This window comes from Chenopodium quinoa, unplaced genomic scaffold (genome assembly GCF_001683475.1).
Source record: "Chenopodium quinoa cultivar QQ74 unplaced genomic scaffold, ASM168347v1, whole genome shotgun sequence".
In the NCBI taxonomy this organism is placed as follows: Eukaryota; Viridiplantae; Streptophyta; class Magnoliopsida; order Caryophyllales; family Amaranthaceae; genus Chenopodium; species Chenopodium quinoa.
Genome location: NW_018744821.1, coordinates 508,286 through 580,374, shown reverse-complemented (window position 1 = coordinate 580,374; position 72,089 = coordinate 508,286). Strand labels below are relative to the sequence as shown.

Genomic DNA, 72,089 nt, shown 5'->3' with positions numbered 1-72,089 from the left:
TTCTCTACTCACCGGCCTTCAAGGATGTTTTAGTTTCGTCTTCTCGTTGCCGATTTAATTGAGGTACAATTTTTCCTTTTGGGCATCAATTTTTCTTTGAATTGAGTCCTATAGATTGTTTGTAGAGTTTATTTAACAATAATTTCATGAAGTTATGATCTGAAATGTATTTGATTCATGAGAAACAGATATTTTAGGGTTTCATTATATATATTATTATGTTCGATTTTGTGCTACAGTTCAAATAAAATTCTAGAAAACTAGCCTTCTTTTCTTCTATGTTTGAAGGAAGCACCATTTTGAGTTGGCTATTGACCTGCTATTAGGAACACTCTGTTTTTTTTTTTTTATTATTATTTTTTTATCGTGTTAAATTTTTTTGAGGTTTTGTTTTCCTAGTTATTTCTATGATATTGAGGAGTGGATAGCTGGGGTCCATCTTTTGACGCTCTGAACTATTAATTATACTATGGTGTAATTTGACTTTTATCATTCCTATACCCTTTAGTACCTTCTTGTACATTTGAATACTCTATGTGATGATTCATTTATCAGGTTATGTTGTTGACATTATTGCAGTTCCTCTGTAGGAATTTCTATGTAGAAATTTGATTGATTTATCAGGTCATGCTCTTGACAGCTCCTCTCACGCCTCTTAGAATTATATATAAGCATACTAAACACTCTGTACAATTTGTCTATATTTTTTAATTGATTTACTTGCTTTATTGAATAAGTTCTTTCTTCCCTTTGGCAAGATGACTTGACTACAATGCTGGTACAACAATGTTGTTGGTCCCAGTTTAATATTCAGAGAATCATTGAGATTACTAGTGAGAATGAGGCAAATAAGCTGATCGTGCCAAATTAGCTAAAAGAGAGGCGATTCCATGCTTTGAAAGATACATGGGGAGTCCCTAAATTCTTGTCATAAACAACCAAGTCAAGATATCTACTATGTCGATTGTTGAAGGAAAAATTCACAGAAGTTATACCTGGAGTATTGAGAAATTCTCGACTTTGAATGATGAATTGTTTTCTCCTGTATTTCGCTTTGATGGATGGTCATGGTATGTATTTAAGTCTTACTTTAAATAAAAAGTGGAAAATTTCACTCAATTGTGACTAAAAATGCTTATTACTTTCTCTGATTTGTAATATTTCAGGAAATTAAACTTATTTCCTAGAGGAGAGGCTGAAGATGGTAAATGCCTCTCACTATTTCTGCATGTAGACAATAGTTCCGGGCTAACTGATGATAACAAACTGTATGTTGAATTTATTCTTTACTTGAAGAATCAACGCCAAGGAAAAGACGACCATCACAGTAAGATAACTTGTAAGTTTTAACACGTGACATCTTATTTCTTGTTTTAAAAAATTAGCTAGTGTCCTCTGGAATTTATAATTTTTTTTCATTTATTTAATTTTTTTTGCACAGCGTACCTGGTTTTATGCAAGCTCAAACAATTGGGGCTACCCATACTTTCATGCTTGATAAAGTTCATTATAATAAGGTATATAGGCCTACTTTTTGTGCATTAATAAATTTTGAAAAAAGAAGGCTTGATCCAGATATCTGGTGAAATCTTTTAGCATTTTGTCGTGTGAACAATATAGGACCAAATGTGCAATTTATCTTGCACAATGACACTAAAAATATCTCTAGAAATGGGCATTAAATTGTTTTGTCTTTTACTATGCCATATGTAGCAAGATACTGACTTATAAGATGAGTAGTTTGATTATGTTCATCTGGTTTGATTCTAGTTGTTTGCATATTTCTTCCATTTTCCGTTAGATTGAGTTGAGTTGGATTGGGCCTACACATAACCTATGTCTTCTTTCCCCATTAAATAGAAGAAAAGTAGAGATGAGTAGTTGGGAGAAATATACTAGAGTTGCACCATTGTTTGTTGAAGCCTTCTTCAATTCTTTGTAGTATATTTTCACATATCTTGTGCATTGAAAACATAAAAGACATACCAGTCCCTAATGCATAAATAAGCAATAATTTCTTCTTGGAAATCCAAGCTAAGTAACAACTTCACTATCTTTTCTTGTGGAAAGTGATTAGCTATATATATATGTATCATGCATGTCTATTTTGATCTCAATAGTCTGTAACCAACGCCTTCTTGATTTTGGCTTGTATATTTTCCTTTCTGCATCTCTTTGGTATGTTCTTACAAGTTTCCAAATACAGATATGGGCAGAACGACTTCTAAGCATGTATGTCAATTGGGCTGAAAAGCAAGGTTACAAAGGTAGAGTATTGGAGAAGTGTTCCTCGAACATTGGGGGCATTAAGTCTGCCACTATTGAGTTTGAATTTAAGTATGCTTATGGATTTTTGATTGGCGAAAGAGGTGTTCACCACATGATGAGTTCACTTAAAAAACAAGTTGCCATGAGGTACACTTTGCTTAACTAGTGCTGATTTCTAAAAGTGCATTTATTATCACCAGATGATCTAATTTCTACATAAACCTGATATACTACTTCCATTTGGATTCAGTAATAACATTGCAAATTCAATATTTGGTATAGTAACAATTATTTCAGGACAGAGGTTGAGAGTTATATTGAAAGCCTATAGCTAGTAACTATTATAGGATAAACCATAAGGTCATTTACATCGTATCATTATCAGGCCAATGATAGTCAAAAGGTCTTAAAGCTTGAATCTGTGGCCTCTTTATTCTAATAGTCAAATGGTTAAGTTTAATGTCACACTATGATTTCAGTTGCAATCACCAGCATAATGTCTTTGATTCTCTCTCTGAATTGTCTATACTGAACCAAGTGGTGAAATAATTTGAAACAGTATCTTTGTGAAAATGATGGCAGATTTACCTGATTTAGTAAGCTGATTGATTGATATTTTTAGTTAGTATGATTCTATCTTGTTGTTCTCATCTCAGCTATAATTTTATACTTGGAACATGATCTTGTGATTTCCAATTCATGTATATTTGCTGGATTGACTTGACCACTATGCTTCACTCATCTACTTGATTTGTCTTATGTATTCAGATTGAAGATGCAAAACTTATAAAGGAGTTGGCAGAAACAGATGCTGTAAATTATGGACTGATAAAGCAAGCGTATAATGCATCAGTTGATATAAGCACGTTTTTAGATCAATATGAGATGTCCAGGCTTTTGAAAGGGCCATATGTGAAAGGTGTTTAATGGTTTCTCTCAAGTTTTACTCTTATATTATGTCTACTATTTGTTGTAGGGAAATTGTGATCGACATTATGCATATCCTAGCTCGAGTCTTGAGATTTGTGAAGGGTGAATCTGTGATCTACACAACTTTTGATTGCTCTACAATGAAGGAGATTGGGCAGCCAATCCTTTTTTTGCTCAAATTTAACAGGCCCCGGCTTCCAGTTTTATTGAGAGGCTGTTATGGCTCTCAAAAAATGTTTCAAGGTCTGAACTAGTTACGATTGCCACGCTAGCTTGGGCCTCTCTTGGCACTGCAGGAATATGTCCACCTTTGAGAAGAATTCATTTAATGATGTTGAGGTTGCCAGGGGGGTTGTGAATATGGTGCGTGAAAGTAATGAGTATACTGGAAGGGTTGCTAGCTGACCCACCCAAATCTGCCCACCAGTCAGTTCGTGGAGTTATGTTGCCCAACTCAGAGAAGGGTCAAGGTAAATTGTGATGCCCTTTAGGTGTTTAAACCGGCTTGGGGGCTGTGATCAGAAATGATCAAGGGACTATTGTTGCTGCTGCAGTGAGGCAGGAGGGTGCAGGGTGGGATGTAGGGTGTGCGAAAGTTGTTGCCTGTCAATATGGTCTGCTTGTGGCGAAGAGGTTGGGATACTCTGATGTTCAGCTTGAAAGTGATGCCTTGAATGTGGTGAATGCTGTCCGAAACAATGCCAAAGGATTTTCCCTTGTGTTTCTCCTATATGATAATATTTGTAGGCTTTTTTCAGTTTTAGTTCGTTTTTAATTTCTCATGTAAAGCAATCGGGTAGTACTTTAGCTCATAATGTCGCTAGATGGGAGACCGTTGTGACGAATTTGTATCTTCGGGTCCTTTTCCTCAAAGTTTATTGACTTTGGCGGAAATTGTTCTTCTTTAATATATTTTTCCCGTTGCTTGACTTCAAAAAAAAAATATGTGACATTTTTTTTTAATTAATTGTATTGATGTTTTCTTTAATAAATTTAGTAATTAACTACGTACTACTTTTATTATATATTGTTGATTATTGTTTTTTTAATCTAGTTATATAGAATATTTGTTTACTTTAATTTTAATGTTATTAATTTAATTTATGATAAATTAAATAACTATAATGTATGTATGATGGTAATAATTTAATAAAAGGAAAAAATAAAAAACTTTAAAAATAAATTCTAGACGCTTTTTAATGTCTATATATTTTGCACATTTTCATATTTCAAGAGTTTCCCGCCATACCATAGCCTGACACGAATAAACACAAGACAACAAAAAGCGTCGCTAAATTTGAGTATGTGGACATGTAAAAGCGTCTCAAAAAACTACGCAAATTTGGGATAATGCGCGAAATAAGTACTTTCCGACACTTTGTACATTAGTTTGGACACATAAAAGCGTCGATATTCTCGACGCTTTTATGTGTCCCTCAAAATTCTCAACTCACGTATTCTCAACGCTTTTTAGCAGCGTCGAGAAATATTTTTTCGACGCTTTTTAGCGTCTAAAAAAGGCCTAAAAAGCGTCTAGAAAACACGCTTTTTGTAGTAGTGTTGATAAGCTTAGATCTAAGGAACTTGTGGAAGGTCTTCCTTGCATCAAGTTCCTATATGACAAAGTGTGTGATGCTTATGTTAGAGGAAAACAGACTCGAAGTTCCTTCAAATCCAAGAAAATGGTAAGCACCAAAAGACCTTTGGAACCTGTCCATATGGATCTATGTGGTCCTATGAGAATCCAAAGTAGAAGTGGTAAGAGATATGTAATGGTAATTGTTGATGATTTTTCAAGATTTACTTGGGTTTTCTTTCTTGTCAGCAAAGATAAAACATTTGATGAATTTGTAGCCTTTGTAAAGAGAGAACAAAGAAGAACAAGTAATCCAGTTATTCATCTTAGATTAGATCATGGCACAGAATTTGAAAATTCTAAATTTGATGAATTCTGTACTGAGCGTGGTATGGATCACAACTTCTCTGCTCCTAGAACTCCACAACAAAATGGAGTGGTGGAACGCAAGAATAGAAGAATTGAAGACATGGCTAGAACATTGCTAATCTCAAGTGGTTTGCCAAGAAATTTCTGGGCAGAAGCAGTAAATACAGCATGCTATATTCTCAACAAAGTATCTGTTACAGCCATCTCCAACAAAACTCCCTATGAGCTAATCAAAGGGAGAAAACCTAACATTTCTCACCTTAGATCTTTTGGTTGTAAATGCTTTGTTCATAATAATGGTAAAAGAAACTTAGGAAAGTTTGATGAAAGAAGTGATGAAGCTGTTTTCTTAGGATATGCCTCAAATAGTAAAGCTTATAGGGTTTATAATAAGAGAACAATGTGTGTTGAGAAATCTGTACATATTATATTCGATGAAACTGAACAATTAATTGATGTACAGGAAAGTGATGATGACTTTAGAATAGGACTTGTTCGCAAGATGGATAAAGATGAAGAGTTAACATCATTACAAAAGCAGCTGGAAGAAAATGAGGCAAATACAGAAGCAAATGAAGATCCTACATTAGAAAATGCAACAGAAACTTCTCAAGTTCCAGAACAGAACGAAGCTGATCAAGAAGTTCCAAAAGAAGTTCAAACTGAAAATCAAGATGAAGTTCAAACAGTAGAACCAGTCACCAACAATGAAGAAAGATTGTATCCAATTAAAGACTTTACTCCAAAGACTTGGAAACATCAGAAATCTCATCCAGTTGATGCAATCTTGAGTGATATCATAAAAGGAACTCAAACCAGATCTCAGCTTAGGAACTTCTGTGCATTTTATGCGTTCCTATCTTCAATGGAACCTAAGAACCATGTTGAAGCTTTGACTGATGTTGAATGGATTAATGCTATGCAAGCCGAACTTAACGAGTTTGAAAGAAACAAAGTATGGCATCTAGAACCTAGACTTAAGCAAAAGAATACAATTGGATTAAAATGGGTGTTTAGGAACAAGATAGATGAGCATGGTATTATTGTCAGGAACAAAGGTAGGCTTATAGTACAAGGTTTCAATCAACAAGAAGGTATTGACTATGAAGAAACATTTGCTCCTGTAGCCAGGTTAGAAGCTATACGCTTACTCATTGCATTTGCTGCTTATATGGGATTTAAACTGTAGCAAATGGTTGTTAAATGTGCATTTTTGAATGGATATCTTGATGAAGAAGTCTATATGGAACAGCCTCCTGGATTTGAAAATCCAGAATTCCCAAACCATGTCTACAAGCTTGACAAAGCTCTTTATGGGATGAAGCAAGCTCCTAGAGCATGGTATGAAAGACTGTCAAAGTTCCTATTGAAAAATGGTTTTAAACGTGGAAAAATTGATAAAACATTGTTTTAAAAATCAAATGGAACTGACATAATAGTTGTACAAATTTATGTTGATGATATTTTATTCGGTGCAACTAATAAATCTCTATGTAAGTATTTTGCTGACCTAATGAATGGAGAATTCGAAATGAGTATTATGGGAGGGTTAAACTTCTTTCTCGGATTGCAAATCAAGCAAACTAAAGAAGGAATCATGATCCATCAACAAAAATATATCAAGGGACTGATTAAGAAATACAAGATGGAAAATGTAAAAACCAATAAGACTCCTATGGGTATTGGAACTAGGTTGGATGAAGATCCAACTAGAACTTTCATAGACCAAACTATGTATAGAGGTATGATTGGCTCTTTACTTTATTTAACGGCAAGTAGACCTGACATATCTTTTAGTGTAGGTCTATGTGCAAGGTTTCAAGAAAATCCAAAGGAATCTCACCTCGTAGCAGTAAAGAGAATTCTTCGTTACTTAAAAGGAACTAATGACTTGAGTCTCTTCTATCCTAGAAGTGATTCATTTGAATTAAATAGCTTTACTAATGCTGACTATGCAGGTGACTTGGTTAACTGAAAAAGTATTTTAGGTATGGTTCAGTTCTTAGGACCTTGTCTGGTTTCTTGGGGTTCCAAGAAGCAAAATAGTGTTGCATTATCCACAACTGAAGTTGAGTATGTGGCAGCAGCAGCATGTTGCTCACAAGTTCTATGGATAAAACAACATGTTAGAGATTTTGGTATTATTTTTGAATGTGTCCCTATTTACTGTGACAATACCAGTGCTATTTGTATTTCTAAAGATCCAGTTCAACACTCAAAGGTAAAGCATATCCACATTAGGCATCACTTTATAAAAGACAATGTGGAACAAGGGAATCTTAAGTTAGAATTTTGTCAAACAGAAAGTCAAATTGCTGATATTCTAACCAAACCCTTGAACAGAGAAAGATTTGAGAAATTGAGATTGGAACTTGAGATGATCAAGCTAACTTGATTACTTCTGAAGTTCCAAGATATGGCTGATTCAAATATAGTGTAAATAAAGTTTAAAGAGCTTTTGGCGCAACTTTGGTGTGACAAACATAGCTGAAGTGTCACCGTTGTTAATTACTAAAGGTAAGTTCACTAAAACACTTATTTATGTAAGCAATTAATAATATACTGTGCATATGTGTTTAAACCGTGTTCCAATATGTGTATATTTAGAAAGAAATTATGATTTGTAAAATTAAATAAATTTGGAAAGAAAGTGAATTTTGAAAATACATCCTGCCAAATGATTTTACAAATTAATTTAATGTGTTTCAATTAATGACTGAACAGTAAAACCATTCAATTTCCTTGCACCGCTTCAATAAATAAAAAAAGCATCTTTCACCCACCTTTTCACTCCACTATCAAATCACATTCACCCTCTTCAGTAAAAATCTCAAGAACATAATCATAATCAAACATCATGGTTATCATTGCAGAAATCGTTTCTTCTGAAAATTCCCAAAACACCGAACACACCATTCAAGAAGAAACTTCACCTTTAGCAATGGTGAATTATAAACCTTCTCCAAAATAAATCAAAAGTACCTCTGATTCTCCCAAACCCTCTGAAAACCCGAAACCTTTACCCTCAAACCCTAAGGAAGTTGAGAGCAAGAATGTTGAAGAAGAGTGCAGTACTTCAAGTGTACTCGATAAATTGCGTCAATGGAAATAGAAGAGGGAGAAAGAAAAGTCACTTGAAAAGGAAATTAAAGAAGTTGATGTGTTCGAAAAGGGGGAAAATCAAGGCGAAGAGGAAAATCTGGAAGAAGAAGAGAAACAGGGAGAAAGTGAAGTGGATGCCTCTGCAGAGGAAGAGGAAGAAGAGGTTGATGAAGATGATGACCAAGTGGAACTTCTTGCAAGAGCGGGAAGGTATAATACTAGTTAAAGACTTGATAGTACATGGTGAAAGAAGGCTAGGTTTTTAGAATTCTTCGATTTAATCAAATTTCAAGGGTGGGAGTATATGTTATCTACTGCTTCTAATAATGTGCTATATCCTGTGGCTATGGATTAATTTTGTGCAAAATTTCAAGTTAAACAAGGGAAGATTTCTATCTTAGTGAATAAAAAGAAAATTGAGTTTTATGTTAAAAAATTAGGTAAAATTTTGAAAGTACCTACTGCTGGATTTGAACTGTATGTGAAGGGGAAGAATACTTTGAAGGTAGGAAATTATCTCAGTGGAGATATAGTTGAATTTTTGGGAGGAAAAAGGGGGAAAAATGTTATGAGCCATAATGATCTTAGCCCTCTTAATAAGCTGTTGTTCAATTTGGTGAGAAAAACCATATTTCCAAAAACTTAGAAGAGAAGCCAAGCATGCTTGATGGACTTGGCTGTCATCTTCTGTCTCACCAAGAAAATCAAAATCAACTTCCCAACCCTAATGTATCAACACCTTGCATAGTGTATTCCACAAAAGAACAAAGTGGGATATAGGGCATTGTTGTCTACTGTGTTTGAGTTTTTAGGTGTGAAGCTCAAAGGAGTTTATGAGGGATTGGAGGAAAACTAGAGGATGTGATTAATGGGGAAACACTTCAAGGTATAAATCTTGAAGTAGTAAATGGAAAGGTTAGAAAAAGTGAAGTAAAGAAAACAGTGGGAGGAAAAAGAAAAAGGAAGGAAGTTCCAGAAAAGTATGTGAGGAAGAGTAGGAGGATCTCAGCTGGTAAGGCTCCTAAAACTATTTTGGAGAAACCTCTTGAGATAGATGAGGATGAGGACAAAGTCAATGCAGGACAAGTGGCTGAACTGGTGGACAGAGCTGATATTGCAGAAAAGCAATTGAGAACAGCCATAGAGCAAATAAAAAATCTTGAGAAGAAGGTCCAAGGTCTTGAGAGTAGTCTAAAACTACATAAGTTGGAGTTCTAGACGGACCTCAAGAGTCTTCAAGATAAGTTGAAGGAGTATGTGCAGCAGAATGTTGAAGACAATAAGAAGATCCTTGAACTCCTTGAAACTTAAACAAGACCAGCCTCATCCATCCTATTTTGTCTAGCCTATCCCTAGCCTCACTTTTGTTTCTCTATGTTTTATTAATTCAGTCATGAACTTGTTACATTTCAATTTCTGTTTTAGAATTGCTTTTTAGTATTGTAATATTTTGGATAACTAAGCAGGATGTTTCTTTTGACTTTAATGAAACATTTTGGAACTTGGTGCAACCATGTGTGTGTTATATTGTGAAAGCTTATGTAGAAAAGTTGGCCTTATTGGAAGTAAGTTAGCAGTGCTGCCTTCAGTTTTCCACACTCGATGAATTGCTTGTGGGGCTGTTGTCAGAAGCTTAATAATCTTGAAAAAGCAAGACTTTTTGATGATGCCAAAAGGGGGAAAAGAGGAAGCAAACTTGAGGGTTTTAGTCGTTCTGGGTTCCAGTTAAGAATGTATTAAAACTTCTCTGTTTTGGTAGCTTAGTTATTTTATGTTCTGTTTTTCTTTGTTTTGTTTGTTATTTTTTTCTCTTATTTTTGTTTCTTGTTTTTGTGTGTTTACTTTCTGTTAAAAAATCAAAAATACAAAAAATACGTCCTTCTATGTGTTTTAACTTTTGTCAAGAGTTTGCTTAAGTTTGTCATCATCAAAAAGGGGGAAATTGTTGAAGCATATAAGTTTTGATGATGATGAACTTAAAATAAAGCAAACTCAACTAAAGGTTTACAAGTGTTTAAGTACAAGAGAAATGGACCTTGGTGAAGGAAGAACATCTTGTATTATGAAGACTTGAAGAATTTATAAAGAGTTAATCAATAGAAGAAGAGTTCTCTAACAAGAACTAAATTCCTTAACAGGAATGTTCCCTAACAGGAACTTGAAGGTTGTAAGCTGAAGACAGTAAGTTCCACAGGGACTTAGGCTGCGAAGTTCCAGTTGTGAGCTGGAGACTAAGGGACAGCAGGAACTTGTTCCTGGCCTGCATGAAGCCCAAGATATTAAGAATTACAGAAGCGCGACATTGAGATATTAATTTAGTTAAGATTTTATCTTCTAGATTTTTGTTAAATATGTTAATAAGATATGCATGAAATCTATTAGAGACGTGACCAGATAATTTGGCAAAAAGATAATATTGGAAAAATATAAAAAGATAGATTTTGAAAAAAAAGATTTTGTTTTAATTTATTTTCCTAAAATCAGTTGGAAAACGATATTATTCTTTATATATATCTTCTTGTATTTTTCAGAAAGGATTTTTCTTCAATAATATGATTTTCCAAAAATCATATTTTGAGATAAGGAAAGTTAACATCTTTATCTTTTGAAAACGTACTTTCGATACAAGTTATACTTGTATAAATAGTGGAGGTAAAACTACTTTCGATTTTTGTAAGTTTGTGCGTAAAGAAAATCTTGTGAGCTTTATCAAAGTGTAAGTTTTCCAAGCTTTATCTTGTCATATTAGTTTCGGGTTTTATGTATAGCTTGCCTAACATATTCTAGACAATTACTTACTGTAATTGATTGGGTAATTGGGTGAGAGTGTATGAGATTTATAATCACATACAGTAGAAATTATTTTGTGATAAGGAGTGCATTGGTACTGTGAGAGTACGAGTGAATTCAAGTCAGGGGATTTGAATTGGGTAGGATTGAGTCTTACCGTGCTACAAGTTCAAGTTGGAACTTGTGTTTAAAGGTCTGGATTATAATAGGTTTGTAATTTCATCAATACCCTATTATAGTGGATTGTTTTCGTGTTGAAATCCCTTAGAAGGGTCGAGGTTTTACTTCCAGTTGGGCCCTAGAAGGTTTCCTCGTAAAACTGTGTGTTTACTGTCAAGTTCCTTTTATATTCTCTTTTAAATTTGCAAAAATAGCCAGTAGGAACTTAACTACAATTCACCCCCCCTCTTGTAGTGTTCGTTTCAACTAACACCTTTGCCATGAAATCTTAACACAACGCTGAAGCATGCCTTGTCATATCATTATTAATCATCATTGCATAACGAAGTATGAAGTGCTTAGCCTCCGTGCCTAAGTTACCTTAATATTTTCTCAAAGATAGCCTAGGATGAATTAATCCTTGCACAACATTTGACTAAGATCATTCAATATGTACCTTTAAAAACTTCGCTTCTTTCTTTTTTCGAGTCTTTCTTTTTAGGGAGAAAGTCGGTACCCTCCACAAAAATGACGGAAATTTTTCGCTTTTTCGCATTTTGAGTCAAGCACATCACAATACAATGCACACACGGGTCATGAGTCACACGTATCAATTCACCGTGGGACAACCTTAAGTCAGTCAGTCACGTTGAGTCAACCTCAAGCCATTCAGTCACATTAAGTCAACCTCAAGTCAGTCAAATCACCATAGGTCAACCCTAAGAAAAACATCACCTTAGTTCAACCCTAAGAAAAACATCAAGCCTTAGGTCAACCCTAATAAAAGCACCAACAAAGTCTTTTGGCAATATTTTGAGTTTTTATAGGATACCACCATTCAGCAAAGCTCCTATTTGCAGCGAACCGAACGATCGCTACAAACATTCATATATCAAAGCTCATTTGCTCCGAGACGCGTGGACATATCATCAAAGCTCGTTTAGAGACGCGTGGACATATCATTCAAGATCTTTTGTTTAGAGACGCGTGTACATATCATTCAAAGCTCTATTGTTCAGAGACGCGTGGACAATCCTTTCAAGCTCTTTTGTCCAGTGATGCGTGGACATATAAAAAGGCTCTTTTGCTGAGAGACGAGTGGGCACATTATTCAAATCTCTTTGTTCAGAGACACATGGATATATCAAAAAGCTCATTTGTTTAGAGACGTGTGGACATATCATTCAAAACTCTTTGTTTAGAGACGCGTGGACATTTCTTCCAAAAGCTCCATTGTTCAGAGATGAGTGTATATCAACAGCGGGAAAGCACGACCACAACATCAAAACAAACAGCAGGATGGCGTTCCCTTGGCTCGTAGAAGTTGTCACAACAGCAACAAATCGGTTACCTCCAGAGACGTATGCTCAACAATGCAAGATAAGTGTTTCTTAACTCTCTTATCTATTTAACTTTTGCTAGTTTTGCAGGTATCGGCATTATAAGAATGATTTAGGATCGCAGAACGTTCTGAATCATTCTCCGTCCCTATCGATACTTTGATTTTTGTTTTCGAAACTCGCGTTTCTCCAAACTCTATCAAAGTGGGGGATTCTGTAGACACCCATTTGTGTCTCCCCAAAACCAAACCCAGTGATGAGTACCTTTCACGTCGAATCATTATCGAATGAAGTGAAGGGGTGGAAAGTCTAGTGCTGCAGTTAGTTTTTATTTATTTCTTTCTCTCTGTTTTTGAAAACCTATTTTAAGAAAACAGGCAATCCATTTTGGTTTTGTCCATGTAAAGGGACCAATAATAGTTTAGTTGGGTCAGGCTTGAAAAGAACTTTCAAACGATATATTATAAGCCCAATTCCGATGAATAATGAGGAAGTTATGGCCAACTTACTAAACTGGGTCCGGTTTGATATTTATATGCAGCCCAATGATCTAGAGGAGGGCCTAATATTGATTTACCATTCCTAATGCAATTAAGATTGATTATAGTCTTCTATAAGGTTCTTTTCATTCCTAATTTAATTAGCATTGATAAATTGACTTTAGTTGACTTATTAGAGTTTTAATCAGAATAAAAGAAGTGTTTTTAAGGAAAATACGATTTTGCCCTCTCGTACGGCTAAATTTTATCAAAATAAGAAAATGCGTGGAAAACTGGATTTTAGCGTCTGGCGCCACATCTGGCGTATGGCGCCAGAGTCTAGCGTTTGGCGCCACGTCTGGCGTCTGGCGCCATATCCTGTGGTTTGCGCTGCAGTCGTGTTTTGTTCTTTTCGAAACTCTGATTCGTTTTTTATCATATCTGACTGATTTTCTCTATAAATAGCCTCTTTAAATTCTATTTTCAATCATCAACAATCAATTTCCATCATCAATTCTCTCTTTCACCAACTCTCATCAAGAATCTCTTGATTACTCTCTCTCTCTCTCTATTTTCTAAACTAGCTTTTGCATACAAAATTCCGTATTCACAAGATCTAAAAACACCTAGCCAAGTTCGAAGTTGCATTCGCCCTAGACGTGGAAAGTTTTAATTTCTGAGGGTTTGGTCCCAAATCTCTCTATAAATTATTTAAATTAATTGTTTGTTTATTATTTTCCTTGTAGTTACTAACGTGTGTATATTGTTATTAGAAAGAGGTACGAGGCGTCCAAGTAAGTGCTTTAATTTATTTATTGATATTATGATATAGAAATCATGTTTAGGTTGTTATTATGATTCCTAGTGTCATGTTAGGATGTTTTGATCTTCCTAGTATCATGTTTAGGATAATAATTATAATTTCTAATATCAAATATGCTTATTATGATTTATGTGATGCTTCCTATTTTCTTTCCTAATATTCATGTTAGTATCATGTTAGGGCTATATATTTGATCTTTATTGTTTAGTGACATGCTAGGGTTTGTTATTAATTTTATTAGTATCATGCCCAAGATCTTGCTACTAATATTATGCTTTAACATGATTAGTTTAATTATAATTATGATTATGATTATTATTATGATTATGATTATTATTATGTTTCTTGATATTTATATTTATTGTTATTGCTTGATCAAGCCTTTTATGCATGTTTAAAGGGAATTGGTACTTGTAATCACGCTTAATAAGATAATTAATAATCTTGTTTAGGGGGTTAATTTGATTATAATTCAAGTGATCGCCAATAATAGATTTGTTTGTGCATTAATATTCAAGCAACATAGATAAACAGGTTTAGGGTTAACCTAATGATTGCATGTTTGTCAAAAAGCGCACATGAATACGATCAGAATAAAGTAGAGGCCTATTATTAGGGCAGGTTCAATCTCTTTTAGGTTAGATTTGTAACTTCATCCCCGAACTTCCAGTCTTGGTTCCAGACCTATTGGAGTTAACGATCTTCTAAATCATTAAAGGGTGTAACCTTCACCTCTTGAACGGTTTACAAGTTCCTAAAATTTGTTAGCGAGTCTTTTTCTCTAGCTTCCTTCCCTTTGGACGCCACCATTCTTAAGTGTATGATCACAGTGGGGTTAAAGTTTGGGGTAATGCTTGAAATATTCCGTTTTGTCATTAATAGGGGTCTTATCAGTGTTGTACTATGTTGTAATATCTTTTATCTTTGTATAGAAACAATCTTCATCTATCCCTGTAAATAAAAAAAAAAACACCATAATTAAAATATGCATTGAAAAACTGAACCAAAAATAATATTTAAATGGTTTATTTTTTAATTTTTCAAATGTGATCATGAGTATAACCCTACATTTTCATGTGTTTATCATATCAAATAATTCTAAAAACTTACAATAAATACTATGAAATCGAATTCGAGTAGATTAATCAAGTAATTTCCTTGTTTAAAGGCATTGATGTTTTAATTTGTAGCCATTGATTGATTTACCACAATGTGAAAATTTCATTAGCAATAGTACATATACGATTTCCAATTTGGTGTGTGAGATATTTTGAAGTATGACTGGAGAAGTAAAAAGAAATGGATCCACCGTGGTAAAATGGTAAAATGTGAAGTGTTAGGATAAGATTTTGCCTAAGCTAAAACTAGGATAGCTACTTATTATTTTGGGACACTAGAAAGGATCATAGCTGAACATTCATAGGAAGATACATGTTTCCCTTTTCATGTTAAACACTTTTGAACAGGCACTTGAGTCATCCCTTTTGGTGTATAATGTTGCTTATGTCCTTTGGTTAATACCTTGCGGGTAAAGGATAACTCCTTTTAGTACAAAATTATATGTCATTTTTTACTTTTGCAACACAAAATTATACGTTATAATTATATCAAATAAAAATCAAAATCTATCATCCGTTGATTTGTAATTATCTTTAATACAACTTATTATACTAATACATACAAAGTATCTTTTTAAAAAGAGATACAATTAGTGTAATTGCATATATAAAGATAAAATTGGACTACCTATAAATACAACCAAAACAAATATTGGAGTAGTGTAAAAAGCAAAAAATAAAAAAAAATTGGGGATAGGAAATGCAGCTGTTGGGAATCAACATAGAACCAAATATAGTGTGTAGGTAAAATGTAAACCAATTACGACAGTCATCGACCGTGGTATAATTAGGAAACAAATATTATATATAGTATGGAGCTATTGCATTGCACTCTCATTCCCATTTGCAATATTTAATTAATATTTTAATTGAAAAAAAGGTGTATTCCTACGCATAGGGGGTTATATAAACAGACTTCACAAATAACTTATTCACCACCATCATCCACAAATGGATATTCATCTGAAATGAGTTCCTCCACCACTTCAAATCTTAACCCTAATGGTATCCCTCCATACTCGGTCCACCACGTAAAAAAAGGAATGCTTCTGGGCGTCACAGCCTCTTGGAGAAGTTAGCGGGTGGCATGATGGTCAGTGGAAGAAAAAGTCGTGCTAAACTGCAGTCTCATCGTTCTGTTCCTGACCTCATTAAAGATCCTATACATGACCTTACGAAACCAAAAGTAACTGTTGTCGAAGAGAAGGTTGCTTTTACCGAAGAGAACAAGGACGTCGTTGTTGATGCTGAAGAGAACAAGGACGTCGTTGCTGATGCTGAAGAGAACAAGGACGTCCTTGCTGATGCTGAAGAGAATAAGGATGTCGTTGCTGCCGTAGAAAACAAGGAGGATGATGCTGATCAGGAGAAGAAGGGCATTGTTGGTGCTGAACAAAAGAAGTCGGTTGCTTCTAAAGGAGTTATTGTTGAGATAGAAGATGATGAACTTGATGATGTGGTTGTCATGGCACCTCCTACTGTTAAGCCAGGGCATGTTGCTAAGAAAGGGCCAAGGTTTAGGTAGGAAAGGCCTGGAGTATTAACTCCAAAGATCTCGTTAGGATTCGCAGCCTAAATGACGACGATCCAGGGCTCGAGTATGAGCTTAGGATTAATGAAACATTCCTGAAAATTTACTATGACTATGCTAGGAGGGTGGACTGTCATTCGGATGATATTACTATAAGGAATGCTCGTGGGATCGTGGTAGAGGGAAAGATCGATCGTTAGACAATCACCCTAAAACCAAACAATATTTCTACCTAAACCAACCTAAGACAAGTCTAGGGTAAGCAAAGGATTGTATCCACATGACAAGGACAAAGTCTCAAGGATAGGAAGTGAGTTTCTAGCTCGAGTTTGTCTCTCGATCGTTCCAAACTAGTATGAGGCACAAATAATTGGGATTTCTCACCTAATTATCACACTAAAGCATCCTACTCAATGAAACCAAACACCCACAATCATGAAAGTAGCATAATACAATTGCACAAGAAAGGACTCACCCCAAAACTCCATATTTTGATGTGAGAAGAGGGATGAACACATGAGTATGAAGTGGCCATCAAAATACACATGCAATAATCAATTCAAGCACAAACAACCATCAATCCAAGGTAGAACATGAACAATTCCAAGTTAACCAACCATAGTTTGGTTAGGTTTTCCCCAACCCCTAACTAAGAGACTACTTACTAAGCATGGTGAAAATTACACTAACAATAAAATTTAGGGGTTTCATGAATTCAATTAAGTTAGGAGAGAGATAGAAAAATAATGGATTAAACATGAAAGAACAAATAAACAAGATTAAGGGAGAAATTATCAACTCAAAATAATTAAAAATTGAAAATTAAGAGTAAGAGATAGAGGAAAGAGATTACTTAATAAATTTCAAGGTTGAGAAAATGTTGAAATTGATTGGACAAACTTCCAATAATTCTTACAAATGATTGAGTATTTGAGAAACTAAACTAAAGGAAAGGAAAACTATGAACTAATTAAGAGAATAAGTCTAGAAGAGTTAAGGAGGAAGAAGGTCCTCCAATTTGAAGTCAAGCGTCCTATTTATATGCCCCAAAATTACATTGTAAAATCCGTCCAAAATCGAGCTTCAAAAAAGGAGGAGCGCCCGCTCCTCTATAAGGAGTGCCCGCTCCTATTAGTGCAGGGGAGGAAGGATATAGTGCTGAGTTTAGGAGCAGCCACTCCTTGCTAGGTGCACGTACGTTCCTTCCTGGTGCAAGCTCCCTCAAGAAGGTCTTCAAGATTGAGCCACTAAACCACATTCTCATTACACCTACAAACACGAGCACACACATAAAAAGAAGCGGGGAAGCCAAAAGATGCAAATTACCATAAAATGAGTTAGGATAAGGGATTATAGTAGGGGAAAGAATACAAAATCTTGTTTAAAATGCCATGATAAGTGGACAAATAAAACACTTATCAAATTCCCCAAGCTAGCCAATTTCTTGTCCATAAGCAATTCACTTAGCGCAAAACAAACCAATAGATTAGTATGCTCAAAGAAAAGCACAAGTAAAGATAAAAGAATCCTTAAGCAATTAAACTCGAGCATGAGGTATATGCCTAAGATCAACCACGGTCATGACTAGCCAAGGTCTAGCTAACCTTCCCGAATGTACTCAACTTTGGTCCATTTCACTTATCTTACCGCGTCCCCAACACAAAGTTCAAATTCCCCCTAATGGTAGTGTTCATAATTCCTCGAAGGAGCCAGAAGAAACACAGACAAAAGAAGGTTTTAGAACACTCGACATCTCAATGATAAGTACCCTCTCCATATGCTTGTGAACCAACTCCCTCCATCGACAATGGTTTCAACTACACTACTAATATTACAAAACTCAAGAATTATGACACAAGGTTGAGGCATAGAAAAAACTAGAAGTGAATTGTAATTAAAGCCAAGATAAAATGTATATACTAAAACCAAACCCACATGGGTTTCAAACTTTGACCCAAATTACATCCCATGAATAAACTTGAAACAAAACTACACCCCCAAGCTTATTGAATAGCTAGGGTGGTGACTATTCATCACTTCTTTTCTTTTTCTTTTCATCAGTGTTTTTTTTTATTTTTTATTTTTTTTTATTTTTAAACTTGGATATTTAAATCATAACTACTAATTACAATGAATTAAATATTGAACTAAGAAAACAAGATTGGTATGCCTTAACCTTTTTTTTAATAAACAATACATAACAACCTTAATCAATCACTAAGAGTAGTTTAGGTCGCGATCTTGGGAGTTGGGACTCAAGTTCTTGGTCTATGCACCAAATCAAAGAGGATCCTTGCCACTCATTCAAAATGTAGTAGGCTTGAAAAATATTAAAACCTTACTTTTGGAAACAATGTGGGATCAAATACTACCTTTCGGGATTCAAATTTCTTTGATATGGGCGACACCTTCTTACCACAATCCTAGACCTTAAGTCTCGTACATTCGGTAAGGTTATTCTCACACTAGTCTAAACTAGCCAATTCTATGTTCAACCAAGGGCATCTAAACCATGCTCGAAATTTTATTACCAAAAGAAAGCAAATATTCATCACATGCAATCCAATATAATCATTGAGGACTAGTCTAAAAAGCAAAAGGGTTTTTTTTTTTTTTTTTTTTTTTTTTTTTTTTTTTTTTTGAGAAATATAAACAAGATTAGGAGGAAAGGAGTTACCATTGACCTCGATGTACTATCTTTCATGTATACAAGATTATAAATGAATAGTGATTAGTAGCAAAGCAAATAAAGATAGAATATCATGAGTGGATCATGCACATAAGAATTGAACAATCATTCCACAATTCATAAATAAACCGTCATTTGCAAAACTTAAGAAATTATATCACAAGCTCACTTGAATTCGTTTTACCATCAACGACACTAATCAAATCATCAAGCTAAATGACTACAAGCAAAGACAATATATACAACGTCTAATCTAATAAAAGAAAATTACTTCTTTTTTTCTTTTTTCTTTTTTTTAGAATTAAGAGGGGGGAAAAGAGGCACTAGCTAAAGAATTTGGATTATGGTAAGAAGAACTAGATAAAGAAGATTGGAAAGGAGAGGAGAAAAGGAGGAGAGGAGAAGCTAACTAAAGAATTTGGATTTAGAGCTTTGGATATTTTGGGTTTTGGATTTTTGGGAAGGAGAAGAAGCTGATCAACAAATATCATCACCAATGGGGAAGCACATAAACCAAACCAAGCTCATTAAAATGCGGATATTCAACCAATAATTAACCGACCAAGATAGGCGAAGCATAATCATATTAAGCACAAAACTAGCAATATCAAATCCCAAATCAACACAAGGCCTAAATATTCCCCCAAGCTAGACATTTAGTTACCACTTCACTAAAATAAAATAGGCAATGAAGTAACCTCCCCCAAGCTTGGGATTGGAACTGTCCTCCGTGTCCCAAGAAGTGAAAGGGGCATTGAAACGGTAACTAAAATGTCTAGATCATATATGGCGCCCCGATGAATAGTGATAATTGTAGTTGAAATCTAAATCACTAGAACCGGTTGGCTCGTCTACATAAGGAGGTAGATCATAGTTGGGGAAAGAGCGGTAGTGACCATAATCCGGCATACCTTGCTCACCCCAATCACCATCATAGCTGGGTGGGAACCCGTAATGCCCCCTTAGGGAGGGATCCAGCACCTCCAAAGATGAACTAGCACCACCAACCTCGGGGACGTAGTAATAGCTAGGGTCTCCCCTATAATCACATCCCCCGGGTTGTGTGTAGTCATAAGGGGGATAGGAGCAAATCTCATCAATCGAATAGTGCGGGCCTTGCCAATAAGGGTAGGTGGGTTAATCATTGTGCTAACCCGGAACCGGCCCCTGCTGAACGGGTCGGCTGGGATAGTTGAGGTAAGGGGGAAAGTCTCCCCTTTCAACTTGATGTTGGTAGCTTCTCTACGCTACAAAACTTTGATATTCATTTTTCTCAAGGACTCTTTGATTGGTTAGATTCAATTGGTTCAAAGCATATTCTACATCAAAGAGGGAAGAGGAAGAGGAAGAGGAAGAACCATCTACCCTAGATTGGGGGATGGAGGATGTACTCGTAAGATGGGGTATAGGTACATCCTCGTCATTACCGGCCATATCACGTGGGGGCCGCTCACGTGGTAGTTGCCACGTGGTCCCCACAGAGCTATTAACCGCCGGATATGGAAGAGTGCAATAATGCTTCCCATTGACTTTCCAACTATAGCGAATATTACGGCCCGTAATTTCAATAAGGAACTTCTTATCATTAAGTGCCTTAATGTCAAGCAAAGTGGGGCCATTAATCGGGGTCATTTGGTCTAGCCTAGACCTAAACCCTAGTTCCTCGCTATAATTGAAATCTTCCCCCCACATCAAATCTCACCACTCATCTCTCCTCTCTCCCTTATTTCCTCGCATCTTCTAATGAACATGTATTCATGTTCACATACCCTTCCACATTTCCTTCGAATCTTGAAGCTAGAAAGAGGCATTTGATCTCCTCTTTAGTTAGCTTCCCCAAGTCTTGTTTAGAGAAACAAGCATAGCTCATGATTCTCATGAAGATTCGAAGGACGGGGAGGATGATGTGGCTAGCATGGCTAGACCGGGTTGTGAAATTGGGATACCCCGCAATGGTATTCCACCAAACTTGCTCCTCGTAGCTTTAGAAGTAAGTACCAATGGGGTCATAGACTTGGTTAAAGACGGGCCATTCAAAAATTTCGTTTAATCTCGTTAAGGTTAGGGTGTTCTCGATATTGAACATTTGAAATTTAATCTCACACTCTAATGGCACACTCTCTAGGTTTATGTGCTTCATATAGACCGTCGATAGGAATTCAAGAGTTAGGGACTTGTAAGTCTCCTCTCTATTGCTTAAGAATTTTAGCCAACCGAAGTTTTCATCTACCCTCCTAATTCCATCATCGACCCCTAGAAGCCGCATTGAATCTTGATGATAAAATCGGGTTGGGATGATTTTTAATTTTACGAGTTCATTGAAAGCCTTTTTGTACTTTTCCTTGAGTATAAGCGGTTGAATTGGGTTAGGATTTTCTTGTTGTGAAGGGGGAGAGGATGTTTGAGGTTCACTAGTCTTTCTTTTCTTAATCCCTCCGATGAATTTCTTCATTTTTGATTTAGAAAAGGGTATTTAGGAATATCACTCAACAACTCCACACCACCCTCAACTTCGAACCCCCTTAAAATCCAAGTGTACCTGTTTCACAATACAACCAAAATATATCCAAACACACAATTTTTCAAGGACAATGCACTTCACAATTTCACAAAAATTAAAATCACAAATTCACAAAGTTTAAGAAATTTTCAATTATAAATTCAACTATTCTAATAATTATTCAAAAAAAATTTCTAACAATTCTCCATAGACAACAATACTTGCTTACCTAATCATGCAACTAGTCACACAAACTAAATGAAAATAGAAAGAATTAAGAAATTTTAAAGAAGGAAGTTGATTAGAGTAATGGATTATACCAAATAGAGTATAAAAATACTCTAAAATCCTCCAAAACCACTCAAATTTTGCTCCTCCTTATTCAAGCTTAAACCTTTTACTCTTGTTTTTCAATGGAGGAATTGGGGGTTTTCAAAATTTTGACCAATTTTGTGTATTTTTGTGATTTTTTGAAAGAGAATTGGAAGGGGAGCGAGAATTTGTGAATTTTTAGTGAAGAAAGTGAAGAATTGATAATAATTTTGAAGAGAGAAGGTAGAGAAGATGGGGTTTTTAGAGTGAGAATGAGGTGGGTAAGGATGAGAGAGAATATGAGAGATGAAATGAGAGGTGAGAAGTGAAAGAGGGTAAAAAGAGATAAGGGGAAAATCCCCTTTTTTACACGGCTGGGATAGGAGCGCCCGCTCTGGTAAGTAGGAGCGCCCGCTCCTCCCTTTAGAAACTAATCTGGATATTCTTTCATCGGTAGGAGCGGGCGTGCAGGGTGTTTGGAGCGCCCGCTCCTAGGCTGAATTCGACATCCTGATTTCTATTCAAAATTTTCATTTTTTTTAACAAATGAGAGGAGCGGGCGTGCAGGGGTCTAGGAGCGCCCGCTCCTAAGCTGATTGAAGTTCATGCCTCAATTGAAGGACTTAGGAGCGGGCGTGTAGTTGATTTAGAGCGCCCGCTCCTAAGTTGAGATGAAGTTCCTGATTATGTTGAAAGTTTTCGGAGCGGGCGTGCAGGGTGCTAGGAGCGCCCACTCCTAAACTTGTTGGAGTTCAAGTTTTCCTTGACACACATTGGAGCGGGCGCGCTAGCTTCAAGGAGCGCCCGCTCCATTGTTGGATGGCCGAATTTGCCTCCTTTTCCTCTCCCTTAGCAAATCACCTTAGCAAGCAAATCACCTTTAACAAAAGCAAATCACCAAAGAAACACTCAAGTTTGTTAAAGTGTTAGTTCGAGCTTCTCATCATTATATATTTTTTAGAATAATAGCAAAAATACTCGAGTTGCCTCCCGAAAGCGCTTCTTTAACGTCACTAGCTTGACGAATCTCCGATTGAATCAATCGGAGTCGTTGAATTCTTTCACTTTAATGGAATGAACCACACCTTTCTTGTCACCCTCATAATATACCTTGAGGCGTTGACCATTCACCTTACACGACCCGGTGCTCTCACTCCAAACTTTTATTGATCCATAGGGAAATACCTTAGTCACTTGAAAAGGGCCACTCCACCTTGATTTAATCTTTCTGGGAAAAATCTCTAACCTTGAGTTGTAGAGAAGGACCTTATCACCTTCCTTGAAGTCACTCTTGATGATGTATTTGTCATGGAACTCCTTTGACCTTTCCTTGTAAGAGCTTGCATTGTTGTATGCATTCATTCTAAAACCATCATCAAGATACTTGCAAGTGACTAAGGTAATGCACTTGCGCTTGGAGGGGTCGCACAACTCATTGAATTGCGTACACCATATGCTCGTAACTTTTTTTTTGTTCGAGCGTATTTTTTTAAGAATGAATGTATACAACAGTGAAAGTTGTTACAAGGATATCTACGGTTAGCATTGTTGTTATACAAGGATTAGTTGCACTGTAAGAGCTTGCAAGTCCTGGAGGAGGAGGAGCAAACTTTTCTGCGTCAAAGTACTTGTTCTCCACTGTAGAACGAAGAACTAGCTTCTCTAACGACTTTTCTTTGATGGATAATTGTTTCATTTTTTCTTGTAAGGCTAAAGTTTCAGCTTTTTTCTTTTCAGCATTTTCTATTTTCTTAATTCTTCTCTCCTCGGCCTCTTGAGCCTTTTCCTCTCTTAAACAAAGAATCTCTTATTGTAGTTCTTCGATGGTTAGCATTGTTGTTAGAATAGGATTAGTTGTCGAAGGAAAGTGGTTTGAAAGGGGTTGATCTTTAGGTGGTAAACGTAGAATGCGAGTGCCCGGGGGTCCACTTTCCCTAGCTTGAAAACCGGCCCTAAAGGAGTACGAAAGGATAAGTAAATCGATACGCTTGTTTTTAAAAAAAGAAAAAAGACGCAAAATATATTCAAACGGATAACTTCGCCCTTAACAATTCTTCAATGAAGATATTGTTCGGAGATCGGACGAGTCAATTCGTTTTTTAAGAAATCAAAATTGATTCATCAAGCGGGCGTGCGCAAGTGACTCAGTTGCGCACCGCGCAACGAAATCACTTGCGCTTGAAGGGGTCGCACAACTCATTGAATTGCGTGCGCCACCTCTCGTAAATTTTTTTTTTGTTCTAGCGTTTTTTTTTGTCATCTTTTTTTATTCGCTTTTTTTTATTTGATTTTTTTATGTTATCCTTTGAATATGACGCTAAATCACGAAGAGACAACTTCATAATTTGGAACCAAGACCGAACTAAAAAGAGAAAAATAAGACTATCCTAACATGTTGCATATAGTCTCATATCACATAAGCATGCTATAAGTAAAGATTCACGCAATGTCATTCTAAGGTAAAAAAAAGGCTTGGTGTCCAAAGGTACCATATCTTAAGAAACGACGCACAAATCAATCACTCAACGTGTTGACTCATGACATCACCCTCCCAACATTTTGTTGGTCATATGGGTGGGATAACTGTTATCGATTTCGGGATAGACGCCTAGTGTCGGCGACCCTTAGTCAATGAGCCAATCCCCAATGGTTTAAGTTTGCTATGCTTATGCATGATGCAATGTTGCTTGTTTGATTTTTTACTCTTGTGCAAAAGGAAGATATTATGCGTTCAAGTCTCGCTCTCTAACTAGAGATTATCCAAGTTAATTCTCGTTACAACCCATAGGCAACCTAGTGTTGGAAACTGTGGACCATAACTACAAATTAATCATGTAACCTCTTAGTCCCCAGTGGAGTCACCACTGTAAGGAGGGTGATCCCATCATAAGGGGTACTCTCCTTAAATGCCCTTGTCTAATTAAAAGCCTAGGACTTTACACTTGTTAGGGTGTAGTAGGGTAGACACCCATTTGTGTCTCCCCAAAACCAAACCCGGTGATAAGTATCTTTCGCGTCGAATCATAATCGAATGAAGAGAAAGTGTGGAAAGTCTAGTGTTGCGCATAGTTTTTAATTCTTTTCTTTCCCTCTGTTTTTGAAAAAACTATTTTTAAGAAAACAGCAAATCCAGTTTGGTTTGGTCCATGGAAAGGGTCTAATAATGGTATAGTTGGATGGGGTTTGAAAAGAGCTTTCCACCGATATATTATAAGCCCAATTCCAATGAATAATGAGGAAGTTATGGCCAAATTACTAAACTGGGCCCGATTTGATCTTTATATGCGGCCCAATGATATAGAGGAGAGCCTAATATGGATTTATCATTCCTAATGCAATTAGAATTAATTTTAGTCTTCTAGATTCTTCTATAAGGTTCTTTTTATTCCTAATTCAATTAGCATTGATAAATTGACTTTGGTTGACTTTTTAAAGTTTTAATCAGAATAAAAGAGTGTTTTTGAGGAAAATACGATTTTGCCCTTCCGTACGGCTAAATTTTTATCAGAATTTAGAAAACGCGTGAAATTAATTGTTAGCGCCTGACGACAGGGATTAGCGCCTGGCGCTAACCTGTTTTATTCTCGTCGAAACTCTGATTTGTTTTTCTATCTGTCCAGCTGATTTTCTGTATAAATAGCCTCCTAAAATCTCCGTTTTCCATCATTAAATATCATCAATTCTTATCAACTCTATAGTTTTCAAGATTTCTCTCTTTCTCTCCAACCCTTTTGCATACATTCGCATTCACAAGACCAAGAAACACCTAGCCAAGTTCGAAGCTACCTTCGCCCTAGACGTGAAACGTTTTAATTTCTGAGGGTTTGGTCCCAAATCTCTATTTCAATTATTTAATTTAATTTTTTGATTTTATATTTTACTTGAAGTTACTAACGCGTGTATTTTGTTATTAGAAAGAGATACGAGGCATTCAGGTTAGTGCTTTAATTGATTTAATTGATATTATGATATAGAAATCATGCCTACGTTGTTATTATGATACCTAGTATCATGTTAGGGCATTTTGATTTTCCTAGTATCATGTTTAGGGTAACAACTATAATTTCTAATATCAAATATGACAATTGTGATTCCTGCGATGCTTCCTATTTCCTTTCCTAATATTCATGATAGTATCATGTTAGGGCTATATATTTGATCTATGATGTTTAGTGACATGCTAGGGTTTGTTATTAATCTTGTTAGTATCAGGCCTAGGATCTTGCTGTTATTATTATGTTTTAACATGATTATGATTGTCATGATTATTTTTATTATTTTGATTATTATTATGTTGCTTGATTTATTGTTATTACTTGAACACACCTTTTATGCATGTTTAAAGGGAATTGGTACTTGTAATCACGCTTAATAAGATAATTAATAATTTGTTCAGGGTTAATTTGATTATAATAGGTTTATTTGTGCATTAATATTCAACCAACATAGATAAACAGGTTTAGGGTTAATCCTAATGATTGCATGTTAGTCAGAAAGCGCACATGAATACGATCAGAATAAAGTAGAGGCATATTATTATAGCAGGTTCAATCTCTTTTAGGTTTGATTTGTACCTTTATCCCCTAACTACCAATCATGGTTCCAGACCTATTGGAGTTGATGATCTCCTGGATCGTTAAGGGATGTAACCATCACCTCGTTAACGGTTTACAATGCAAGTTCCTAAAACTTGTTGGAGACTCTTTTGCTCTATCTTCTTTCCCTTTAGACGCCACCGTACATTAGTGTATGATCACACTAAGGTTCAAGCTAGGGATAATGCTTGAAATATTCCCTACAATTTTTTGGCGACTCCACTAGGGAGGATTTCTATGTTAATTTCTAAAATTTATTTTGGCAATGATTTAGAATGAGTGGATGAGACTAGAAAAGTTCTAAGTATTTCATGTGCGTAATTTTGATTAACATTATTGTCATATGCATAAAAAAGATCTCAGCGGAAAGACCATCTGTAATGAGTTAAAAACATAGGATTTTTACACATAGGAAATTTGAGAATATTTTTCACATCTAGGATCGAAATAATGCTGCGCGAAATTGGAAAATTTTATCGAGCACAGAAAGCTGCTAAGGCATGTAGGAACTAGCGTCAACAAACAGAGTCTAGCGCCACTAATTTGACTCTGGCGCCAGGCGACAGCTTCTGTCGCCAAGCGCCAAAGCCAAATCGTTGGGGCCAACCTCTGTTTGCTGGTGCCAAGTTCTTCCAATACCGAGCCAGAAATATGCGTTCTAATTTTGAACAGTTTCTTGCACTGTTTGCTCGATTCTACTTCCTGATTGAACTTTTCTACTTTTTTTAAAAGCCATATATGTTCTACATATGGACATAACCCTCTGGGAATTCATGCTCCATCTACCTGATTGAACGCTCTGTGTAACAAAGGGTACATCCGAGAATGTTGGATTCACCAAACCATGGAAGCGAGTTTTTGTTTAAACTTGCGGTGTCCCGTCCACTCGCGCCAACCCTTAACGGTTAGGCTTCCGCGCGGTGCGTTCGGACAATTAACCATGGACCCTCTTTTACTAACCCATATCCCAAACTTTAGAGAACTAGAGCCATAATTAGGTTGCACTCATTGCATCATGTTGTGACTACTTGACTACTTGTGCATCTCTTACTTGTGCTTACTTATTATATGACTAAACTAACCGTTTAGTTTAACTTGTGTTTGTAAATAAGTCTTAATAAACTAATTAATGACTAAAGGAATTTGTTTAATTTATAAATTAATTAATTCGAGCTAATAAATATGTCTAAAATCGAGTCATAGTCCCTCTAAGTCAATCCAGATTTTTTATTCCCGTATACTGCACAAGAGTCAACTTGTTTTGGTCATAACCTATGGATCCGTAGCCTTGAGTTTTGTCTTTAATTTGGAGTTGGTATCATCACAATCAGAGTCACAGATCAAAAGTTATGATTAAAATACCACCACCTGTCCAGTTTAATGCATATACGTGAGGTCTTAACTTAGTCTTTGTTCGAGTCTAGTCAGATAGTCTAGCCACATGGTCATGACACGAGTCTTAACATGTTACCTACACTCACTAGTCTTAGCACACACTTTGAGACCATGTCTTAGGTTCATGCATGAGTCGATTTTTTTTTTCCGTCATTTGAGTTGGGGGTACATTCTAATCCTGATTTTTCATATCTCTCCATACACATCATCTTTCTCCATATCACAACTTTCATTCTTTCTACCTTCTTCGATCCATTGCATGTTGAATAGAGTTTCAGTCAAATAATTAACAGTAAATATCCCTAATTTCCCTTTCCACATTACTTAGTTAAGGAGAGAAGGGCGATTAATCAAGGACAACACCTTAGTTCAGGTCTTACTTTTTGATTAATCGATTCATCAAAAGAGGAAAGCTAAGAAGATAATGGAAACTCAAGAAGAAGTCAACAAACTTAGGAATCAATAGACTACCGTGACTGAGGCATTGAAGTCTCTAACTCTCAAGATCGATGACCCTGTGAAGCAACAACAGATGGACCTCATGCAAGAAAGCTTGAGCAAGTTGTCTAGTGACTACAAATTTCAAGGCATCAATTCACAAGGGGTCTCACTAAACAATGACCTTATTTTGCAAAAGTTCAATGCCAACGACATCCCAAAATTCAAGGCAACAGATAACCCTTATCTTCACTTAAGAGCCTTTGAAACTATAATGAACATTAAAGGGATTGATAAGAAAGTCTTTATTTCATTTCTTGTTTTCTTGTCTCTTGAAACCGTTTGCCAACATTGGTTCTTCTCCCTTGACAAAGAGAAAACCTCTACATGGGAATCGATAGTAAACGCTTTCATTGATAGATACAAGTGTAACATTCAAGTCGAAACCGATTATAGACAACTCGAGATAGTAAGACAAAATGAGAATGAAGGTTTTACTTCTTTCTTCAATAAGTGGAGGGAAACTTCCGCTAAGATGATTGAGTTGCCCACCGAAAAAGAATCCGTAAGGATGTTTGTCAAAAATCTTTGAGAAAATTATTTGAAGCATTTAAAATATCAACATAATTTGAATACTTTCAAGGCCGTTTATGACATCGGAATCGAGATCGAAGACGACCACGCAAAGCAAAAAGCTACTAACAATAGTAACCACGGTGGCTGGAAATGAAAGAAGAACGACAATCCTTCTTCTTCTGAAAATGCCCACTCTAGTAACAATGTTAGTACCTATAATCTCAGTGAAGTTTTAGCCATGGATAACCAAGGACCTAAGAAGAAACTAAGGAAATACTTTACCCCCATTGGGATGAGCTACGATACTGCCTTCGATCGACTCCACGCCAAGGGACTCATTTCTCCCATTAAACCTATTCAAGATCCTGCACCTGAAAAGAGATTGCCTAGTTGGAATCCAGATGCACATTGCACATATCACCAAGGAAGAGGTCATACTAGTGAGAGCTGATGGACACTAAAGGAGGCTATCAATCATTTGATTGACAATAATAAGCTTCCCATGCCTCCAGCTAGTAAGAAGAGCGAGTGATGATAATGCAAACGACACAAGATAAGAGACGAGTTTCAACAACGAGATTTCGTGACCTCCTCTTTTCCTGTTTCTTTTATTTACCCATTCTCCAATAAGTCTAGCATAGGCACCTTTCTTTTCTCTTAGATTAATTTTGTAGATTCTTTCTTTTTCTTTTTTAGTAAAATGAGCATTTATTTCCTTGAATATGATCATTGCATTGCATTGCAATAAAAAAAAAAATCCATGTCAAACTAAGCACAAGGTATACCAATGATTTTAGTCACCCCTTGTAGCCACATCATATCATCTTTCACCCTTCAAATATACAATCCTTTTTTGATAAACCACTCTGAGCCTCTTCTAACGATAGACCTTTCATTTTTCAACCCATATCTACCTAACCTTAGGATGGGATGGTGTGCAACTTATGCAATTTTTAATTTTATAAAAAGCTTGAGTGACTTCAAAAAATTAAAATAGCAATAAATAATTAATAATAATAATAATAATAATAATAATAATAATAATAATAATAATAATAATAATAATAATAAAAGTGTACACATGGGCAAGTGTTCCAATGTCTTTGATATGAAAATATCTTCGATAAGAACACGTCTCGGATTGCGTCTCTTATCGAGTGCTTGGTACCGTGCCAGAGAAACATGAATACCAAGTGAGTGATAGACTAAATAATCGGGATTGCCCACACTTATAAAAATAAAATAAATTCAAAAGAAAAATAAGAGAACAAAAAAAAAAAAAAAGAGCTAAAAAAGAGTAGAAAGCCTCAATCATAAAAATATAAAGATTCAAAAGCAAGGTTGCACACCTTTGGGGCTTAACTAGGGTCTTGAGCCTTTTATCCCCTTCTTCTTAAACCTTTAGCTTAACCACGTTACAACCCTTAAAAAGACCTTTTGAGGTATACATACACTTGTGCGAGGTTCGGCTAGAGCTACGTTCGGCCTGATTCCTAACGGATACGTAAGCAACCTCACATCGAGGTGCGGCCGTAATAAACATGCATTCATATTCACATTCACAAGCCATGATCATATCAAGGGATCTCCAATTCTCATCCCTATCTACATAGAGATAGACTTGGGGGCTTGATCCTTACATCATTAGCTTACCTAGCCTAAAAATTCATCATCATTTGATTCTTCTTGAAATAATATTTTCCCACACACTTAGCCTTGCAACCTAACTTTAGTATCATTTTCACACACTTCACAGATACATGACCAAATATACTTCCCTTAGGAACCCTTTGTCATAATTAAAAATCTTAACACAACGCTGAAGCATGCCTTTCCATATCACTCATCACTCATCATTGCATCACGAAGTATGAAGTACTTAGCCTCCGCGCTTAAGTTACCTAAAATACTTTCATTATCGAGTCAACTAGGATAGCTAGATGAATTAACCTTTGCACCTTGATAGATAGTATCAAATGACATTTGACTAAGCTCATTAAACATGAACCTTTAAAAACTTCGATTCTTTTTCGCGTCTTTCTGTTTCGGAAGAAAGTCGGTACCCTCCACAAAAATGACGGAAAATTTTTGCTTTTTTGCATTTTTGAGTTTTATGATCACAATACAATGCACACACGAGTCATGAGTCACACGTGTCATTTCACTTCGAGTCGATTCAACCTCGAGTCAATCACGGCGAGTCAAGTTTATACCTTGAGTCGTGTCAAGTAAATGAGTCAAGCGACATTAAATCTTAGGTTAACCCTAAAATAATTAAAGAGATTAGCAAAGTCCTATAGTCAAAGATAAATACAGCTGCATCCCAGCGGCAACAAGAACATAATAGGGAAGACCCGACTCCAACGCTAAACGACAACATCTAGCGTCTGGAAACAAATTTCAGCGCCTGGCGCTAGATCCCAGCGTCTGGCGACAGAGCCAAATCGCGGCGCCAGAGGCATTGTAGCGGCGACAGAACGCTCAACCACTTAAAGCAGTTATTTCAACCTCTTTCAGTAATTTCGGGTTCCTTGGTACGCTAGTTAGCCCTTATAAGATATTTGACATGATTAAGTAGTCGACTTGATTACAATCACTAGTGGAAAAAATCTTATTTGTAATAAGCTATTCGTAACGGACATATGATTTTCCGTTACAATTAAGTCATTCGTAACGGGCAAATTCAATGACCGTTACAAAAAAGTTGTGAATTGGGCTGGAAAAGGGTTATTCGTAACGGACAAATTGGTGCCCGTTACGAAAAAGTTGTTATTCTTAAAGGACATATTGGTGCCCGTTACGAAGAAGTTGTTATTTGTAATAGGCATTATTCTGTCCGTTACGATTAAGTAACTAATCGTAACCAACAAATATTGCCCGTTACAAATAGAAAAGTCAACAAAATTTTGACCTTGTTATTTGTAACTAACATAGGGTGTCCGTTACGAATAAAGTTTTAAAGTAAGCCCTAAATTTTTACTCTTTCCTTTCTCACTCCCTCTGTCAAAAAAATTCCTCTTTCTCTCTCCAATATTGAAGGAGCTCCCGCGCGTTTTGCTCCTCTCATTCTCACTCTTCTCCTCCATTGAAGCGCACTTTGAGTTCTCCATTATTGAAGCGCACTCCAAGTTCTCCATTATTGAAGCGCACTCCGAGTTCTCCATTGAAGCGCACTCCGAGTTCTCCATTGAAGCGCTGTCTGAGTTCTCCATTGAAGCGCTGTTTGAGTTCTCCATTGAAGCGCTCATAGTTCTCCATTAAAGCGTACTCTTTCTCTGTCCTCCCCCAATTTCTTAACCCTTGTTTCAGTTTGCTTAATTGCAATTACTTAATTATAGGTTTTATTTTTTTTTTCCCCAAATTAATTGATTGATTTTACTATTTTCCATTTGTTTTGGGTTTTATAATGTTTTAGTTTAAAAGCCTTTGAATTTAGAGCTAAGTATGAATTAATTGATTGATTTTTTCCCCAAATTATTACTATCTTTCTGGATCCCCCCTTACATCATGAATCCGTTTATTTGCAGTTGCCCTGCGCATGATAAGCTTTGGATGTGATTACCACTGGGCACAAAAAGATTCTCGCTTTGATCAAGAGGTAGTTGTATATTTTGTGGTCTAATTAAATTGCGGCCTTGGTCTCTCTCTGCACTTGTGACACTACTAATATGATAAATGGCATTAGTCATATACTCATATTCTTTTGTTGTTGTAAAGAGAGCCACAAAGGCTGTTGACTAGACACGGTTAGCTCCCACCTTCATTTCAACTAAGATTGATGACATACTCATTGATAGCATCAATCATTGATACAGAGTGATAGATATGTGCTTCACATTGTTTGAGGAAAGTGTCATTTTTATAGATTTAGATTAGAGATGACAATTTTCCATCTCCAGGATGAAATGCTCGTAGATTTAGCAAGTTTATTCCATATCTGAAATTGTTCTTTACTACATTGATTAAGCCGCAACTAAAATGAAAACAACTTTAAGCTGCTTTTCTGATTACAATTCGTAGCTACACTCTCTTTTTCCCTCATTGAGTGACACTCAATTGTATAGCGTGATTGCTTGCTGTTCCTATTTCTCATTGTTAGTTCATTACATTTTCCTCACTGTTATCCCTTGCTTGTAATGGCTGCAAGAATTTGTGAGCAGATGAGCACAACTTGTGGATTCACTTTAGTGTGGATACGCTATGATTGCCTTTCACAAATTAGTGATCTAATTTTCTTTCTCAGATTTTATTTTCCGCTTCAACTTTAAATGATACTTGCATGTAGTATATTGGATACTACGTATGTTTTTGTGCATTCGGCATGTCGGCCTTTTATAAGCTGTGTGCTGAAAACTATTGTATATTTAGCTTGTTTTCTAGGTTAAGTGTTCAGTTGTTTTAGCTCTAAATTATAGTTTCCTGAACCTAATGTTTATTATACATTCTAACAAAGTCCTCATAGAAGCTGCTCCAAGTTTATTGCTGACTAAGTCATTTTTAATACCACTTATCAGTTGAATGGAATACCATTCGTTAAAATAATGCAATACTTCTTCCTGCACTAGGAACTTCTACGTGCATTATTTTTGACTGTTTGGTGGATTGTCTAAAGTGAGGTTGAAATGTACTGGTATTTTTTTGAATATGTCTTGTAAAAGATTTGGCATCTAAGGAGGGATTTTCTTTATAAAATTGCTAATTATTTTGTTTATTCAACGGATTTTATATTAGGAATGTAATGTAGATTCACTAGATTGCATGTTTATAGTTTTATATGGAAGGTTGGCTTATTTGACTAGTACAATACAACTGGAAAAATTAGTATAGATTTAAGTTTGCTTGTAGCTCAAGTAGTCAACCTATGGTTATCCATGTTTTCAGTCTTTTCACTTCCACATTGAAATGAACAAATAGAGGACATAAGAGATTGAGGGATGCCCTCAAGTGGTTGGGGGTTCTATACTCATTCCCCCGTTTCTGTGATAGTATCTTTTTGTCAATAAAATAATAATAATAAGTTGTTACTTATTATGATATTTAAATTACTCATTTCTCATGAAACTATCTCACTATATAGTTTATCAATAAGGTTAATCCCTTAAAATGAGTAAAAAAAACCAATCACAATACGATGAAAAGGTATTTGTATTATCAACATAAAACTTATCTCATGTCTTACATTATAATGTTAGTTGTTCAATTTAATGTTACTCTAAAATTGATTAAAAGTTACCCAATAATTATTTTATATGATATACATACATTAATATCGTTAAACATCCGAGAGTGAGGGGTAGCTCAAGTAGATAGAATTTCCCTCTCTATATATATGTATTATTATATGTATTTTTCAACATCCGTTGAACACAAAATTTAATGGAGAAAATATTAACTCTTTTAATCACTGTAAGAGGAACAAAAGTTTAAAAATTCATATTTCAAATAACTTTTGAATGTTATCAAAATAAAAACCTTTACAAAATTGTTATCTGACCCTAAGTTTAAAAATCTTACTACAGTGATATACCTGGCCATTTGTTTGGAAATGGAAACTTACTTCTATTTAATTTGATATTTTGATTTTGGTGGGAAATGGGAGTGACTTGAATCTGATGTTTCAGGAGCAACTCGGTCCTTAGCTCCCTCAACTCCATTAAAGCAGCTCCGTCCTCATTTCAAGATGGTGATTTGATTCGGCTTAAATCTGACAATTTGGTATGAGTAATTAATTAATTTGTAGCTTGTTTTTTTTGTTTAATTAGTACATTGCATTGAGAGTTTCTTTCTTATGATTTTTGTTTAATTTTCTTCCCATTTTCTGCCAATTAAAATGTGTTAATATTTATTATGCATTATATTTTCATATGCCTAGATACCCGTTCAAGATTTACACATTAGGAGTAAATCTTGAATAGTCCCCGTTTGGGACTGTTCTTGGAATTGTATTCTCACTTAGGATTTAAATGGTTTCTTGTTTTTCGGAAGTAAAGGTAATTTTGTGTTAGCATTCCCTAAAGTGTTCTCGGGGTACATATGTAATTAAGAAATTAATTACATCGTGTACTTTGAGAACCATAGGGAAATGCTGCCGAAATTTCCTTAGGGCCGAAAAATGGTCAACCATTTGCTAGTGAGAATACACTTCCAAGGATGGGTTAAGTTGGAGCGATAAGGACTTTTGGAATCATGCATTTGGAATGTGTTGATATGTGATGTTGAATATAATTTGTTTCTTGGTTTTTAATCATACATTTTTAGAAATGGACCGTCGTTGGATGTATAGTGGTTCTCGAACCACACCTGAATACTTAGCCGGGGTCAAAGAGTTCTGTAGAATCGCAGTGCAACACCAATGGAGTACACTCGTTGAACAAAGGCTAACCAAAGCAAGACCTATTTTCTGCCCTTGTCGTGATTGTAACAATGTGAAGAGGTGGGAAGACATTAAGAAAATAGGAGACCATTTGATTATTCGTGGGTTTATGCCAGACTACAGTATTTGGTATTGGCATGGTGAAAAATTTCCTCCCGCGGATAATTCTTCTATTAACGACAATGAAGCTGATGAGAGAGAGACGAATGGTTTTGATGATAATGAAGTGGGTTTTAATGATGATGTTGAGGAAGACAGGATAGAAGAGATGATAGACGGGTTAGGCGATCATGTTAATGAAGATTCTCATATATATGAGAATGTGTCAAAAGCAGCTGAGACACCGTTGTATCCTGGTTGTTCTAAGTATTCCAAGCTTTATGGGATTTTAACTTTATATTACTTGAAAGCAAAGAGCGGGTGGACCAACACTAGTTTCACTTTGCTATTGGAAACCCTCTCTGATATGTTTCCAGAAGGAAATGACATTCCTAAGTCGACTTACTATGCAAAGAAGTTGATGTGTCCATTGGGTTTAGAGTACACCAAGATCCATGCATGTCCTAATGATTGTGTGCTATATCGAAAGGATAATGAAAAATTGGATGCTTGCCCAAAGTGTGGTGTGTCACGATACAAGCGAGAGGGCTTAAATAAGGATCCCTTGAAGTGGCCACCAGCTAAGGTAGTATGGTATCTTCCTATAATACCAAGGTTGAAGCGCCTGTTCTCAATTAAGGATGAAGCAAAGAAGTTGGTTTGACATGAAAATGAGAGGAAGAAGGATGGGTTGATCAGCTAATTTGTTGCAATGGAAACACATTGACAAGACATATCTAGAATTCGGGAAGGAGCCGAGGAACATAAGACTGGCATTAAGTACGGATGGGATGAATCCATTTGGCACTCTTAGTAGTCAACATAGTACATGGCCTGTTCTTCTGTCAATATACAATCTACCTCCTTGGTTGTGCATGAAGCGCAAGTACATCATGTTATCACTTCTAATCCCAGGTCCTAAACAACCTGGCCATGAGATAGATGTTTATTTGGAGCCCCTTATTGACGATTTGAAACTGTTGTGGGATGAAGGTGTTGTGACATTTGATGCTCTTTCGAGTACAAATTTCAAATTAAGAGCCATGGTGTTTTGTAATATTAATGACTTTCCTGCATTTGGAAATTTATCAGGGTACAAAGTTAGAGGACAAAAACCATGCCCTATTTGTGAGGATGACATGAAAATTACACGCTTAAAGCATTAGGGGAAGAATGTGTACATGCATACCAGACGATCACTTCGTCAAAATCACCCATACAGGAAGATGAGACAACAATTCGACGGGCATGTTGAGAAAGGAGTGAGTCGTGAGCCATTGACAAGAATTGAAGTGTATGAGAAAATTAAAAATGTTAAGACAATATTCGGTAAGATGCACAGAGAGATACCGAAGAAGGGTGTGTACCGGAAAAAAGTGTCTAAGTTGTGGGATCTGCCTTATTGGAAGCACTTGTCGGTTCGACATTATCTTGATGTTATGCACATTGAAAAAAATGTTTGTGAGGCACTAATTGGGACTTTGTTGAATATCAAAGGAAAGACAAAGGATGGTGTTAATGTGCGTAGAGACATGAAGGAAGCCAAAATTCGACCTAAGTTTTGGGCTGAGGAAAATGAAGCAACGAAAAAAGCATTTTTGCCCCATGCGTGTTATACATTGTGTAGAGAAGAAAAAAGGATCTTTGGTGAGTGTTTAAAAGGAATCAAGGTGCCGACAGGGTATTCGTCGAGCTTAAGGCGTTTTGTTTCTACTACTGATAAGAAAGTTGTTGGTATGAAGTCCCATGATTGTCATGTGATGATGCAAGTGTTCATGCCAATTGCACTCAGAGGCCTTTTGCCAAAACATGTTAGGCATGATATTGTGAAGCTTTGCTTGTTTTTAAATGCAATTTGCAGTAAGGTGATAGATCCAAAAACACTCGACGATATGGAATATGATATTGTTGAAACATTATGCAAATTCAAGATGTATTTTCCTCTTTCCTTTTTGACATAATGACTCACCTTGTTATGCACTTGCCTCGTGAGATAAAGGAGTGCGGTCCTGTATTTATGCGTTGGATGTACCCATATGAGAGGAAAATGGGTACTTTGGCAGATAAGGCAAAGAACAGAGCAAATCCTGAAGGGAGCATCGTGAAAGGGTTCATAGCAGAGGAAGCAGGGAACTATTGTTCAGTGTTTTTAGCTAAGGCTAAAGAAATTGGGATTCCGACTTCTCGTCACGAGGGAAGACTTCAAGGAAAGGGTACAGTAGGTCGGAAATTGGTTAAACCTCCACTTGATCGATATAAGAAAGCCCACCGATTTGTGCTACAAAACCTATCTGAAGTTCATCCATATATTGAAAAACATCTTCGTGAGTTGAAAATTCACAATACCAGGATCAGCTCCTATGCGTTGATGCAGGAGCATAATCGCCACTTTGTTGAGTGGTTTGAAGGCCAAGTGAAGCTTGAATTGAGTAGAGATGAGAATGTTTCTGAAATGATCAAGTGGCTTTCACAAGGTCCACAACCACTTGTGTATACTTATGAGGGTTACGATATCAATGGATTTACTTTTGCCACTTGTCGTCAAGATGAAAAAAATGTGCAACAAAATAGTGGTGTTGTCGTGGTTGCATCTTCTACTGAATACTCAAGTTCTAGGGATACAAGGCCAGTTGAAGCTACACAGGCATATTACGGTGTCATTCAAGAAATCAGGGAGTTGGATTATGTTGATTTCACAATTCCTTTATTTCGTTGCACATGGGCTGATAACCGTTGTGGTATGAAAACTAATGAGTTATTTGGATTCACCTTGGTTGACTCTAGTCGTTATACTGATGGTGAAGAGCCTTTTGTATTAGCCTCACAATCGAAACAAGTATTCTACATCAAGGATAATATAGATCCGCAATGGCGTGTTGTAGTTGAAGGCAAGAGAAAAATTGTGGGTGTGGAAGATGTTATGGATGAAGAAGAGTATGACCAATTTGATGACATCCCGCCTATAACAATGGGAGTGCAACCTCTACAAGAATGGGAAGATATTGTTGGTGATGTAGAGTATGATCGTGAGGAAGGGTTAGTGGTTCCTATACCTACAACCAAGGTTTGTGTTATTGTATTCCTTTAACAATAGTATTTTTTTGCAATTAATATTGAATTTATTAAATTGGTATATATCTAAATCATTAATTTCTTTATTGTATAGTATTTACATTAATATGATTTTCTTGTTATGATTTTGATTATATTCTTGTTAATTTCATTCTTTGTGTAGGTGTAGGCATACTACAATGGAAGAAAACAGAAATGATCAAGAAGGACAGGAACAATCTGGTGACATGGATGCCTCCACTTCCCAAGTAAAATCTTCTACAAAAAAGGGACGAGGCCCGTCCAAATCAGTCCAAACAATTACACCCATGTTCCTCGAATTTGATGAGTTTGACATGCCTATTGGAAAGTGGGAATCTGCTTATGGGAAGAAAATTGGTAATTGTGCTCAAAGAGTTAACATTAATGTGAAGGATATCCGAAGTATGATAAAGTTCAAAAGCAAAACTTGTGGGAGGAGAGTAAGGTAATTACGATATAAATATGGTTTATTCCTCTAAATTTAACGATACTTATAATTAATTATGAATATTAACATTCTCTAATTTTGTAGCGGAAGTTCCACATTGATGATCCCAAGGGTAGTAAAGAGAAGAAGTTCCACGAAGCTGTTGGTGCTAGATTTAGGAAGCACAAGTCTTGGTTAGTTTCACGATTCATTACTTAGGAAACTGCACCTCCGCCTGACTCACCAAGTGCAAACATTAAGCCCTGGTAGCTTTATGAAGGTTACATTACAGAAGAGCAATGGAAAGAGTTTGAGACATATTGCAATACAGATGAATTTAAGGTGTGTAAGATATTATGTATTTTTCACATGTATACTTTATTTCAACTACAATACTACTTACAATAGCTTTCCATTTTGTAATAGGCTCCGAGTAAAAAAGGCAAGGAAAATGCAAAGAATAATAAGCATCGCCACCATCTAGGCTCCAAGAGTTATGAGAGGGCTCGAGTTTATTGGAGTAAGACCAATAGAATTCCAGCAGAATCTTCAACCTCAAGCACCACAGAGTCCACAACAAGCTGTGTAATGAGTGAAAAGCTTAAAAATCAGTCTCTTTATTGGATTTTGGCCCGTCAAACTCGTATTGCAGATGGATCGTGGGCTATAGACCCGAAGAATGCCGAAACCCAGCAAATAGCCAATGCTATTGTAAGTGTTGTTCTAAGTAATCAAGTATAGTTTTTTTTCAGTTACTTGTTTATACTTTTGAGCTGATAAGTGATCAGGCCTTTTCTGTTTATTGCTCATTTCCTGCTTCCTAAGTTGTTTAATGGGATTTTCTAAAATTAAGGCCTTTTCCGATCAGTTCTAATCAGTCCTGATCAGTACCGATCAGTTCTGAAATTACAGTTCTGATCAGTTCCGATCAGTTCTGAAATTACAGTTCTGATCTGTTTCGATCAGTTCTGAAATTTCAATTCCGATCATTTCTGAAATTTCAGTTCTGATCAGTTCTGATTAGTTCTGATCAGTTCTGAAATTTCAGTTCTGATCAGTTCCAATCAGTTTTGATCAGTTCTGAAATTTCAGTTATGATCAGTTCTGAACAGTTCCGATCAGTTCTAAAATTTCAGTTCTGATTAGTTGTGTTGTGACCGTTGTGACCCCTTCACCATCTCAATTAGTGCTGTGCTGAACTCTTGATGATATTAAATAATTAAGATAGCTAAGAGAATTTGTCCTTGCCTTTTTCTATATGCATGGTTAAGTAATTTACGCAATTAAGATAGCTTGATTGTTGTTTCTTGCTTAGTTGTTGTAACCGTTGTGACCCCTTCACCATCTCAATTAGTTGATGAAGGCCTTATCAACCAATTTTCCAATTGTTGAACATAATGGGGGTACATATTATCTAAATTTCTTTACTTGCATGAATTATCATCTGGGCTATTGGCAGTAGAAGATTGAGCGCAAAGTTGCCTTAGACATGGTTGGGAAAAGCCAAGTCTTCCTTTGTACTATGGTCTATAGACATGGTTTTTTTTAAGAAGAGGTATATTCTCCTACTATTAACATTAAATTCCATTATTTTTGTATATTTTATCTAGACTAATATTCACCTATTTGTAAAGGTTTCACCATCGCCCAATAAGAAGCATAGATCTCGCCAAAACAAAGAAGGGGGCGATAGTTGTGGTGTGAAATCAAGGCAATCTATCATCAAACCCACAAAATTCCTACCACTTGAAGATACAATTGTCGATACTTTTGGCGAGGGGTGTGAGTTGTTGTATTGGTTAATGAATTCTGATGATGCAAAGTATGATACAACATCGGTACTTTTAAAGGCCTCAATGTTTAATTTTGATAGCGACAAACAAATTTGGGTAACCGCTACCGATGTACATGAATTTCTAAGAGGATCGTGGGCTAATGTTTCGTTGATTCATGCTTACATCATGTAGGTTACTTAATCTTTCTTTACTTTGGTTCTTATATTCACTATAGTAATATTTTTAATGCTATAATGCTGAATTTTTTGTTTTCTATGTCTTTATCATGTAGGTATTTAGTAGACAACTTCATCGACCTTTTCAACAGGATTGAGATCACATTCTTTTGTCCTCAACTCATTTCTGAATCTTCAATTGAGAATGATTACCTTGAAACTTATACATATGTGAAGAATACATTTTTGCATGAAGTAAGAAAGACGGGTAAACGTTGCAAATTCATCGTGGCTTTATATGTCGCAAGGTTCGAAATATGTTTTTTATATTGCCACTAAACTTAATCATATAAATGATATGTTTTTCACCAATTTTCCAATACTCTAACTTGTGTTTTTCTCTTAAATGATGTAGTGGTCATTGGGTTCTTGTGGTGGTCGATCTACAATTAGGTTTAGCTTATGAGTTTGACTCTATGAAGCTACCTAAAGAAAATCCCCGAAAATTGAAAATTGCCGAGATTATGATGACGTGAGCCACAACCTTGAAATTATGCCTTAGTTTCTATATCATTTTTGTATGTGGTGTTGTAGATTACTTTGTTCTAAGTGTTAGAATACATATTATTTTTGTAGGGCTTATAAAGTATATCAGGCGAATCTCACAGGGAGTGAATTGAAATCACAAAGGCAAAAATTGAAATTCATACAAATTGAGGTAAATACACTACTCACCCCATATTGTTATACATTGTTCACTTTGAAAACAAAATTTTTAACTATTTGTTATATATACTAGTGTGCTCAACAACAAGGAGGCGTTGAATGTGGCTACTACATTATGAGATACATGTATGAGATTGTTACTTCTCACTTTGAGTGCAAAGGTGTCTTAGAAGAGGTTAGTAGTTTTTTTTTTGCAAATTTTGAAACCTTTTTAGCTCTATACGCTCCCAAGAGTAAGATAATGGTCAATTGTTATTGATTTCAATTCATAAAATCCAAAATATAAGGTAATTAAGGATTTTTAGTGTTATATTGTGTTAATTTGAACCAATACATGAAAGATAGGAAAGGTAGAAGTCCCTTAGGCAATTTTCAAGCCTTTTTGGCTCTATACGCGCCTAAAAGTGAGTAAATGGTCAATTTTCATTGATTTCAATTCATAGAAACCAAAATATAAGGTAATTAAGGATGTTTAGTATTATATTGTGTTAATTTGAACAAATACTTGAAAGATGGGAAAGGTAGAAGTCCCTTAGACAATTTAAAAGCGTTTTTGGCTCTATATGCTCCCAAGAGTGAGATAGTGGTCAATTATCATTGATTTCAATTCATAAAAACCAATATATAAGGTAATTAATGATGTTATGTGTTACATTGTGTTAATTTGAACAAATACTTGAAAGATGGGAAAGGTAGAAGTCCCTTAGGCAATTTTGAAGCGTTTTTGGCTCTATACGCTCCCAAGAGTGAGATAATGGTCAATTTTCATTGATTTCAATTCATAGAAACCAAAATATAAGATAACTAAGTATGTTTAGTATTATATTGTGTTAATTCACCAATAAATGAAAGATGGGAAAGGTAGAAGTCCCTTAGGCAATTTTGAAGCCTTTTTGGCTCTATACGCTCCTAAAAGTGAGTAAATGGTGTATTTTAATTGATTTCAATTCATAGAAACCTAAATATAAGGTAATTAAGGATTTTATGTGTTATATTGTGTTAATTTGGACAAATACTTAAAAGATGGGAAAGGTAGAAGTCCCTTAGACAATTTTGAAGCGTTTTTGGCTCTATAAGCTCCCAACAGTGAGATAATGGTCAATTTTCATTGATTTCTATTCATAAAAACCAAAATATAAGGTAATTAAGGATGTTTAGTATTATATTGTGTTAATTTGAACCAATACATGAAAGATGGGAAAGGTAGAAGTCCCTTAGGCAATTTTGAAGCCTTTTTGGCTCTATACACTCCTAGAAGTGAGTAAATGGTTACTTTTCATTGATTTCAATTCATAGAAACCAAAATATAAGGTAATTAAGGATGTTTAGTATTATATTGTGTTAATTTGAACAAATACTTGAAAGATGGGAAAGGTAGAAGGCCCTTAGGCAATTTTGAAGCGTTTTTGGCTCTATACGCTCCCAAGAGTGAGATAGTGGTCATTTTCATTGCTTTTAATTCATAGAAACCAAAAAATAAGATAATTAAGGATGTTATGTGTTACATTGTGTTAATTTGAACCAATACTTGAAAGATGGGAAAGATAGAAGTCCTTTAGCACAATTTTGAAGCCTTTTTGGCTCTATACGCTCCCAAAAGTGAGTAAATGTTAACTTTTTATTGATTTCAACTCATAGAAATCAAAATATAAGTCAATTAAGGATGTTATGTGTTTTTTTTTCTATATTATGAGTTTTATTTCTACAATTTGGTTCATCGCATTTATTCTAATGATTTTTTTTATTATGGATTGTTTTTATTTTGTAACCACTTTCATATGTTTTTTTTTCAATAGGATTTTTGTCCAAGGACTGCCCCGTATGATGTTGACGGGTTGAATGTGGTTCGAGAACAATGGACGCAATACTTTAGAAGTAAATATTTAGTTCTTAACTATTAGCTTAGGTAGAACAACGTAATATTTTTAGTGTTGTTGTATATGTTGTGTCTCCCCAAAACAAAACCCGGTGATGAGTATCTTTTGCGTCGAATCATAATCGAAGGAAGTGAAAGTGTGGAAAGCCTAGTGTTGCGGATAGTTTTTAATTCTTTTCTTTCTCTCTGTTTTGAAAACCTATTTTTTTTAAAAAACAGCTAATCCAATTTGGTTTGGTCCATGGAAAGGTTCCAAAAATGTGTAGTTTGATGGGGTTCGAAAAGAGCTTTCCAACGATATATTATATGCCCAATTCCGATGAATAATGAGGAAGTTATGGCCAAATTACTAAATTGGGTCCGGTTTGATCTTTATATGCGGCCCAATGATCTAGAGAAGAGCCTAATATGGATTTATCATTCCTGATGCAATTAGAATTGATTTTAGTCTTCTAGATTATTCTAGAAAGATCTTTTCATTCGTAATTCAATTAGCATTGATAAATTGACTTTGGTTGACTTTTTAGAGTTTTAATCATAATAAAAGAGTTTTTGAGGAAAATATGATTTTGCCCTTCTTTATAGCTAATTTTTTATCATAATTAAGAAAACGCGTGAAATTAATTGTTAGCGCTTGGCGCTAATGCTTCGCGTCTGGCGCTAACCTGTTTTATTCTCGTCGAAACTCTGATTTGTTTTTCTATCTGTCCGGCTCATTTTCTTTATAAAAAACGTCCTAAAATCACCGATTTCCATCATTAAATATCATCATTTCTCATCAACTCTCTAGTTTTCAAGATTCTCTCTCTCTCTCCAACCCTTTTGCATACAAAATTCCGCATTCACAAGTCCAAGAAACACCTAGCCAAGTTTAAAGTTGCCCTCGCCCTAGACGTGAAAGATTTTAATTACTGAGGGATTGGTCCCAAATCTCCATTTCAATTATTTAATTTAATTGTTTTATTTTATATCTCGCTTGAAGTTACTAACGCGTGTACTTTGTTATTAGAAAGAGATACGAGGCATCCAAGTTAGTGCTTTAATTGATTTAGTTGATATTATCATATAGAGATCATGCCTACGTTGTTATTATGATTCCTAGTATCATGTTAGGACATTTTGATCTTCCTAGTATCATGTTTAGGGTAACAACTATAATTTCTAATATCAAATATAACAATTGTGATTCCTGCGATGCTTCCTATTTTATTTTATAATATTCATGTTAGTATTATGTTAGGGTTAAAGCTTTGATTTTTAATGTTTAGTGACATGTTATGGTTTGTTATTAGTCTTGTTAATATCATGCTTAGGATCTTGCTACTATTATTATGCGTTATTATTAACATGATTATTATTATGTTGCTTGATTATATTTATTGTTATTGCTTGATCACACCTTTTATGCATGTTTAAAGGGAATTGGTACTTGTAATCACGCTTATTAAGATAATTAATAATCTTATTTAGGGTTAATTTGATTATAATTCAAGTGATTGCCAATAATAGGTTCATTTGTGCATTAATATTCAACCAACATAGATAAACAGGTTTAGGGTTAATCCTATTGATTGCATGTTAGTCAGAAAGCCGCACACGAATACGATCAGAATAAAGTAGAGGCCTATTATTAGGGCAGGTTCAATCTCTTTTAGGTTGAATTTGTATCTTCATCCCCAAATTACTAGTCATGGTTCCAGACCTATTAGAGTTGACGAACTCATGGATTGTTAAGGGGTGTAACCTTCACCTCGTGAACGGTTTACAAGTTCCTAAAACTTGTTGGCGACTCTTTAGCTCTATGTTTCTTCCCTTTGGACGCCACCGTACTTAAGTGTATAATCACAGTGGGGTTCAAGCTAGGGATAATGCTTGAAATATTCCCTAGATGTAGGATTTGAATTCTTGACTGTTTGGGGGAACTTGAATTAGAATTGATTCTATCATTATGCTTTTTGGTAAGAAACAAGTAGGTCGCCAATGAGTTTTAAGAAAAACTCATAAACCTTGTTTATGCCTTTCTTCCATGTGGAGTTCATGGAATAATTAGCACGAATCATAAGTTTAACCATGCCCAAATCGGTCTATTAACCAGGAATGAGTTTGGGAGCGAGGGTACTATAAAATAACATTCCTTTTAGAGGGGAATAGTTATCCTAGCCCTAGTGCGGCCTCTAATAGCTCTTCCTTTTTTACAATTTCATCTCCAAACTATATATGCAACGCAATACCTAAAACTATGTTAGTTGATTATATTTACAAGCATTAATTCACTTAGGAATTACATTGTAAAGTCGTTATTCTTATTTAATAATATTCGTGAAAGAACAAGAAAATAAACAAGATTCGCCTTGGCTTAAATGATCAACCAACAATTACTTAATTCAATTCTAATCTTTATTTAACACAAGATACTATGTGGAATTGATTAATTAATTATTTTAAAGGTGATCAAACAACACTAATTAATTAATTAAAATCCTTTTAAACAAGAAAATAAAGGTGATTTAACTAAGTGATCAGGAATTTACCACTTCTCTTTCCTATATCTCCATTTTGAACGCTTATGGACTCCTTGTTGGGGAACCTCCACCGTAATAACCAAATATCGAAAGGGTGAGTGTTTCAGGCAAGAAGGGCTAGGTTGCACAAGTTCACAAGTTATTTCGCTAGAGTTGTAGGTTACTTTTTGTCTAGTTAAGCCTCGGTCTAAGCTCGTATTTATAGAGAATGATTTAGTATAAGGTTTCGAGCATTCCGCCGCAGCAGGTGTCGCGCGCAACAGAATGATTTGCGTGCGGCATCAAGCGCAAGTGATTAAGTGATGCTGCTATGGGCAGCGCAACTAATTGTCTTGCGCGCAACTTTATGGTAAGATTCGATTTTATATTTTCAGTATAATTCTGAATCTTTCGCAGCTCAACTCTTGGGGTTGCGCTAAATGTCGCGCGCAACTGAATTAGTTGCGCGCAGCAACCCAGCGCGACTCTTTGAGATGCGCGCGACTTTTTTGCGGTAGCACTAAGATTTAACCTAGGAGCTCCTAAATCCGTCATTATTAGGGTTTAAGCACAAGCTTAAGCATAATTATGATCGGGTTTAGTTAATTGGACCTTTTTTTTGGCTTTTTCTTTAATTTGGGCTAGTCGTTTGTGTTTTGTGGCTTAAATAGTTATCCATAAGTACTCTTCACTTTAATCCAACACGAAAATGGTTTTATTTATCGTCATTGCACTTCCTGTAAACACAGGAGGCCAAAAGTCACTAGTAGAAAAGTTGTTGTTTGTAATGCCCTATTAGTAATTGGCGTAAGTTATGCTAGTTACGAAAGCATCAATAGTAACATACTAAGATAATGCGAGTTACAAATTTCATGACATTAGTAACCAGCGTAGTAAATGTCAGTTATTAATATGTGATATATCATTGTTTGAAGTTTTATTAGTAACTGACTAAATAAATGTCAGTTATAAATATTAAGTCAAAGAAACTTTGACTAAAAAGTTTATAACTAGCTTACAAACGCCAGTTACAAATATTAGGTCAAAGAAACTTTTACCAAAGCATTTGTAGCTAGCTTACAAATGTCAATTACAAATATTAAGTCAAAGAAATTTTGACCAAAAAGTTTGTATTTAACTTACAAACGTCGGTTACAAATATTAAGTTACTGGAAATAATTATTTTTTTTTAAGGAAAGGAAACAATTTCTCGTTGGAATTTTTTTTTAAAGGGAATTTCTTGTTGAAATCTTTATATCTAAACCCCTCTATAATATTTAATCTTTCTTTATCTTTAATCTTAACCTATATAAATGCCCTAAGCACCACTATTGCACAAAAGCCCCAAGCACCACTATTGCACATTTACTGTTCCTTATGAACAGAGAAATGACGCCTTTGCCGTCTGCCCCTTTATTGAATTGCCCAATTTACCTAGGGTAGTTTTATCTTTTTGGTCTTTAACGTGTGGCTTGTTCTTGGTTTTTCTTTTATCGTCCTCTTTGGCCCCTTATTTTGACCTCTTTCCTGTTTTTCTCATTTCCCTCAATCTTTTCTCATTTTCCCTCGATCTTCTTCCTCAAATCGCCAAAAATGGCATCAATCACCGTCCCGTTTCCTTCTTTTCATGGCTAAAGCTAAGGTTTTTAGGTTTATCAAAGCAATTTCCGAGCTTTCCCTTAGCTATTGAAGCGGTTACTCAAGTAAGATTTTTTTTTCCTTTTTTTATTGTTGTAATTATCGAATACCGATTTCTCAATCTAAGGTTCATTATAAATATAATTTTCAGTTGGGCTCCTGAATTTACTTTCTTTCAACCTTCTTCGGGTGATGAATTTGATAATTCTGAGTGGCATTTATGCCACAATTAAGGTTCATTTTGATGGTAATTTTCCTACATTTGTGGCTTGTTTGCATCCTTTTCTTTGCACTTAGTTCCCTTTCCCTTTATGCATCTTCTTTATTAGATTTTTCCCCTTTTTCCTACTCTTTACTTTGATTTCCATGCTTATGCTTTGTAGGAACCATCGGGGTTTTCAAGAGGAGGAAGCTAAGCTCAAGGATAGCTGAAGGAAGCAAGATTCAGAAGAGGTTCGGCCGAACCTCCTGAAGGTGTGGCTGAACCAGGGTGTAGCCGAACCTTCTCAGTGGTCCGGCCGAACGTCGAGGCAGAGTCAAGAAGCAATTTCGCAATTTTGCAGGAATGGTCGAGCCTCAGAAGTTCGACCAGAACAGGATCAGGGAGGTTTGATCGAACCAACCCATGGTTCGGCCGAACCTACTCTGTAGTCCGGCCGAACCTACCCTGTAGTCCGGCCGAACCTTCCCAGTGTTCGGTCAGACCACTCCCCAATTTCAGCTGGCTCTATACGGACTATGTAAGTCCCATTTTAGAACGTTTTGAGGGAAGGAGATTATACAATTACCAATCACTAAATTCTGTAATTAGTTTTTAGGAGAGCTTTTCTCTCTAGGTTTAGGTTAGAATTAGGATAGTTTAGATAGAGAAAGTAAGGGTTTCACCATTGTTGAGTTTGGATTTTGAAGAAGAAATTGATCATCTTTTCTATAGACTTTCATCTTCAATCAATGAGAATCTCTAACTCTCTCTCCTCTATTATTATAGCTTTATTTTGATTATTATTTTAGTTGTCGGTATTGCTTGTTAATCATGCTTATTCTTGATTATTTGTTAATTAATCTTGTTATTAGCATGATTAGTGAGTAATTCCCTCATTAAGGGGATGGTTGTGGTGTAGTTGGATCTTGAGCATGTTCTAGGGTTTAGAATTGATTCATTTGTGATTAAAGTCTTTATATGCTTGATATTCTTTAATCTTCTTGCAAGTGCACATTGTTGGTTGATTAAAGGTGAATCTTTGCTAACAAGGAACGGAAGTTGACTTAGTACAGGTTCATTACTATTGATTGTTATTTAATAGTACATCCTAGTATATGGCTCTAATGTGGAAGCATAGAGGCTATGTTAGGAGAAGCTAATTGACCCCGGAAGGCGGCTAGATTGGATCCTTTACTTCGATATTCATGCATGTTTAGTTCATAATTAATTCAATTTCTATGCCTTTGTTTATGTTCAAATGAATGCTATACCTAAACCATTTCCCTTAATGTTTTATTTCTTGTTTTAGAATCTTTAGACTTTAGTTTATTTATCTCTTATTCTGGACTAGCTTAATTGTCGATAACATTTGGTGGTGTTTATTCGTTCCCTGTGGTTCAACCCCTATGCTTGCCTTATACTCGTATTAGGTTTGATTAGGTTGTATAAATTGTATTTGATCTAGTGATAGACAATTGACGACGCGTTTATTCCCTTGTCATTTAAAGTACTCAAATTCAACTTGATTATGTGGGATTTTTGAGAATTGGGATAATTAATTTCTCAATCGACTTGGTAGAAACTGTAGGGTTTAGTTTTGCTTTTCTCTTTTCTCTTTCTTGAAATTCTCCCCTAAATTGTTTGACGAAATGTTAGATTTAAGCCTCTGCCATGAAGCCTCTGAGTCTTTGATTGAAGTAGCTTTTGATATATTTATCTTCCTTTTAAGCAGCTTCTGAGCTAAAGGTGTTTTCATTTGTGATCATCGAATATGAACTTCACAATCTATGTACTCCCGAAGAAAATAAAAAACTCCATTCGGTATGGTGTTAGAAGAGAGGGAGATTCGTGGGTATGGGGTTCATTAGTTTGTCTCACATCGCCTTTAACATGACCATTGTTGACGATGATGCTGTTATCCAGGTTCTCCTCTTCTTCTTAATTGTGTAAAAGAGGGAAACCAACTGTATTAATGCTCACAATTTATTCGGAATGGCCACTATCTTATTGTTGTTGCAATTCTTGGTATTGATGGAAGTGTTTGGGCTCGGGTTGAATTTTTTGCTTTTTGTTTTGCTTTTTTTTTGGGGGGGTTTAATTTGGGTTTAATTTTATGTGGGCATGATTTTTTATTTTATTGTGAGAGAATCATCAATTTTTAGTACACTGAGCTATTACGTATGCAAAACCATAATTTACAAGCTTGAAATATACTAATACCTTTCAGTGGCATAGCAAATATGTTTGCTTGATGCTCGAATTTCAATATGTCTTGGAGATAAGTGATGCAAGCTAAGGTTGATATAATATGACATACGATGTTTGTAATTTTACTAATAATGTCTTTTTTTAATTTTTTGCTAATCTACTTGTGCTATGCAGAAATTGCCTTTGCTAACTCATGACCTTATTCTGAGAGTTCATATTCCAGCCAAGTTTGAGGTATTAAATTTAATTAGTATTCCCTATTCATCTGATTCACACGATATAGCCTCGAAAATTACAAAATTATGAGCCTAATTTTATAATTGAATAAAAATTTGCTTGTTAAAGTTGCTATTTTTATTATTTAGCACCCTTGTTTTTCTCTGTAAATCCTTCCCCCATATATAATTGAGTGATTTTTTGGATTTAATCAAGCATTTAGTGTTGGGTCGCCTTTGATTATATTTATACTGGTGTATTTGATTAGTTTTGTTTGACCTTGTAGTTTGTATTTTGTGATCAATATGGAGCCTACCTTTAAATCTTGCAAGCATCAGGTAGGTGTGTTATTTATTTTTGTCCATTATTAATGTACAAATTTGCTACAAAATTTGTCACGCTAATTGATAATTAATTACTTCAGTGTTATGAAGCGAAAGGATGTGAGTTCATTGATACCAATGATCAATTAAGTCAGTTGCCACATGTTGTTTTGATGTCAATCATGTCCCTTTTAACAATGAAGGAAGCCGGAAAAACTAGTGTTGTATCACGAACATGGTATAACTTGTGGCATTGTTTACCTGTCTTGTTCTTCAAAGTCAATCCCTATTATAAAATCAAAGATAAACTGTTACTTCCCGAACAAAGATCAGGTTCGATAAATTTGATAATTTTTATTCAACTATCAAATTGGTCTAATTCCAAGATTTTTCTTAGCACTATTATCTCCGATATGCCAAAGGTACAAGATTGAGTTCTCTGATTATGTCAGATTTATGTTTTTGTCATACCAAATTGTCAAATTGAGTTCTCTGAGGGTTTGTTAATATACCATTAACCGCTTAATTTTCTTCTTAAAGGTATATATAGAGCATTGTATATTATGTGATTTATGTATATTGATAGTAGATTGAAAAGTATTGGACTTGATTTAATTGATTCACATCACACATTGGAATCAGTTACTAACTTTCTAAACCTTTCTAATGCTTCTTTTAATTTGACATAGTACCCTTAGGCTTGGGTGAGGTGTCAGAGCTCAATCAAAATTTTTCTTGATGTTAATATCTAAAAAGGGCTATTACGAGGATATAATAGCTCATAGTATGTTTGTGAACATTTTGTCTCTTATTGTAACCAAATTTTAATTGTACTTGAGCTAATTATGTTCCATTCCTTATTGACAACTTCAAGTAAGAGGTGATATTCACACTATGATATTATTTTTAATTCTACTTCTTTTGAAGTACTCTCAGCAGGATTACATTCAGGTAGAAGTTCTTCGTCCACATGATATTGGTATTTTCCAGAAAGATAGTTTACTTGTAGATGCATATTTCTCTAATGCATTTCTCCATTTTGAAGTGCAAATTTTAACTCTGAAAATTTATCGCTGTTTATTGCATGCATACTTATAAGAATAATTGTAATTTTTTTTGGAATATATGTTTATAATCCTGAAAAGATTTGTTTGTTACAGAATATAATGTTACAGATGAATGTAGCACATTTGCTACTAAGTATGTCTTAGCATAGTGCAGGCATACAAATAGTACTTATATAGAGACTATATTATATACTAGATTATTTGATTAAGTATATTTGATTAAGTAAAGCCAAACAGGTTAATAAAGGGAAGAGGGAATGAGAGCTAAAATTCAGAACTAAAAATCAGAACTGAAATTAGAGCTGAAATTCAATACTGAAATCAGAGCTGAAATTCAAAACTTAAATCAGAGCTGAATTTTAGAACTGAAATCAGAATTGAAAGTCAGAACTGAAATCAGAGCTGAAAATCAGAACTAAAATAAGAGCTGAAATTCAGATTATTATAACAAAGCCTAAATCAGAACATTTAAACTGCAGCAGCTTTGTTGTCTCCCGGCTTCATTGAGATCAATATCTAACTGTTGAGTACCATTTGATTGTCCCATGATTATGGTTCTAAACTTCATAATGTCCAATTGCTGAGTACTAAATGCATTTTATATAAGTTATAGTTTAGAAGTCTTGTTTTCTATGATTAAACTTATCTTTTATTTATTTAATTATTTTTTTTTTGCTTGCCTTTTCTAAATGTCATGTTTTGCATTGATGCTAGTTTGACTGAGCCTGGTCAATTGTTATTTATAGATGCTTGTAGTACAGGAAAAGAGTGGCGGATTTTGAGGTTTAGGTACCTGGAAGATCATATCTGTACTGGAGTCGTGGATGAAGTATATTTCTAAGAGACTTTATGTATTTTATTTGTATATCATGGTTTCCTTTATTTTCCCTGCAATTTGCATTTATATCACTCATAAGATGACTCTGAGTTAGTACACAGCCCCATAATGGTCTGCATCAAACTTGCAAATTCTTTGAGCTTTTTTTATCGTATATCATGGCTTTTGTTTTATCCCTGCAATTGCATTTAGACGGATTTTGAGATGACTTTGAGTTATACAGGCACCGTAGGTCTTAACCAAACTTGTAACTTATTTAAGCTTTTTATTTTTATAAAAACACGTATTTTTATTTTTTTTTACTCTATTTGAAGGAGTATTTGGCAAGACTTGTAGCCTACAACGATATAGAATTGGATGAGTTTTGAGAACAAGGGGCTAAGTTTTGTAGGCTTAATTTTTTGTTGAAAGAGTAGTTATTTTATTAATCGATATTATGATTAATCGCATTAGCTTAACAAAATAATATAACACTTCTCTATATATCTATTTTTATTTAGCCTATTGGTTATAGTTATTATATTTCTAAATTATAATCAATATTTTTTTTGTTTTTTTGATCAAGTTTTAATTGTTTTTTATTTTTGGTAAGTATAGTTAATTTTTTTGCATTGTATTGTTGTGGATAAATAATTCAAGTTATGTGGAATTATTTGGAGTGTTTGTATTGTATGTTGTTGGTGAATTTAAGTTATATGAAAGTATTCGGATTATGTGTTTTGTTGGTTGAATTGTAACAGATTATAACTCATTTGACAATGGGTTGTTTGGTGTGATATATTACCATCTTGTATTCGAATTAAATATTTATAAAAAAAATTATTTATTTATTAGTAACTAGCGTAATATAATGCTAGTTACTAATAGTATTTATAAAAAAAAAATTAAAAAAATATATTCGTAACCGGCATTAAGATTTGCCAGTTACTAATAAAACCCTAATTGTATCCGGCGTAACTTAATGCCAGTTACAAATAGTATGCTTTCTAACTTGGAAAATAGACTTTTTGTAACTAGCGTTATGTTAATCCAGTTACGAATTGTACATTATTTGTAACTAAAATTAGTCGTTTACGAATAATTTTCACTAGTTGTAACGGTGGCATTCGCAACCAACAATGCCAGTTACAAAAAGTCAATTTCGCCAGTTACAAATAGCACTTTTTCTACTAGTGTAACTGATGTCTACAACTTGGTTTTAAAATGCTTACGTAGAAGATAAAGCAAACAATCGAAGTACTAAACCATAATATTGTGTGTGTGTGTGTGTATAATAAGTAGATGATTTTCGATTACAATAGCATCTACATCGAGTTATGTCTTTCGTATAGACTAAATATGTAATGCTTGATAATCTTAAAAAGCATGGGTAAGTAATCAGACAACAAAAGCTAGAGGTACTAATTACAACGGGTCTCAAGCTTGACACATTTAGAAGTAGTGTTACATAGGAACAAATACCTTTAAGAGGCTTGTTCCTATATAGAACCACAATGCCTGATTGTTTTTGAGTCAAGTAGCAAAAGGTACATAGTCTAACAATTGGTGTTACATAGGAACAGGTATTTCTATAAGACCTATTCCTTTTCAAGACCATAGTCTTCAAAAGGGTTAACCATAACCAATATTCTTTTTTACTACATGTGGCTTTATTAAGGAACATGTAACTTAGGAGCACTTATTCCTCTGAAAAGCCACATTACACAAAATATTTACTGTTAAAGCATAGTATATACATAGAAAAAGATTTAGTAATGATGAAGTTGTTACCCAACTGATCTGTCATGAAACCTGTTTTTGGTGCTTTATCTAAGAAGATTCATCTGAGTCATCATCAAGAAACACAAGTGCTCGACGCTTGCTTTCTTTTTCCTGCTTGATAGACTTAGTTGTTTTAGTAGAGCTAATTCTTGTGCCATGGTATGTTCCCTTTCCTTTTAGTGCAGCTTGAATAGCTTGATCTTGCTCTTTGTCCTTAACGATATCTGCATTCTTGAGTGGTGAAGGTGCTGCATGGTCAATAACATCCTTTGCTGGTGTGGTAGCATCTAGACTGTTGGTGTACTGCTTCAAATTATTAGGAATTTTATGGTTTTCTATCTTTTAGTTAGTTAGTTACCACTAGGTTCTTAATGTTAGGAGTTAATAATAATTGTTATTATTTATTCAATGTTAGTGGTCATAGTAGTGGTATGTGGAGTTTGTTTCTCCACTTTGAGAATCATGTTAGTTAGTGGAGCTTAATAGTAGGGATTAGTTGTGGTTAAGGTTAGCTTATTTAAGTCGTAGAATGTTTTGTACTTTGTTATATTAATTATGTAGTATTATTATGAGTAGTTTCATATGTTTATATTATTGTTTTCTCCTTCTCAAATTTACACAAATAGCACTAACATGGTATCCGAGCCAATCCAGGTTCCGATCCTAAACTAAAATTAAATTTCATGAGTGTTGTCAGATTGTTTTTGAATGAATCCAAAATTAAATATTAAGTTGTGAGTAAAAAAAAAAAAACTATCCATCGTGTTTCATTATTCATTAGTGTGTCGTAGTTTTTTTTTTTTTTTTTTTTTTTTTTTTTTTGAGTCGGTATGGAAACCAATGGTTCAAATTCGTCACAACCCCTAATTCCAGTTTTCAAAGGTGAAAAATATCACCTTTGGAGCATCAAAATGCAAACAATGTTCAGATCTCAAGAGTTGTGGGATATTATCGAGTGTGGGTATGTAGAACCGACGGAGCCAAATCAAAAGTTGCGTGAAAATCACAAAAGGGATGCAAAGCCATTTTTTTATTCAATTGGGAGTAGATGATGATATTTCCCCTAGAATTTTATCTGAAAAGACATCCAATCAGGCATGGGATATCCTAAAAACTGAGTATAGGGGTGATAATAAGGTAATATCTGTTCGATTTTACAACTTTCGTCGTAGTTTTGAGTCACTATTAATGAAAGAAAAAGAGTTGGTGCAAAAATATTTGTTTAGAGTATCAAATAGTGTTAACAAAATGAGATCATTTGGTGAAAATATTAGTGATCAAACTATAGTGTGTAAGGTGTTAAGGAGTTTAAACCATAATTTCAATCATGTTGTTGCGGCAATTGAATAGTCTAAAAACATGTCTAATTATAGTTTTGATGAATTAATGGGTTCCCTTTTAGCTCATGAAGATAGAATTTCAAAGTCTCATGAGAATGAAGGAGATGAAAAAGCCTTTCAAGTAGAAGGACAAATGTCAAAGGGAAGGTATTATGAGGGTAGTCAAGGTCATGATGGAAGTGGTCGTGGTTATGGTCGAGGTGGTCGTGGTCGCAGTCGTTAGGGAAATGGTAGTGGTGATAAATTTGAAGATCAAAGGTCATCCATGAGTAGATTACAATTCTACTATTGCAAGAGGTATGGTCACAAGGAATATAGGTGTTGGGATAAGCAAAGGGATGAGCAAAACAAAGCACATACCAATTTTGCTCAAAATGTTGAAGAAGAAGAAAAAAAGAGTAGGCACTTCTACAGTCGTGTGTCATGGTTATGTCGTGAAAGTTGTGGTTGTGGTGCCTTGAGTGTCGTGAGTTAATGCATGTCGAGTTCAAGTCGAAGTTTGTTGTTGCAATATGGTCGTTTGTGTTGGTGGCTATGAAGCAAAGGGGTGTGTTGGTGTATTGCTTCAAATATTAGGAATGTTATTACGGTTTCCTATCTTTTAGTTAGTTAGTTACCACTAGTTGCTTAATGTTAGGATTCAATAATAATTGTTATTATTTTGTCAATATTAGTGGTCATAGTAGTGGTACGTAGAGTTTGTTTCTCCACTTTGAGAATCATGTTAGTTAGTGGAGCTTAATAGTAGGGATTAGTTGTGGTTAAGGTTAGCTTATTTAAGTCGTAGAATGCTTTGTACTTTGTTATGTTAATTATGCAGTATTATTATGAGTAGTTTCATATGTTTTCATTATTGTCTTCTCCTTCTCAAATTTACACAAATAGCACTAACATAGACCGCTGTCAGAATCAAGCCTCTTTCTTTTGTGCCTAATATCTTCTATATTAGACTAAGCAGCTTTTTTTGCTGCATCCATTGTTTCTGCGGCTAAGCAAGTATCTTCCTTTTCTTGGATTAAGATTGATAGGTCATATGCAGAAATTGTTTCTTTCTTGATGGTCTTGCTGAGAGTGTCCTTATTTTTTGCTGCATAGTCAGTCTTTTGTTCAGATTTAGCATCTTAACTATCAACTGTTATTTTTGCATTTTTAGCTCCTGATCCTGTAGCATCATTTGTGGAGCTGCTTCCCAAAGGGTTAGGTGTGACTGTGTCTTTCATTTCAACACCCTTTAACCCCTATTGCAGAACCTTGTTATGTTCTAAAGTAGTTGTAGGGCCAATCTTTATCAATAAAAATGTAGTTGATAACTTGTGAGCTATCCGATGAAAACTAGTGAAATCGTCTTGAAACATAGATAAAGTTTGTGTTAGTAAAAGAGTAATAAATCCAGCAAATGAAGGAACATTAGAGATTTTTAAGATGCAATATGAATTGCAAATCAATTACCTTTGCCTTCGTGTAATAAATATGTGCAGCTGATATTCCAAAGAGTGGGATGCAGTTCTTAGTAAATGCAGTACGTTGTAGTGTTCTAGTGCCATCAGAGAAAGATAATGTAATAGTTGCTCTGCAGAATTTGAAGAATTAGTATTGGTTTGAAATGGCTTCTATAATCATTCATTTCTATAAGCTAATGTAAATTAATAGCAGTAGTATTTACCGGTGAGTAGCAGTTACCTCATTTTTCTCACAGGCTATGCAACTATAGGTTGTTCCAAGAGAGAATTGTGTTTGCTTTCCATAGTAAGAATAACCTATATATGCTTTGAGCCTATCATACGGGATATCAGATGCTACAACTCTAAGCCTATAAATTCCTTGTGGAAGTGTTGTTGTTGCCTACATTGACAATATAAATTGGTGTTAGAATTATTACACCACTGCTGATTGTGAACAAAAAGAATCTGGATTAGTTCCTTTTTAAAATATATGGTAAAATGCTAATAAAATATAAAAGCCTGATCAACTTTTTTATGAAACTTTTAATTTAAACCTATAAACCAAATGTGGTAAATTTAAGCATATTTTGATGTTAATTATATGCTATTTTCATAATAAGTGTTTCAAAATACAAGTAAATGATACATTGTAATCGAAAAAGCCAAATGAAATTAATTTTAATGACATATATGTAAGCGCAAGTTCTTTAAGCATATAACATTGTTTTTTTTGTTAGAGTATATAATTAAATATTTTTTGACATTAACTACCACTAAAAATGACTCTCTTCAGATTCAGTACCTGTAGGGAATATTTCAAGCATTACCCCAAACTTGAACCCCACTGTGATCATACACTTAAGCATGGTGGCGTCCAAAGGGAAGGAAGCTAGGGCAAAAGAGTCGCCAACAAGTTTTAGGAACTTGTAAACCATTCACAGGTTGAAGGTTACACCCTTTAACGATCCAAGAGATCGTTAACTCCAATAGGTCTGGAACCATGACTGGAAGTTCGGGGATGAATGTACAAATCCAATCTAAAAGATATTGAACCTACCCTAATAATAAGCTGCTACTTTATTCTGCTCGTATTCATGTGCGCTTTCTGACTAACATGCAATCAATAGGTTTACCCTAAACTTGTTTATCTATGTTTGTTGAATGTTAATGCACAAATAAAACTATTGTTGGCGATCACTTGAATTATATTCAAATTAACCCTAAACAAGATTATTAATTATCTTATTAAGCGTGATTACAAGTACAAATTCCCTTTAATCATGCATAAAAAGGTGTGATCAAGAAATAACTATAAAAATATCAAGCAACATAATAATAATCATAAATAATAATCATCAATCATGAAAATAATCATAATCATGTTAAAGCATAATAATAGCAAGATCATAGGCATGATACTAACAAGATTTACAACAAACCCTAGCATGTCACTAAATATATAACCCTAACATGATACTAACATGAATATTAGGAAAGAAAATTGGAAGAATCATAGAAATCATAATAAGCATATTTGATATTATAACCTTTACCCTAAACATGATACTAGGAATCATTGTTGTCATTCAAAATATCAAAATAAGGCAAACATCCTAACATGATACTAGGAATCATTGTTGTCATTCAAAACATCAAATTAAGGCAAACATCCTAACATGATACTAGGAAGCAATAAAACAACATAAACATGATTTGAATGAAAACAATTAAAGCAATGACTTGGATTCCTCATATCTCTTTCTAATAACAAAATACACACGTTAGTAACTTCAAGGAAAATATAAAATTAAACAATTAAATTAAATAGTTGAAAGAGAGATTTGAGACCAAACCCTCAGAAATTAAACCTTTCACGTCTAGGGCAAAGACAACTTCGAACTATGCTAGGTGTGTCTATATCTTGTGAATGCGGAATTCTGTTTGAGAAAATGCTAGTTTAGAAAAGAGAGAGAGAATAATCAAGAATTTCTTGATGAGAGTTGGTGATTGTAAACGGAGATTCCAGGAGGTTGTTATAAAGAAAATCATCCGGATATGATAAAAAACGAATCAGAGTTTCAAAAAGAATAAAACACGATGCTGTCGCCAAACACGCGCATGTCACCAGACGACAGGGGTGTTGCCAGACGCCAGGTCTGTCGCCAGGCGACAAACGTGTCGTACGGTGTTGCAATCTGTTTTTTCCACGCATTTTCATATTTTGATAAAATTTAAGGGTACGAGAGGGTAAAACTATATTTTCCTTAAAAACACTTCTTTTATTCTAATTAAGACTCTTAAAAGTCAATTTATCAATGCTAATCAAATTAGGAATAAAAAAAACCTTCTAGAAGATTCTAGAAGACTATAATCAATCCTAACCGCATTAGGAATTACAAATCAATAATAGGCCCTCCTCTATATCATTAGGCCGCATATAAGAATCAAATCGGGCCCAATTTAGTAATTTGGCCATAACTTCCTCATTATTCATTGGAATCTAGCTTATAATATATCGTTGAAAAGCTCTTCTCAAAATCGACCCAACTACAATATTATTGGACCCTTTCTATGGACCAAACTAAACTGGATTGACTATTTTCTTAAAATAGGTATTCAAAAACAGAGAGAAAGAAAATAAATAAAAACTAACCGCAACACTAGACTTTCCACACTTTCACTACATTCGATTATGATTCGACGTGAAAGGTACTCATCACTTGGTTTGGTTTTGGGGAGGCACAAATGGGTGTCTACAGTACCAATTTTTTTTTAAAAAGTTACTTTGCTACCTGCCAAAACAGAGTTTGTTAAAATTAACTACCACTTTACATTTTCTGTAACTGTCGTTGACAGTGGGCCCCACCTTAGGTAACTACACCTCTCTTAACTTTCGATCTCCCCGTATCTACTCTGTCTCTCTCTATCTTCTCCCATTGAATGCTCTAAACCTCCATTATTGACCCCGCATTCAAGGATTTTTTACCTAAATTTAACCAAGATTCTCTCTTTCTCTCTCTTTCGATTTCCCTTTTCCTTTATCTCACTTACTTATCCACAGATCTAGGCTTTTGGTTTGCGTGGAAGCAGTTGAGTGGAAGAAAAGTTCTAATTGGGTCAAGCTCTTCGTAATCACCATTGCTGAAGTGGAATTGGAAGATTCTGCTGACAGGTAAGCGCATTCCTTTTGTACTAGTAGTGGTCCAACAATGGTGGTTGATTTGCAATAAATTGATGTAATATAGGGCAATTTAGGCAATAAAAATTAGTAGCAAACCGTAGATTATCGAATTGTGCTTAAATATTTTAATTTAACCGTAGTAATGCAATTAAATACTGATGTGTGAGTAAATAGTCACGTGGTATGCTTAATTTGTATGTAATTGTTTGTTTGTGCAACTGTGTAGAGGAATTTTTAATTGCTTGTGTGGTGTGTTTATGTCGGTTTATTATTGTAGAATAATTTAAGGTGAAGATGAAACTGTGGACATTAAGGTTAGATTATTTGGTGGGTTTGTTGCAAAACAAAGAAAAGGGAAATAATATTGGGTATATGAAGTTGGGTTTACCTATTAGATGTTGTCCCATTGTCTTCTATAAATGTAGGATACTTAAGATATATATGTATACAAGGGTAAGTAGAGATGTATTGGGATGTGCCTAACATATTCATCATATGGTATAAGGAGAAGGGAAGGACATGGACTAATGGGAAAAAGCAGATTGTTAGTGAAGAAGATGTAATGGGATTCATTGAGGCCAACACACAGGGATGGGTATCTTGAGCTTTTTCAAATAGTGGGGCTAGAGGAGTGGGATAGGCTGAATTATAGTGTTGTTAGGTTTGAGGCTAGAGGAATGGGAAAGGAGTTGTCAAACCAACCCAATGATAATGAAGCTGGATCACAATCCAACCCATCACAATCCAACCAACACAATCTGACCAACTTAGGATTGGGTCACAACCTTCCCAATCAAACCCATACCAATCTAGGCAGTTCCAATGCAACCCTTGTCAACCCTTAGAATGCTCCAAAGAGATCTGCCTACAAGAAGCTGAACATAGCCCAGATTTAAGGAGTGTGCCAGCTGCTAGGAGGAGTCCTAGGTTTGTGAAATCTGCACAGGCTGTAAAATCCGACCAACAAACCCTCCAGAAGCCTATTTTTCACTTACCTCTATCAAAAATACATCCAACAAACCCTAGTAAGATTGTGATCAGGAGAAGCCCCAGGTTATTCAATAAATTTGAAAAATAAGGAAGGTGTGTGTGAGAAAGGGAAGGGTGAGGAGAATAGATTAGCTTTGTTAAAGGCTAAGAGGCAGCTATTATTTAAGGTTGATGAGTTTGGATCAAGGTTAGGATCTTCTTCATCAGATGTGAGTGACTTAGAGATTGAATGGGAGGCTGGTGAAGAAGAATTGATGTAGGGAATATTTCAAGCATTGCCCCAAACTTGAACCCCACTGTGATCATACACTAAAGCATGGTGGCGTCCAAAGGGAAGGAAGATAGAGCAAAAGAATCGCCAACAAGTTTTACGAACTTGTAAACCGTTCACAGGGTGAAGGTTACACCCCTTAACGATCCAAGAGATCGTTAACTCTAATAGTTCTAGAACTGAGACTGGAAGTTCAATTCGGGGATGAAGGTACAAATTCAATCTAAAAGAGAAATAACCTGCCCTAATAATTTGTGTTGGTTGAATATTAATGCACGAACAAAACTATTATTGGCGATCACTTGAATTATAATCAAATTAACCCTAAACAAGATTATTAATTATCTTATTAAGCATGGTTACAAGTACGAGTTCCCTTTAAACATGCATAAAAGGCGTGATCAAGCAATAACAATAATATAAATCAAGCAACATAATAATGACAATAATATTTATATTAACTTCAATCATCATCAAAATAATAATAATCATAAGTATCATAAACATTTTTAATTATGTTAAAAATAAAGCATAATAATAGCAAGATCCTAGGCATGATACTAACAAGATTAATAACAAACCCTAGTATCTCACTAAACATCAAAGATCAAAGCTTTAGAAAGCCCTAACATGATACTAAGATGTTATTAAGAAAGAAAATAAGAAGCATCATAGAAATCAAAATTGATATAATAAAGTTATTGTTACCCTAAACATCATACTAAGGAAAGCTTCCTATCATGATACTAGGAATCAAAATAACAATCTAAGCATAATTTCTATATTAAAATATCAATTAAACAATTAGAGTACTTACTTGAATGCCTCGTACCTCTTTCTATTAACAAAATACACGCGTTAGTAACTTCAAGAAAAATACAAAATTAAAGAATTAAATTAAATATTTGAAATAAAGAATTAAGAAAGTTTAGACTAGATTTTGGACCAAATCCTTAGAAATATCAAATCTTTCACGTCTAGGGCGAAGGCAACTTTGAATTATGCTAGGTGTGTCTAGATCTTGTGAATGCGGAATTTTATTTGTAAAGGGGTTGGTTTAGAAAGAGAGAAAGAGAGAGAATCAAGAATTTCTTAATGAGAGACTTGGTAATTAAAAACGGAGGTTTAATGACGCTATTTATAATAAAAATCAGCCGGAATATGATTAAAAAAAAATCGGAGTTTCAAGAAGAATAAAACACGACGCCAACACCGTACATGCCTCTGTCGCCAGGCGACAGCTTGTGGTGCGGCGCTGCAGGCAGTTTTTTCACACGTTTTCATTTTTTGAATAAAATTAAGCGTACGAGGGGTGAAACTGTAATTTCATTTAAAACACATCTTTTATTCTAAATAAAACTCATAAAACTCAATTATCAATGCTAATCACATTATGATTCAAAAGAACCTTCTAGAAGATTCTAGAAGACTATAATAAATCCTAATTGCATTAGGAATGATAAATCATAATAGTCCCTCCTCTAGCTCATTGGGCCGCATATAAAGATCAAACCGGGCCCAGTTTAGTAATTTGGTCATAACTTCCTCATTATTCATCGGAATTAGGCTCATAATATATCGTCGGAAAGCTCTTTTCGAACCCGATCCAACTACACTATTATTGGACCCTTCCTATGGACCAAACTAAACAGGATTGGCTATTTTCATAAAATAGGTTTTTTAAAACAGAGAGAAAGAAAAAAAAAACTAATCGCAACACTAGACTTTTCAATCTTTCACTTCATACGATTATGATTCGACGTGAAAGGTATTCATTGCTGGGTTTGGTTTTTGGGAGATAAAAATGGGTGTCTACAATTGGGAAACAATGAAGAGGAAGATGAAGAATGGTTTAGGCAGAAAAGAAAGGGTATATTAGGAGAAGTTCATAAAAGTCTTGAGGACGAGGATCAAGGTAAAAAGCTTGGGTAGCTTGTGAAAGACATTGGATGTAAGGACCTTGAGCTACAACAAGAGGGCAGTGAGTCTGATGAACTGATAAGCTTAGAGGGTTCAGATGAAGAGGAAGATTAGTGCACATGGTTCAGAGAAGACATAGATTTTAAGAAACCTATTGTGCTTGAGAATAAGCAAAAGTTCAGCAGTAGTAAAATCTTGAGGAAGGCATTGAGAATTCATGCCATTGAAAACAGGTATGAGTTTTACTACCTTCACAATGGAGGTAATAGAATAACAACGTTTTGCAGAAAAAGATGTAAGTGTGAATGGAACCCTAAAAGAAGCAGCTTACCCTTATGCACATGCAGCGAAGAAGTGAAGAAGTGTCAGTTCAAGATAGCTGCTAGGAGGTTATTTAATAGCACTGGTTGGCAAATTAAAGAGCTGAGATTGAAACACAAGTGTATGAGGTCCAAGATGAATGCATGTGTAACCTTTGATTTCTTGGCAGAGAAGTATGTAGAGGAATGGAGAAGCAATCATAACTAGAAATCAAAAGTTTTAGGGCTAGGGTGTTAAGTGACCTAGAAAAACATGTTGGATATTATCAAGCTTGGTTAGCTAGGGCCAGGGCAAAGCTTATGATTTATGGATTTTGCTTCAGAGCAATATGCTAGGGTTAGGGATTATAGTAAGGCACTATTGAAGTATAACCCTGATTCTGCAGTCTATGTTGTACATGAAGGAATGGATAGGCCTCAACCTCCTCTCTTCATAAGGATGTATGTATGCTTGGCTGCTTTGAAGACTGGGTTCAATAGAGGTCTAGATGGCTTCCATTTAGAAGGGACCTACCTAGGACCGATTTTAGTAGCTGTGGGCAAGGATGGGAATAATCAGATATTCCCATTTGCTTGGGCTACTGTGGAAGTGGAAAACAACGACACTTGGGCCTGGTTTCTAGACTGCTTTAAGAGAGATGTTAGGGATATCAGTGAAGGATTAGGTTTGACATTCATGTCAGAACGACAGAAGGCGATCCCTTCACACTTAAACTTCCTAGATATTAAACATGTTAACATCTTTTAATGATTGTTCTTTTCTATGTATTTTTTGTCTTTTTGATAAGGATTGCTGGAGGCATTTGAACAAGTGATGCCCTTAGCTGAGAAAAGATATTATGTTAGGCACATATGGGCAAATTTTAAGCTTCAATTTACTGGTTCTACCTTCAAAGAACTGTTTTGGAGTGCAACTAGGGCTACTACATTGGTAAGTGTACCTGTTTCTTTATTTATGTTTTGTTTGATGCAATTTGAACAACTGTTATGTGTTATGTGTATGGTCTTGTGTTGTGTTCTTCTTACTGCTTTGTCCTGTGTTTAGAGTACTGTGATGTTATGATTTGTGTCATGTTATGCTCTGAAAGTAGCTTAATATGGCCTTATTGAAAAACTAGGTTGATTTTGAGGTTGCAATGGAGTGTATAAAGTTTCTGTCAGAGGATGCCTATGAATATTTAGCAATCCTTCCAGCAACACATTGGTCTAGGCATGCATTCTTAGACTTTTGCAAATCTAACGTGCTTTTAAACAATTTGTGTGAAACATTCAATGCTGTGATCAAGGATGCAAGGGATAAGCCCATACTCACTCAAATAGAATTGTTGAGGAAGTATATGATGAAGAGAAATAGTGAGAAATGGGAGGGTGCTCAAAAACTAGATTGTAAGAATACGCCTTATGTCACTAAAGTCTTTGAAAGAATGGAACCTATTGCTAGACATTGCATAGTACAGATATTAAGGGGGGATTTGTATGAGGTTGAGCTGAATGGGGATTAGGTGCAGGTTGACCTAGGCTTGAGGAAATGCTCCTACTACCATTGGGAGTTGATTGGGATTCCATGTGTACATGCATTTGTTGTATTCTAGATAAGAGGGTGGACCCAGATAACTATGTTGATAGGTATTACAGCAAGGACACCTACATATTAGCCTATGAGGATTCTATTAATCTTATTCCAGGACCAAGGCACTAAGAGAGGACAGACCTTAGGCAACCATTCCCACCTCCAGTTAGGGTTATGCTTGGAAGGCTTAAATCCAAGAAGAGGAAGTTGGAGAAGGGGGAGAGAGATGAGGACAGTAAGGCTGAGTAGCCTAAAAACCAAAAGGTGCAAAAAAGGTGCAAGAAGTGTGGACAACTTGGTCATTATGCCAGGCCTTGTAGAAATGAGCCCATGATGTCAGCAGCAAATTCAGAGCCAAAAATTTCAACCAAACCTGTCTAAAACAACCCCTGACTGCAAGAAGAGAGGAGGGAGAAGGCACAAATGGCTTTGAGAAGTGTAAGCCTTACTTTGTTCTGTATTTAAGTTATAGGCATGTGTTTGATAGTTACTGATGTTTTTTTTTCCTGTTTACATATACTGCATCTGGTGCTTGACCATGAAGTATAGCTAACAGGTCCTAACCTCAAGAACAACACCAACAACATCAAGATCAAGGTTCTCAGACTATTAAGTGCAACCAACAGTCTCAAGTTTCTACTGCAACAACAACAACTCTTCCAAAAAAGCAAGCAAAGGGAAAGGAAAAAGTAGTCTGAATCCACCAAATTTAGTGACAGTTGTGTATAATGGATTTTAGCTTTTAAGCTTTTGTGTTTATGGATTTTTAAGTTGGTTAATGGATTTTTTAAGTACTTGTCTGTAATGACTAAGTCTTTTGATATACAAGTTGGTTTTTGTAAGACATTGTAGGGAATATTTCAAGCATTACCCCTAGCTTGAACCCCACTGTGATCATATACTAAAGTACGGTGGCGTCCAAAGGGAAAGAAGATAGAGCAAAAGAGTCGCCAACAAGTTTTAGGAACTTGTAAACTGTTCACAGAGTGAAGGTTACACCCCTTAACGATCCAAGAGATCGTCAACTCCAATAGGTCTGGAACCATGACTGGTAGTTCAGGGATGAAGGTACAAATCCAATCTAAAAGAGATTGAACCTGCCGTAATAATAGGCCTCTACTTTATTCTTATCGTATTCATGTGCGCTTTCTGACTAACATGCAATCAATAAAATTAACCCTAAACCTGTTTATCTATGTTGGTTGAATATAATGCACAAATCAAACTATTATTAGCGATCACTTGAAGTATAATCACATTAGCCCTAAACAAGATTATTAATTATCTTATTAAGTGTAATTACAAGTACCAATTCCCTTTAAACATGCATAAAAGGCGTGGTCAAGCAATAAAAATAAATATATCAGGCAACATAATAATAATCAAAATAATCATAATAATAATAATTATAATAATTATAATCATAATAATCATGTTAATAAAGCATAATAATAGCAAGACCCTAGGCATGATACTAACAAGATTAATAACAAACCCTAGCATTTCACTAAGCAATAAAAATCAAATCTTTAGCCCTAACATGATACTAACAATCATAAATATTAGGAAGAACATAGGAAGCATCATACTTTTAATCATACTTGATATTTAAGTTACCCTAGACATGATACTATGAAAATCAAAACGCCCTAACATAACATTAGGAATCATAATAACAACCTAAGCATAATTTCTACATCATAATATCAATAAAAACCATTAAAGTACTTACTTGGATGCCTCGTATCTCTTTCTAATAACAAAATACACGTGTTAGTAACTTCAAGGAAAATAATAAACAACAATCAAATCAAATAATAATTGAAAGAGAGATTTGGGACCAAACCCTCAGAAATTAAAACCTTTCATGTCTAGGGCCAAGGCAACTTCGAATATGGCTAGGTGTATCTAAGTCTTGCGAGTGCAAAATTTTGTACTTTGAGAAAAGGCTAGTTTAAAAGAGAGAGAGAGAGAGAGAGAGAGAGAGAGAGTATTTAAGAATTTCTTGATGAGAGTTGGTGAAGAGAGAGAATTGGTAAATGAAAACAAAGTTTTTAGAAGGCTATTTATAGAGAAAATTAGCCAAAAAGATAAAAAATTGAAATAGAGTTCTGACGCGTAAAGCGAGGTTAGCGCCAGACGCTGACATTAGTGCCAGGCGCTAACGCTAGCGCCAGGCGCCAAGCTTAGTGTCAGGCGCTAATGCTGGCGTTTCGCGCTAACTTAATTATTGGCGCGTTTTCTAAAAATCAGGTAGAAATTGTCGTATAGGAGGATAAAATCGTATTTTAATCAAAAACATTCTTTTATTCTGATTAAAACTCTAAAAAGTCAATAAAAGTCAATTTATCAATGCTAATTGAATTAGGAATGAAAAGAACCTTCTAGAAGAATCTAAATACTAAAACCATTCCTTATTGCATTAGGAATTATAAATCCATATTAGGCCCTCCTCTATATCATTGGGCCACATATAAGGCTCAAACCAGGCCCAGTTCAGTAATTTGGCCATAACTTCCTCAATATTCATCGGAATTGGGCTTATAATATATCGTTGGAAAGCTCTTTTCAAACCCTATAAAATTACACTACTATTAGACTCATATCACGGACCAACCTAACTGGATTGGATGTTTTCATAAAATAGGTTTTCAAAAACAGAGAGAAGAAAAAAGAAATTAAAACTATCTGCAACACTAAACTTTCATGTCTCATAAAAGTGTCAGGTTTCATGTCTACAGACATACACTTAACATTGCAATGGTTATGAAATTCTGTTTCATGTCTCATAAAAGTCAGAATTGCATTTCATTCATATTTGAAATTCTTACAACTTCAAACTTCCAAATACTTTAAGCACAGTTACATACTACCACATACTACCCTTTATAACTAACTTATTTAAGCATAAGTAACATTCCTACCATCATCACAACACAACATGTGGCAATAATAACAACAAACCCAACCCAACCCCAACACTGATCTGCTTTCCTTCCCTACTGTATTTTTTCTTGTCTGCACTTAGTGCTTTGCACTTCACTTTCAGATTGTTGTTCGCAGTTAACAAGCATCATCTTTGTCCACTTAAGTCTTCTACTTCTCCTTTGAGTGTGCTAATCTCACCTTTCATAAGTTTCTTGTCCATCAGTATTTGGTTGATCACCTCTTTCTGCCAATCAGTCCCATCTTCTACATCGATATTAATAGAGATGGAGGGTTCCAGATCTCTTAATTGGGATATTTTCCTCATGTGAGTGGCTCTTTATTTATTTGCAACCTTGAGGTAATCAAGAGCAAGAAAGATGCTAAAGCTGCAAATATATTAGAGAAATTGAGACTTAAAAGGTTGAAGCTATTCTAGAATAGTGACGATGACTATGACTGGGTGAATCAAGAGGAGGTGTTAGATGGCTTGATGTCAAACCGTCAAATACAAATATATGCATCTAAACAAATAATAGACATTACAACATACTATTTGGTTGTTACAATTATAAATAGTGCGTTGATGAGAAGATATTATATTATTCACTGAATTATATATATATGCATAACAAAAGCAGCAGGACCTCTCCCTTTCCTGCAAGCATATGATCAGCAAAACCTGTGTACAACACAAAAGAGACCATAAGAAATAAATATATAGCAAAAGTTGTTAGCATGCTGTAAGAGTTTTGCTAAACTGAAACTAATACATTGAAAAAGCTCAAATATAAATAAATAGCATACCATTTTTTGCATGAGAATAATAATGATGATTGATAATTGAGAGCAAGTCTAAAAATAAACCTTTGTTGTAGAATAGGGTAGTCTGCAATAGGGAAGCGTACTATTGTAATTCAGTAAAATCTGTATTCGACTAACAAAAGTTATAGTAAGAAGAAATGGGAAAAGATAACTCACCAATGTATGTAGCAAGATGATGCCAGCCATACAAAGAATATTATAGGACACAATATTTCTTACATGACCCAAATTTGGTTGATCAGTATCCATATCAGTTTTAACACTAACATTATATGCTTTCCTAGCTCGAGAAAGTGCAACATAGAGCTGCCCATGTGAAAAGCATGATTGTGGCAAATAGACAACAACCTTGTTCAGTGTTTGCCCCTAAGCTTTGTTGACAGTCATCGCAAAGCTAAGTTTTACGGGGAACTGCTTCCTTTGAAACTTAAAAGGATAAGCTTATGACTCTCATGTTCTTAGATTAATTTTAGGTATCAATACATGTTCTCCTTTATGTAGGACAACTGTAATAACACATTCAATGAGGTTTGGAAAGAACTTGTTACATATCAGCCGTGTTCTATTACAAAGACCCGTTGATGGTAGGATGTTATGCAATAGAATAATTGGACTATTAACTTTTAATATCAACTCACGAGGACTCATGCCACCAGGACAGAGTTTATTCAGGAATTTAATGGGAAAGATGGAACAATTATCATCGATCATTGAATCATAACTTTTGTAGGCTACTGCATCACCAGGGAACTTGTCTATCAAGATAGTATTTATAACATCAACATCATCATTGACTAGTGTTAGTATAACTCTAGTGGTAAATATATCTGCACTAAATGGTGGCATATCCATTTCTGGAAAGGCAACTGAAGTCAAATGCATATCCTGAGGTGTAGCAGTATCATAAGGCTGTATAATTTCTGCTGGCAATTGAATTAATGCATTCTCACTGTCCTAGAGCTCTCCATTTCCAAGTGCCAGCAAACAAATTTGTATATGCTGGATGATGTCTAACATGATGTAAATCTAAATTTAATTAACAGCGGCAATAAATTTGAACTAACTAAGCTTGTAGCAACTGCTTCACGTTGTGTTGTAAAGCCTTATTTCTGCGTACAAAGCATTATATAGAAAGTTCTTTACTGTTCCACCAGGGCCATCTATGAAAAAAGCTCTAGGCATTTGTGTTGTAACATGAACCATTATGACATTAAATGCCTCTCATTGAGCTTGATTCAATTGATCTTTACACTGCAAACATTGTTATGGTATTAGAGAATTCAATGCATCCTCTATATCTTTTGTTCTTCGTATTTCATCATCATCAAGTTCAAATAAATGGTCTAATCCATAAACAGCAAGAGAGTTCCCCATTAATTCTAAAACCCATTCTACTAATTTAACAGTAAGCTGTCTGACTTTGTGTGAATCAAAACTGTACTTATATCTAAAATCCTCAAATAGAAAACTAAAATATTTTATCTAAAGAGAGATAGGATCACTAGGCTGACAAAATATAAGCACAATAGCAAACAGCTTGGGAATTGCAAGTGGCATTTGAACAACACAACCTTCCCTTAAACATAAATCATAATTTAAGAGCAGCCTGTTGAAGAGTGTCGTATAGATTACCATTAACTGTACGCAGATGTTCAAATGACTTAGGACTCCTTACATTGTGCAACAATAATCTGAGATAGTATCTCTCTCCCTCTGAAGGCCCAACAAATGCTAACCGACTAATGACTATTTTCTTATTCTTTCTTTTATACCAATGCTTGTCAGATGCATCCCAATGATAATGTTCTGAAAACATTGTATAACAATCATGTTCCAAAAGGTAGCTTAGAATTCATTCGAAAGAACTGTAAGACATGTTCTAGAATGCCTATCATTTGAAATCACTAACATAAGATGTTCATGGGGCCTAAGTTGAATCAACTATTAATTGGGCAAGTGCATAGAAAAAGGCAAAATTGGTGGGTGCATTTCATACATATCAAAAGCAAAAAGGCGCCAAGCATGCAGCCTCACAGGGGGAAACCCATCGACATGATTAATACTGTTTTCTTTCATCTTTAAGAGGCACAACATCTTTGGACTGAACAATATTGAAGGATATTCTTTCATGACCCTTATAAACATACTTATATAGGTACTTCACCGCCTCTATAGTAGAGCAAATTTCAACATTTAAATAACAATCAAAATACGATGAAAGGTATGGATTATATGGGATCATCCATTTATTATCCATAATAGTTTTGTGAATTGTAACAATTTCTCCTGTGTGTCTCTTCTTCATTACACTGGATATCCATCACTGCTATTCCTAGTTTCATCACAGAACTCCTTTGGGTAACCATATTTACAATGACCACGACTTTCTTTATGTTTCATCCAAGGACATTCTGGATCCAAAATACCACATGGACCATGCATCATGTGCTTCAGTACAACTTTCCTGAGATTACTATTGTCAATAGATGGTATTTCAGCACAAATGAATCTGTCAAAAATCAATAGGGCACTTGATCTTGTCATCTTGCTTTAAAATGACTTAAAAAATGAGCATGAGGTAAACCTCTCTTTTGGAATTCAATCACATAGATCATTGTTGCAACCTCTCCAAACACCATTTTTTATTAGATTCTGTAAAGCAAGAACTTTTGCTCTAAAGATCCTTGCAACTATATATCTGGTATGTCTTGTGCCTTTTCCCCGATAACAAGCTCTTGTTTGATTTCAAGCCAATTAGAATTGCAAGTCATTGTAATTAATAGATCGGGCTTACCAAACCGATGTACTAATGACCTTGCATTTAGGTATCTCTTTTTAAGGTCTCTAGGACCACCAATGAATGTTGGGGGCAAGATGACCTTACGACCCACATTTGCTGCACAGTTTTCTCCAGAATCAATAATATCTAGGATTCCTTGACAGAAATCTGCTCTTATAGTCTGCTGATTTCTACGAAAGAAATCTAACCGTGTATTCTCCACTTTTATATACATAT

At 35.1% G+C, this 72,089-nt stretch overlaps 3 protein-coding genes across 7 annotated transcripts in view; all 3 read left to right on the top strand.

Moving 5' to 3' along the window:
* The window catches only part of LOC110704140 (MATH domain and coiled-coil domain-containing protein At3g58440-like), a 4,908-nt gene extending 696 nt beyond the window's left edge, over positions 1–4,212 (top strand). The window contains exons 1-6 of one of the 3 annotated variants that reach the window (XM_021881923.1): positions 1–63; positions 803–1,070; positions 1,167–1,339; positions 1,442–1,517; positions 2,207–2,415; positions 3,037–4,212. The exon at positions 1–63 is cut by the window's left edge and continues 696 nt beyond it. In XM_021881923.1, the coding sequence (XP_021737615.1) occupies positions 958–1,070; positions 1,167–1,339; positions 1,442–1,517; positions 2,207–2,228 (384 nt within the window). In that variant the 5' untranslated portion in view covers positions 1–63; positions 803–957 and the 3' untranslated portion in view covers positions 2,229–2,415; positions 3,037–4,212. Of the gene's footprint in view, positions 64–758; positions 1,071–1,166; positions 1,340–1,441; positions 1,518–2,206; positions 2,416–3,036 lie in introns of all 3 variants that reach the window. The other 2 variants (XM_021881924.1, XM_021881922.1) reach the window with 2 other exon arrangements.
* Positions 4,213–31,896: 27,684 nt separating this feature from the next.
* On the top strand, positions 31,897–43,677 carry LOC110704139. Of its 3 annotated transcripts, none has more exons than XM_021881921.1 (13): positions 31,897–32,254; positions 32,518–32,588; positions 34,612–34,705; positions 38,698–39,000; positions 39,094–39,324; positions 39,409–39,693; positions 40,442–40,537; positions 40,617–40,945; positions 41,050–41,241; positions 41,349–41,465; positions 41,570–41,651; positions 41,733–41,834; positions 43,456–43,677. In XM_021881921.1, the coding sequence occupies exons 8-13, from the start codon at positions 40,785–40,787 to the stop codon at positions 43,558–43,560; spliced, it is 759 nt and encodes a 252-aa protein (XP_021737613.1). In that variant the 5' UTR covers positions 31,897–32,254; positions 32,518–32,588; positions 34,612–34,705; positions 38,698–39,000; positions 39,094–39,324; positions 39,409–39,693; positions 40,442–40,537; positions 40,617–40,784; the 3' UTR covers positions 43,561–43,677. The 3 variants fall into 3 exon arrangements, with proteins under 3 accessions (XP_021737613.1, XP_021737611.1, XP_021737612.1); XM_021881919.1 differs by having other exon boundaries at positions 39,088–39,324; XM_021881920.1 differs by lacking the exons at positions 31,897–32,254; positions 32,518–32,588; positions 34,612–34,705 and adding an exon at positions 38,450–38,526 and having other exon boundaries at positions 39,088–39,324.
* LOC110704105 lies at positions 35,251–36,126 on the top strand. Its single transcript, XM_021881882.1, has one exon. The coding sequence runs from the start codon at positions 35,251–35,253 to the stop codon at positions 36,124–36,126; it is 876 nt and encodes a 291-aa protein (XP_021737574.1).
* Positions 43,678–72,089: the final 28,412 nt, after the last annotated feature.

Coding starts and splice junctions, on each gene's coding strand:
- LOC110704105 (XM_021881882.1), top strand. CDS start 35,251: ATGGACCGTCGTTGGATGTATAGTGGTTCTCGAACCACACCTGAATAC.
- LOC110704139 (XM_021881921.1), top strand. CDS start 40,785: ATGAATTCTGATGATGCAAAGTATGATACAACATCGGTACTTTTAAAG. Junction 41,652..41,732: donor TGAAATTCATACAAATTGAG/GTAAATACACTA, acceptor TATATATACTAG/TGTGCTCAACAACAAGGAGG. Junction 41,835..43,455: donor GCAAAGGTGTCTTAGAAGAG/GTTAGTAGTTTT, acceptor TTTTTTCAATAG/GATTTTTGTCCAAGGACTGC.